General features: G+C 43.8%; 2 long non-coding RNA genes across 2 annotated transcripts; both read right to left on the bottom strand.

Annotated features, from left to right (window-relative positions):
- Positions 1–34428: 34428 nt before the first annotated feature.
- On the bottom strand, positions 34429–39916 carry LOC140515529 (uncharacterized). Its single transcript, XR_011971069.1, has 3 exons — positions 39217–39916; positions 34909–34994; positions 34429–34553 (listed from the first exon to the last, which is right to left on the bottom strand). It is a non-coding gene; the product is annotated as an uncharacterized lncRNA (long non-coding RNA).
- Positions 39917–43076: 3160 nt separating this feature from the next.
- Positions 43077–59015, bottom strand: LOC140515576 (uncharacterized). Its single transcript, XR_011971088.1, has 4 exons — positions 58863–59015; positions 52819–52900; positions 45981–46047; positions 43077–44409 (listed from the first exon to the last, which is right to left on the bottom strand). It is a non-coding gene; the product is annotated as an uncharacterized lncRNA (long non-coding RNA).
- Positions 59016–72089: the final 13074 nt, after the last annotated feature.

Genomic DNA, 72089 nt, shown 5'->3' with positions numbered 1-72089 from the left:
AAGAAACTGAAACACAGAGAAGAAGACTTGCCCAAAGTCATAGAGGGAATAAGTGGCCAGGCTAGAACTTGAATCCAGGAGCTCTGATTCCAGATCTAGTCCTCTTTCTACTGTGTTATGCTTGCCTCCCTTTTCCAGTGTCTCTTCCCCACCACAAACCTGCAAGGGTTAGTAGGATAAAGATTATCTTCCCCATTTTACAGATGAGGAAACTGAGGCACAGAACAATTGTGTTTCTTGCCAAGGTCATACAGCTAGTAAGAGACAGAGCCTAAGTCTTCCAAAGCCAAATCTGGGGCACTTTGTAATACATCCCTGGGTTTGAGTCTCAGCTGCCTGATTAGCTTGCCCTGTAACACTTTGAACTTCAAACTGGAAATAATGATCCTGGCACTCTCTTTCTGCAAGGGTTACTGTAGGGACAAAGCTTTGTAAACCATAAACATCCAGCCTTATAGCACTGGAGAAATGTGTTCTCGTTTTCTATTATTGGAAGGGGAGAAAGAATGAGATTCCATGACCGTGAAGCCCAGAGAAAGCTTCAAGAAAGGAAGAACATCATTAGCTGAGCCAGGAAGGAAGAGAAAGATTTGAAAAGAAGTGACCAGAAGGGTTTAAGAGACCATACACCCCTTCACCTTGGGGTGGGGAAACTGGAAGGAGCATGACAGTGGGTAAAGAATGTAAAATGGAGTCAAATGACTTAGATTTGAGTTCCAATTCTGTTACTGAGCCTTGAAGAAAAGGAGGATTGCAACAGGGGGCAATTTTACAGCTGGGGACCATACACCCCATGAAAAGAGCTCAGGGGCTAGTAAACTGCTTCTTGAACTGTCTAGGGGCAGGCACTGAAGCTCCGCTGCCCTTAGGACTCATACCTGAGTCCTGGTTTCTAAGGCAGGCCCTAGATTCAAATTCCAGCTCTACCACTTATTACCTGTGTGACCTTGGGCAAGATATTTGCCCTCTCTGTGCCTCAGTTTCCTGATGTGTAAAATGAAGAGGTTGGACTAGATGGCCTTCAAATTCCCCCTCCAGCCTGAATCTATAGTCCTCTGGCCCTATGACTTAAGTTAGGGCATTTTCTTTTCTTCTCTGGGCCTCAGTTTTTTTTGAGGGAGACTGGACAAGATGACCTCCTAAAGGCGCCTTCTAGCTTTATAACTAAGACCCAATGAGGCCCCGGGAGGGGAAGGAATTCGACTTACCCAAAGTCACAGAGCAGTAAGTATTGGCTGACTAGGATGTGAACTAGGGCCTGCTCACTTCCAGCTCAATGTTCCTCCCATTAGACCACACAATTTTGTAACTTATGGAGTTAGGACTGGAAGGATAAAGTCAGAAGTTATCTGGAATTCCTATATATTTTGGTTAGTGGTATATGTTGCGTTAGCTGGCAAACCTACTCTTGCACAGGCACACCACACACGCCCTGACTATGGGTTCTGGGAGTGCCTCTTGGGGAACTGACCAAGGTTGAGGCTCATTTCTTTCATAGGGGTGATTTATTGGGGGAAAAAAAAGCCAAGCAACTGGAGACAAGCCTACATGGAATCAGAGACGTGCATCCACAGTGTACCCTGGATGTCAGAGGAGGAAGCAGGACAGATCAGGGGCCTGGTGGCAGGGGGCCAGTGGTCCATGTCTCCTGAAGTCAGGAAAGTGCACCAGACCTCCCCCCAGCCCCTCCAGGAACAATGGGACAACCTGGCCAGATGACATGCTTCAATGACTTTCCAAAGGGGCCCCAGGCCAAACAGGCTTTTTAATTTCCAGATGCTTTTTTAATTACAATAAAAGGCCACACTGTAACCTGGCTTTGAACGGACACCGTGTGTGTGTGTGTGTGTGTGTGTGTGTGTGTGTGTGTGTGTGTGAACCACAAAAGCTGTACAGTTACTTTTTGCTGAGGAGCTAAAAAATGCTCAATAACAAAACACCAATGTTCCTCATGTTGCAGAAAGGGGCATGAAAAGGTGAGGCAATTTGGTGAAGGTTGCTTGCTGGAGAAAGAACTCTCTGTCCCTGCCTCATTTGCTTGAACAGAGTCCACCTTGGGGGCCTGATGCTTAATGGCAATGGGTGATAAGAGAACGTCAGGACAGATTCAGAGGGCCAGCTGGAGCTGAGAGCCAAGCCCATCTGGAGAGTCCAGACCCCCAAAATGGATGGGCCTGGTTCTCCTTATCACTGCCGTCCATCTACCCAGGGGGAATCCACACTGCTGTTAAACCCTCTGTCTCGTCTCTGCCTGTGGCAGCAGTGGCATAAACACAATTGGAGACCAGCAGAAAGGTATCATGTGCCTTCGGATCTGGTCCAGGATTCATGGTGCTCTCTTTTGGTCCATGAGGGGCCAAGCAAATGATTCACAGCCTGTGATAAGTCAGTCTTTTTCAAGCAGCACAACTAAGCCAGCCACAAAGACTGGGAGAGAAGGGCTTGACCCATGAGATGTGTCAGAGATCGGGAGTTTTTACTCAGCTAAGTAGGTCTCAGGATCACTGTAGCTGGAAGAAACCTTAGAAGCCATATTAGTCCAATCCCACATTTTATAGATGAAAAAAAAAACATTGACCCAGAGAGGGTCAAAGATCTAGAGCTGGGACTTCAGAGGCCAACTATAGCAGTGCCTTCATTTTACAGATAAGAAAACTGAGGTCCAAGGAGGTGACACAGACAGTAGGATCCAGAGGCAAGATTTGAAACCAGATCCTCTGATACCAGAACCAATGAAGCTCATTTCCATTGTGCCAAGCTGCCTCTTTGTTGATCTATTAATATGCATTTATGAAGTGACTACTATATGCTAAGCCCTGTGCTAGGTTCTGGGGATAGAAGTACAAAGAATGAAACAATTCTCAATTTCTAATGGATTTAAGCATATACAGCAGGAATATAAGGCAGCTAGATAGCACAATGGACAGAGCACTGAGCCTGGAGTCAGGAAGACTCCTCTTCCTAAGCTCAAATCCAGCCTCAGTCATTAACTAGCTGTGTGACCCTGGGCAAGTCATATCACTCTGGTTGCCTCAGTTTCCTCATCTGTCAAATGAGCCAGAAAAGACAAACCAGTACAGTATCTTTTCCAAGAAAACCCCAAATGGGGTCACGAAGAGTCAGACACAACTGGAAAAGTGACTGAACAACAGCACGAGGGCAGGGAAAGTTTTTTTTTTATTTTATCTTTGTATCTCCAGTGCCTTGCACATAATAAGCTTCCAAAAAATGCTTGTTGGATTGGATGGCATTAAGGGATTATCATCCCCATTTGACAGATGAAGCAAATGAACTCCATACAAATTAAGTAGAACCCACGGTTATTATTGGCAAGAACGTGGAACATATTGAACAGAAATGGAGATTATGTAGTCTAGTAGTGTCAAACTCCAATTGAAATGGATCCCTGTAGGCAGCATATTGACTTAGAAGATCACAAATTAACATTGTTCATATTGTGTTTCATTTTTACTTCTTGTGTTCAGCATTTCCCAGTTACATTTTCATCTGGTTTGGTATGCTCTTTTCAGGCTGAAATCTGTCGATTTGGACACTTTTGATCCAGTCTAACTCTTTTATCATATAAATGGGGAAACTCCTGACTTAGACTATTATTGCAAAAGCCTCCTCATTGGTCTCTCTATCTCAATTATTTCTCTTTCCAATCCATCCTTCATTCAGCTGCCAAAGTGATTTTCCTAAAGCTCAAGGGTGATCATGTCACCTCCCTGCTCAATAAACTCTGGTGGCTCCCTATTACCTCCAGAATCAGATACAAACTCTGCTGAAAATTTCAAGTTCTTCACAACCTGGCCCTATTCCACCTTTCCAATCTTCCTGAACTTATTCATCATCTCCCATTATTATCTCAAAGCAGATGATTCTTAAATATACTTACCTATACCTATATACCTAACCTCTCTCCAGAGCTGTGGTCTTGCATCCCCAACTGCTTATTGAACATTTCAAACTGGATGTCCCAGAGACATCTGAAACTCAACATAACCCAAACTAAACTCATTATGTTTCCTCCCAAACCCTGCTTCCTTACAAACTTCCCTATCATTGTTAAGAGTACCACCATCCTCCTTGGCTTGAAATCTGGGTGTCATCTGTGACTGTTGATTCTCTCTAAACTCCCATCTCCAATCTATTGCCAAGTGTTATTGATTCTACTTTCACAATTCAAGCCCTTCTCTCCTCTAACACTGCTATCTACCTAGTGCAGGCCCTCATCACCTCTAGCCTGGACCACTGCCAAACCTTCTGATTGGTCTCCCTGCCTCAAGTCTCTCCCTACTCTAATCTATCCCTCATTTAGCTATCTTAGGAAGTGAGCTCACTCCTCTACTCAATGAGCTCCCAGGTCTCCCAATTGTCTCCAGGATCAAATATCAGATCTTCTGTTTGGCATTGAAAGTCCTTCATAAATGAACCCCCTCCCACCTTTTCAGTCTTCTTATATCTTACCTCCACACATTCTGTGATTCAGTGACACTGACCTCCTTCCTGGTCGTCTCAGCTCCTTCCATTTACCTTGGCTGTCCCCCAAACCTGAAATGATCTCCATCCTCATCTCTGCCTCCTACTTTTCCTGGTTTCCTTCAAGTCTGAACCAAAACCCAACTTTCTACAAGAAGCTTTTTCCGGTCCCACTGAGTGCTGGTTCCTTCTCTCAGAGACTACCTCCAATTTATCCAGAGTGCGTCTTGTACATACATCATTGTTTGCATGGTGTAGCTCCCATTAGATGGAGAGCTCCTTGAGGCAAGGACTGTTTTGGACTTTCTTTGGATCCCTAGAGCTGACTTGCACAGTGTATAGCACACAGCAGGCATTCACCAAATGCTTGTGGATTGGACTCCCTTCCACAAAGTCTCAAGTCCAGCTACACTGAGCTATTCACTCCCTCTCACTCACAACACTTCCATCTCCATGTCCTTGTAATGGCTATCCCCTACAACTAGAATGCACTCCCTCCCCACCCCCACCTCCAGCCTTCACTGTATTTCTTCAATACTCAGTTCAAATCTGACCTACAGGAGTCCTATCTTCATCCCCCCGACCTTCTCCTCCAAAATGACTTGCCATCCACTCTGTATGTATCTCATGTATGACATTACTATTTATGTCCATCTTGTCTCCCTCATTAGAATGTAAGTTCCTTGAGGAGAGGAAGTGTTTGTGCCCTTTTCTGTACCCCCCAGCTCTTAGGGAGTGCTTGATAAATGTTTATTGATTGATTAGAAAAATCTGACTCCCAGTTAATTCCTAACACTCTATTACCAGAAAATCTTTTCCTTGTGATTAGTTGACTAGGACTCTGGACAAAGAGAGAGGATAGGAAGTGAGCATAGTGCCTGACACAAAGTAAATGATTGGTGATTGACTAATAACTGACTTTGGAACCTTTTTTAGTGTGTATGTGTGTGTACACACATGTGCATGCTCAAGCACACATGGGTGGGAGGGGGAGGTAGGAAGTTTTACAAGTTCTTAATATCAAGTCAGAATTGGAAAGGACCTCACAGATCGTCTACGTCAAACCCTCCCTCCCTCTTCTTTTATACTTAGGCAAACTGAGGCCTAGAAAGGGGAAGTGACCTGCCCAAAGTGCTACTAATAGACAATGGATGTCAATTCAATAATGATTGTTTTCAGAATCCAAGTGTTGTGGTCTAGGCTTGCTAGGAACTGGTAAAATTCAAGGGCAAAAGGCCTGGGTCTGCCTCGAAAGAATTCGACTGAAGCCTTCTTTCAGTCAGAGACAAAGTTTATTAAAATTCCAGCTGGAGTGGGCAAGATTCCTAATGAATCTGCGGTATTGGTCAATTTTAAGAATCTGAGTAATTTAATGAGGGGGTGAGATGGACCTTTTATACAAAAAGAATCTGGGAAGATTTGGATGTGATCTAGGAGCGGTCAATAGCCGGGGGTGATCTGGAGATAACAGACAATGAAAGGCTGGGCTGGGTCAGGGGTAGCAGAGAATGAAGGCGTGGGGGTGGGGGGCGGGGCCACAATGAAAGGACAGTTGAAAGGATTATTGACTGGGATGGGCGATACCTCAGGTGAAAGCCAGAGATTTGGCCAGGTGGGAAAGTTCAGGGGCTGGGTTGAAAGTTCAAGGGGGAAGGGGAGAGGTCCAGAGCCCATACTGGTCATTAGTATATCTTCAAAACCATGTACCCCAAAGGTGGAAAGGAAGGGACCTTTAGCAGATCATACTGTCGCTCTTTCTGCCTTCAATCATCTTCTTAGTTGTTATTACCCTTTCACTCATTCCCGAATTATCATGTATATATTTCCCTGTCTAGTGCTTGCACCTCCAATAGAATGTTAACTCCGTGTCCCTTAAGTCCTTCACAGTGCTGAGTGCAAAGTAGGTGCTTGACACATGCTTTATTCTATTAGGTCAGATTAGGTAAGGACCCACGGTTCAAAAGTAGCTCTGACTCCAGCCCAGTAGCATTTTGACTGCATTGAGATGTCTCTCACTTCCTCTGTGCCAGCTCCCATCCTTCTTTGAAAGGTGCTACAGGGTGATGGGGCTCTATTTTGGACTGGAAAGGAGCATGCTGAACAAAGAGCCAGGAAGAGAATGGACAAGAAACTCCAGAAGGAAATCATTTTTCTGTCTCCTTAATGGTCATGAATAGTTTCTTCCCCAACCTTGACATCAGTCAACCCAGTACTATTTTCTCTGTTGGTTTTCTCCAAAGCCAAATAACCCAATGTGCAGAGACCACAAAAATTTGTAGGTCACAGCCCATGGGATCTGGGTTGCAGGATCAACACTGTAGGCCACTAAATTTATTTTGATTCAGGCTCTTCCCACTTTGGATTTTCTTTCTTTTAGTAGTCTGGAGGAACTATTCTCGTTTCCAAACTCAGAAAGAATGAGAACTGCTCTCCTTTTTTTTTTTTTTAAACAGCTCTTCTTTGGAATGGCCACTTGGGTGGTGTCTCTGGGCTGGTGCTTTAGGGACTAGTCTAGGTTGTTTCCTTTTACATTCTAAGGTCCCAGATCAAGCTTTCTTAAGAGGTTTGAGGTATGAACTGGAAGGGGAAAAAAATGAGGTTGAACATCTAATGCCTAGAACATTTTTCCACAATCTGCATCCTCATGGTCAGAATTTCTTGAGAGGATCCATCAAGTCATGTCCCTCTGGGCAATCCTAGTGCCTTCCCACATTCATTAACCTTGTGAAATGTCACAAGGGGGCCATATCTTGCATAGTTCCCAAGCAGGCTATTTGCCCAAGGTTGTGGTGTCCAGTGAAAGGAACTTGTGCTCAATCTCCACAGAGCATTATTGTACTCAGCCCAAACAGATGTGCAGTTTCAAAAGGGTAAGGGGGTAGTAGCCTCTAGAATTATCCAGCTATTGGAAAATTTCCCTTTCATCTCCAGGAAAGATAGGGGCTGTGTGAATATTGTTCACAATGTTACCCAGCCCAACTGAGATTAGAGGTACATTTGTCCTCATTAAGTTCACAGAAGAGGGAGGGGGAGTTAGCTAAAGGCATTCCAGTCAGGCCATGGGGTGTGAGTGAGGCTGCATGGCATCTTAATCCTGAACCAAGGAGCACTAGGGCATTACATTAGGAAAGTTCTGTACCTTCCTGCCAAAGATGGGGCTCAAAGGGCGTTGCTGTCCAAACTTTCCACAAATCACCCGAAAGGCTGGCACTGTCCATCAATAAACACTGTCTCTTAGAGAGCAGGAAACTAGGAAACAGCCTTCCTTTGTAGGGTAGGTCCTGAAGGAACCAAGGATAGCCAATTTTCCTCTCCCCTTATTACTCCCTTGGGATTTTTGGGTTCTATAAGCATTTCCATTTGTAAAATGTACTTTTTTAAGGTCATGAAGAAACTTTTTGAGTGATTTGGAAGGAAAATAGACTTACAGACTTCAGCAGCTGGAACAGACCTATGAGATCAACCCCCTCATTTTTCAGAGGAAGAAACTGAGGCCTAGAGAAAGGATGGGATGTGCCCAAAGAATAAACAGCCAAGTTATTATCCTGCCTCAGATGCTGATTTAGTTCTTTCCTCACATTCTTTTCTTGGAATTTTACTCAATTCTTTCCTTTCCTCTTTTTTCACCTCCTCCTTCTGGAGCTTCTTTTCTCCTCCTCTTCTCCTTATCTTTCCTCCTCTTCCTTTTCCTTATGCCTTTGTCCTTTCTCCTCCTCCTTCCCCTTCTACTTCTCTTCCTCTTCATTTTTCTCCTCCCCTTTTTCTCATCCTTCTTGTCCTCTTCCTCTTTACCCTTTTTCTTCTTTCCCTTTTCTTTCTTTTCTCCTCCTCTTTCTCTTCCTTGTCTTTTTCCTCTTCATCCTTCTTTCTCTTCTGTCTTGTCCTCTTCCTTCTTCCCCTTTCCCTTTACCTCTTCATCTTTCTCTTTCTTCTCCTCCCTCCCCTATTTCTCTTTCTCTTTATACTTTTTCTTATCCTCCCTCCTCTTTTTAATTCTCTTCCTCTTCATTCTCTTTCTCATCCTTCTTGTCCTCTTCCTCTTAATCCTTTCTTCTCCTCTTCTATTTTTCTTTTTCTTCTTCTGTCTCTTCCTTCTCTTCCTTTTCCTTCTACTTTCTTTTCTCCTCCTCCTTGTCTTCTTTTCATCCTCCTTCCTCTCTTTCCCTTTCTCTTCCTCTTCATCCTTCTCTTTCTTCTCCTCCTATCCCTTCTACTTCTCTTCCTCCTCATCCTTTTCCCTCTTCGCCTCCTTTTTTCTACTTCTTTCTTTTCTCCTCCTCCTCCTTGTCTTTTCAAATTTCTCTTTCTTCTCCTTCCCCTTAATTCTCTTCCTCCTTGTCCTCCTTCTTTTCCTCCTTCCTTTTCTAGTTATTCATTTTTCATCCTCTCTCCCTTTTTCTCATCTTTTTTGTCCTCTTCATCATTCTTTGTTCTCCTTCCCCTTCTTTTTTTCTCTTCATCCTTCTCTTTCTTCATCCCTTTCTCCTGCTTTTCTTCCTTTCATCCTTCTCTTTGCTTTATCAATCTCTTTCTCTTCCTCTTTCTTTTCCTTGTCCTCATTTTCTTCTTTCTCATCATTCCCTTTCTTCTCTTTCTCCTCCTTTTTCTTTTTCTAAATAAACAGGACTGCAAAATCTCAACCAGTATAATTTCAGCAAGTTCCCAAGTCTGGGTTGTTTCTCTCTCTCACCTTTCATGCTGTCAGCACCAAAAACGTACCTCTCCAAAAGGGCAATTTCAACTTAAACAGACACGGTAGGAGAAAATCCATCTTCCAGTGACTCACAGAAATAATGGAGCCTCCTTGTCTCCCACGGTAGGTCACCAAGATTGCCTCATAACTGAGGTGAAGGAACCTCAAAAAAAAGAGGAATTTGTGGGGCTTCCAGCAGTCCTTTGTATAAATGATGATAAATCATAGTGTGGCTGCCCTATCACCACACCCTTGTGAAAAATACTAGCCTTTGGGCTCTCTTCAATTGGCATCCAACTTACCAAAGGAAACAGTAAAGTGAAACAGCCTTTTGTAAAGCAAATAACCACCTCCTAAATTGCGCTTTCCTCGAAGTTCAGATGTTTTGCATATTAGTAGGTTTCTTCTTAAAGTAAAAAAAAAAAACCCTTGCATAGCAGACTGATGATGAAGTCAGAATAAATGTTCTCTTGCCCTTCATTGGAATCACAAAATCCCACTGGTTAAGGTATTATTAAAGTTTTTTTTTTTTTTTAATGTGTGTAAAGAGACTTAGACTAGGATATCAAGAAACCCTTGGTTCAAATCTCAGCTTCACCACCTCCTACCAACCCTGTAACTTGGGACAAGTCACTTTTATTCTCAGAGGCTCAGTTTCCTCATCGCTAAAATGAAGAGGTAAGTCAGTGAACAAGCAATCATTAAGTACTTATTACGTGCCAGGCACTGAGCTAAACAGTGAAACAAAATGCAGAAAGGAAAGAAGAGAAGGATGCTTCTAGGCAAACCAAGAAATGGAAACCATGGTTCCTGCCATGAAGAAGGTCACATTCTAATGTGACAACATACAAACCACTATGAATGTACAAGATCTAGACAGTGTAAGTGGGAGATTACTGAATCAGGAAGGCATCTATGATAAGGTCAGGAGTTAGCTACCGAGGATTTAGAAGAATGAGAGGATTGGCACCAATTGTAGACAGTTTTCTTGAGGATTTAAGCCTCAAAATGGAAGAGAGATACAAGATGGTAGCAGTGGGGATGGTGGGAACAAGGTGAGGGCTTTTTAAGGGTGGGTGAAGGGTAAGTGTGTGAGTAGACAGCAGGGAAACAGACAGTAGTAGACAGGGAGAAAATGAAGACTAATGAGAGTGAGGATGATAGAGGGGACAATCTGCTAGAGAGCAGAGGATGGAATGGATCAAGGATCCATGTAGAGGGGGTTTGCCTTGACAAGGAGAAAAGCTACCTGTTTATATGAGACTACAGTGAAGGAGGAGATAGTAGGGGAAGACATCCGAATGACATGAAAAGAAGGGGAGGAGAGGAAGTGTTTGTCAAATGGTCTTAATTGTCAGTAAGATATGAGGCCAGGTCCTCAGCTGAGAAAGTTGGGGGAGAAGATTCCATGAAAGGCCTTGGAAAGGATGAAACAATTTAGGAATAGTATCCATTGTAAGTCAATTGATTTGAGAGAGGCAAAAAGACTTCTTTGCTCCATTGAGTACCCCATTGGAATTACATAACATGAATCTGTAGTGGACCCAGTCAGCAGAATTTCCTTATTTTCCTCAGCTTCATTCAGCAAATTAGGAGTGAAGGTAGGAATAATCCAAGGTCAGATTTGACAAAGTGAAATCAGCATAGGACAATGGTACAAAAGACTCTAGTGTAGAGTTGAATTCATTCACCAATAGGTCAAGGGAGGAAATATATTTCAGTATAGGGGTGATGGACTCAGAAGAACTGAGAAATGGAGGTACTTGTAGGTCATGGTGAGAACAAGGATCAGGATTAGGAGTCATGGGGCAGAAGGAAAGATGAAATGATAAAAGATTATGATCAAAAAAAGGAATTTCATGGTTGATGAATAAATCTGAAAGTGGAACACTTACCAAGATCAATGGTAAGGCCATCTGTGTGTAGATGAGGTGGAGTGAAGGAACAGACCATGAGAAAAGAGTAGACTGAGGAACTGGGGAGTATCAAGCTACTGAAAGAGTATGTATGCTTAAGTGCCCTGGTGTAACAGTAGGAACTGAAGTGGAGAGAAAAGACTGGGAGGTGGGCAGTGACTTCACTAGAGAAGGAAGGAGAGTTTCTTGGGTGTCAGTAATTAACAGCTACCAGAATCAACTGAGCAATAAATTTGTATTGAATGAACCTCGAGGGCGGTGGGGTTACAGAACAGAGGAAATAGGTAACAAGCAGTTTTCTGGCATGCTCACTAAGATCAGGGACTTGGGGGGTATGAGTGCTTGAAAGGGTGGCCAGAGATGCCATGGGGACAGAAGAGAGCTAGATCTCAATAAGAACCTGAAGGTAGAGGAAGGAGAAAAAGAAAAGTTTTCAGAAGAAAGCAAGTTTGTGATTGGGGAAGCCATCCAGAAAACAAAGTGATCCAGGAAGTCTATGAGATGTCCCTTCCAGCTGTGACATTCCATCATGGTCCAGCTTCTAAGAGGCTATGTGGTAGAGAAGGAGGAATACTGGAGTAGGAGCCAGAAGAACAGAGTTCTGCCGATAACTAGCTATATGACCTTGAAAAAGGCATTTCCCCTAAGTCTTGTAAAATGAGGGGGCTAGATGACATCCGGGGTCCCTGAGAGACCTAGAAGCTGTTTTCTATGACTTAATTCTACTAGAAAGATTGCAGATCTCTATTTACAATGACTAATGAGGGTCACTGAGTAATAAAAGCTCTCCCCATAAGTACAATGGTACATTTTAGCTGAGAATTAACTGATGAGAGTTTTAGATGCCTCCAAATGGGGAGCCCATTGTAGGGTGATCATGACCCTAGGTAACACTACTACCCCACTCAATTAAGAGAACAAGGTCAGACTGTCACTAAGTTGAAGTAGGACTAGAAGAGGATCCAAACATAATAAACCTTCCATGGTGTAAGCCAACCTCAAGGGTGACTGATAACTTTTAATCATGTGACTTGACCATTTGAGGAGTCCCATGACTTCTAACAAAGCCACAGCCAAGAGAAGAGCAAAAGCCTCGTGTTCTCAAAGATGCCACCATTACCAACATCGTGATAGACATTACTAGCCAACCCTTTGTAGATTCTGTGCTTAAGACCTCAGGAAGATTATAGCACAGCCTAACGAAAACCCACAGCACAAGGAAACACAGACACAAAAGGATCACCCAGTTAACCCAACTCCCCAGAACTACATGACTCTGCCTCAGTAAGATCCACATACTCAGCACTTCAGCTACAATAAAAGGGCTAGTTTAGGCAACACCATCCCCAGGGCCTGAACACTCCCAGCTTTTCTACACTGCTTGGAGGCAGTCTCAGAGTGGGAGAGGGCCTGATACCCTCGTTAAGATTATTGGCGTCTGTTCCTGTCTTCCTATTCTCAAAGCTCAATGATCTTGCCTCCTGGGCAACATTGGGAATGGGAAAGGGAGGTCAGTTTGAAGATGCCAGGTCAATGTCCTCAAGGAAATAAGACTTTTTTCTGGACAAGGCTGCCTCCCAGTATGGGATAGAGAGGCCCAGAGGACAAGTTCTTGTTTAGCCGATCTAGTGAGTCTTTTGCTTATGCTGTGATGTTTTTTACTCTATGGCAAGATAGAAAGAACAGGGCTTCTTTCTATCTATCTAACAGAACCCCATGTCCTATGAGAGTAATATGGACTCCTTTGGTATTACCAGCCCCTGACTGTATGTATAGGTGTACTCTTCTCTGTGGGATGCAAAGACCAGCAAACTTAGTAGTACTTCAAGGATCAGGAAGCCCAACTTGAGGCAAACATGCCAGCCTCCCCCCATCCTAGCCCCAACTTCCCTTTCCTCCCCTCCCAATCCCTGTAGCTCAACATTCTTGAGGGTTGAGTTCACCAGGCCTGAGAGAGAAGCTGGCTTCCTGACTGTTAATTATTGCTGAAAGTTGCATGCTATGGAGTCTGCAAACATTTTCTGCAAATACTGTCCCAGCTCTTGCCAAGTTATCTGGTTCAGAAGCCCAGGCCTTGGAGCGGCAAGGAGGCATTCCTCAGCCATGATGCAGTTGGTCCCCCAGTACATGTTAGAGTTCTCCACTGAAAGAGAAGCAGGGTGTAACTAAATTAAGTAACATTAGCAAGTCTCAATTTCTTCAAAAGTCTCTTTAAACCTCAATTTCCTTTTCTGTAAAAATAAGTTGATTTAGACTAAGTAATCTCTAAGATTCCTTAAGTCTACATTCCAAAGTTTCTACCAACTAACTAGAAGACTTTGGGCAAGTCCCTTCCCATACCTTACCTTCCCTGGCCTTTAGTTTTCTCCACTATAAAATAAGAGTATTAGACTAAGGATCTCTAACCTACCTCCCAACTCTAGACCCACTGAAGCATGAGTCAGGGCTATTTCCCAAGGTGAGACAAGAAGAAGAGCAGTGTCCTGGGTGGAAGGTGTTTTCTGAACTGCTATTCAAGTGAAAATGTGAGCTGCAAAGAGCTAACGCTCCTTCTCTCCTGTTGCCACTCAACCAAAGTTGGCATGAAGAGATTTCCAGAGACAAACATGTTTGTTCCAGAAAAAAAAAATTGTGTTTCTCAGGGGAGAACCAAATAACAAATGGAACAAGTCTGAATTTGCAGGCCGGCTTCATGACTACCAAACTTCCTAAAGATTGGTACAACCTTCTCCAGATCAGCTACTGGCATAAGATATGCCCAACTTCCCATATATGCCATGTGATTTAAAGGGCAAAGATCAAGTCAACACGGTATAGTGGAAAGGGAAACAGAGCATGTGGGTTCCCATTCCTAATCTGCCACTTCCTACCTAGGTCATAGCTCACGTCCCTTCTTTCGGCTTCAGCATCCTTATGAGAATCCTGAATGAGGGGGTGGGTAGAACACCTCTAAGGTTTCTTCCAGCCCTGAAGAGCCAAAGACCACATGCCTGAAACTCCACTATCAGCAATGTACTATTTTGGCTAAAGCAATCTCTTTTCTGGCACCCCTTTTGAAATTCAGTTCTTGTCCCTTGGGACAGAATAAATCAGAATCTCTGAGATGAAATGATCTTCAGGGGCCTACTAGTCCAACTTGTGTGTGAATAACAATTCTTTCCACATGACATCCAAAAAGTGATCACCCAACTTTTATTTCAACATCTCTGGAAAGGGGTAACCCACTACCTCCCAGGCAACTGATTTCACTTTGGCACAACTCTGTTAGGCAGTAAGGTGGCACAGTGCACACAGTACTGAACCTGAAGTCAAGAAGATCTGCATTCAAATTCAGCCTCAGATATTTGCTAGCTGTGTAACCCTGGGCATGTCACTTAACCTCTGTTTGCCTCAGTTTCCTCATCTGTAAAATGGGGATCATAACAGCACCTGCCTCCCAGGGTTGCTGTGAGGATCAGATGAGATAATGTTTGTAAAGTGACTGCTACAGTGTCTGGCACAGAGTAAGTGCTATGTAAGTATTCTTATTATTATTGTTTCCTCACATCAAACCTAAATCTCTTTGCAAATTCTACCTATTGCTCCTAATCCTGTCAGCCAGTCCACGTTGAATCCCTTTTCCATGGACTAACCTTTCAAGTCCTTGAAGACGACTAACCTGTTCCTCCTAACTCATCTCCAGTCAAACCATCACCAATTCCTTCAGCCAATCCTGATATGGCAGGATCTTGAGGCCCTTCATCAGTCTAGTTACCTAACTCATGTAACTCTTCAATTTAGTGATGTCTTTCCTAAAATGTGGTGCTGAAATAAACAAATTAGCCCAGGTGGTGTTTGACTACTAGTACGTAGGGGAGCAGACAGGACGACCACTTTCCTAGTTCAGGCCCGCGGTCTATGTCTCTCTTAAGAGAGCCCAGCACTGGGTTAGCTTTCTGGACTCCTGAGTCACTCTGTTGATTCACAATGAGCCAACATTCAACTGAGACACCCTGATCATTTTCCAAATGAATTTTCTACTAGCTGTGGAGATACAAAGACAAAAATGAAACCATCTCTGACCCCATAGAACTCACCTTCTATTGCACAGAAGCAACAAGTGCAAAATATACACAAAGTAATTTCCAGGGGTGGGATACTAGCCTCTGCAAAGGGAGAGGGATGGGAAAGGCCTCAGGTAGGGGGTGGTACAACTGAGTCTGGAAAGGAGCTAAGGATCCAAAAAGGTTAGGGGTGCCCTTGCCAGAAATAGAGATGTTGAGAAGAGGGGCAGGTTTGGGGGGAAAGGGTAGACAAGTAGAGTGAATGGAAAATCTATCGGGGATAATCATCTCTGACCTAGAATAGGACTAATCTTGAAGTGCTCACTGACCCTTCATAGCAGGAGTTCTTAAGCTGGGGTCCATGAACTTTTAAAATATTTGGATAACTACATTTCCGTAGAAGTGGTTACCTTTGTAAAGCTATGTATCTGATTTAATGCATTTACAAAGATTATTCTTAGAAGAGGTCCATCCATAAGTTTCACCAGACTGTCAAGGAGATCCAAGGCACACAAGCAAGGTTAGGAACCCCTGCTTTGGAGGATCATCAATTTGGAATTGGAAAAGATCTTATGGGTCATCTAGTCCAACCCCATCGCTTCACTGATGAGGACCTGACTGCTGGGAGAGGTCAGAGGCTTCTTCAAGCTCACATGGGTAGTAAGTGCTTGAGCTGGGACTCAAACCCAGGTCCTCCACCTCGAGATGCAAGGGGCTTTCCATTACACCATGCTATCTCCCCAAAAGCCCCTCTCTACCCCTGAGTAGCCTCCCTGAGGTTTAGGGTGTGGTAGAAGAAAAGGTGGATTGTGCTATACCACTTGGAAAGGTTGTATTTCAACAAAAACACAAAACCAACCAATTCCTGGCCCTTCACACAGACCCAGGAATTCTGAATTGAATACAAGTGACCACCCATCCAGGGAGGCGCCAGAGGAAACCAGGGGTGGGAGAGCCAAGTGGTTTGGGAGCCATTGCATTTTTCATTGGCAAAGGGAAAAAGAATGGTCAAAGCAAGAGTGCCGAAAATAGTCCCCAAGTTAGTGGTTGACACACACAGGCCTTCCCAACCCCACTCCACCCCATTGACTAAGAGCCACAGCCCAGGGAAACGGTGGTCACAGAAATTAGGTTTAAACAAATATTGCAGCAAATAAATCATGTGTAAAAGTTTTTTGTTTCCAGAACCAACCAGTCTTTCCCTGGAAAGTTAGCCATGGAGTTATTCCCCCATTCCAAGGGGGCCCACAGCAATTGAGCTCAGGAAATGGCCTCAGTTGGAGGCCACCTCCCCCTCTGCTTCAGCTCCTGATCAAAGGTTAACCTTTAGAGACTGACCAGCCCTTTAATCGTGCCCCTGCAACTCACAGTCCTTTAGAGACACCGTCGAGGACAAATCTCAACTGCATGTAGTCTAGCCTGCAAAGGGGCCTGTGGGCCCCTTTTCTGATCATAACAGCACAGATTTAGAGCCAAAAGAGACCTCAGGGACCATATTGCCTAATACATTCAGTTTACCTTTGGGGAAACTAAGGTCTGTGTGACTTGCCCAAGGTCCCACAGTAAGGGTCAGAGGCTGGATTTGATCCCATGTTCTCTGATTCCAGAGTCAGTGCTCTTTTCAATGTGCTTTGCTGGTTTTAATAACTGCAACAGAACATTGGGCAGATGTCTTCCAGGAACTATGAACCATGGTCCCTTCACTGGACCATCACTGTTAATCCAGAGCTTACCATCCTTTAAGTGAGGGGTTCTTAACCTCTATTGTGCCATGGACCCCTTTGGCAGTCTGTGCCAAATACTAATACTACCAAGGTTTGTTGCTTACATTCACAACAGAAGGAAATGCTCAATTTCAGCTAGAGGTTAGTGAAAAGATAGATTTATTTTCCCCATCCAAATTTGCAGACTCACCTGCCACAAATGGAGCAGAGATGAACTTCTCAATGTGCATTGCATCAGTCAACAGTGAAAGCAGCACGCCAAGCCTTTGCCCATTCACATAGCCTCAAGAGCAGCAGAGTGGCAGCCTGCTGTAGAGGAAGGAACAGCAGACAAAGGGGCATGAGACCTGATTTCTAGTCCTGGCTTTGCCACCAACTTGCTGTGTGACAAAGGCCAAGTCATTTGCCTTCTCTGGGCCTCAGTGTCCTCCTTTGGAAAAAGATGGGGGGGGGGGGGGCGCGGTGTATTAGATAGCCCCTAAGGTCCCTTCCATCTCTAATATTCTATGAATCTAAAAACTGGGCAAGGCAGATTGAGGAAGTAAAAAAAGTAACTAATTGGGACTCAGAAAACTTGGCTTCAACTACTGGCTCTGCCAGTCACCACCTTTGTTAGCACAGGTCAGTTCTTCTCTGGATCTCAGAATCCACATGTCTGAGGTCTAGGTGATACTGAAGTTCCTTCCCTCCTCCCCTCTGAACCTCCATTTACCCATCTGTAAGAAAAAAAGGGGTACATGTGGCCTGGATGGTCTCAGAATTCCCTTCTACTGCTAACATTCCATGGTGCTGGGCTTGCCCTGAACTTTATCTCTACTGTGAGAAGAGCCTCATTGTGTATTTCCTCTCTAAGATAACTGGTAAAATGGAATAAATAGAGCCAGCGCTCATGTGGATCCCTGGGGATCAGTGTTTACATTATTAAAAGGCTGATTCAAGAACAATTGGGAAAAAAAAACCTAACAATGACTGCTCTCCTCCGAGCAGTGCAGTGAGACAGGGGGCCTAACAAGCAAAGGGCCAGGACAGCAAACACACCTGAAAACAACAAGCATGCCAGCCTTCTGAGACAAAGGGAAGACGATTGATTAACTCGCCATCCCTAAGATACGGGCTTGAAGGTGTTTCAGTTAGGAGGCCAAACTACTTGGGAGCAATATGGCAGCATGGCAAGAGTCCTGGATTGGGAGTCAGGGGACCGGGCTTTGGACTGTGGGTCTGTCTCTCATTTGTTGGAAGCTTGGACAATTCCCATCCCCTCTGTGAACCTTAGATTCCTGGATATTTGACTCAATTGATCTCTATGTCCTTGATATATCAATTCAACTGTATGATTGGGAGATTCAGCAAAATAACAAACGTGGAACTAGCTAGGAAAGTGATAATGAAATAGCATTAAGAGCCAGAATTGATCTTACAAATCATTAAGTACAACTTCCTCATTTTATAGATAAGGAAACAGGATCAGAGAGGGGAAGGGCCATGTCTGAGTTCATACAGGGAGTTAGTGGTAGAGCTGGGAATCAAAGGCCTCCAAATTCAGTGCTCTTGGAGCAGCTAGTTGGCAAAGTGGATAGAGCCCTGGCATTGGAGTGAGAAGGACTAAAGTTCAAATCTGGCCTCATACACTTACTAGCTGTATGACCCTGGGCAAGTCACTTAACCCTGATTGCTTCAAAAAGAAAGAAAAGAAGTTCAGCGCTCTCCCCGTTGCTTGTGAGCCTTCCTTTCCTCCACCCCTACCCTGGACTCTATGTCATTAAGAACATGTCTCCACAAGGGTTGATTAGAAGTGTAGTCTTTGGCTATAGATCAGAGCAGTTGAAAACACAGGAACCATCATATCTTCCTTTGTGCCAAGCTCTGACCACTGGGCAAAGTTACAAGGCTGAAATTCCTGGCCACCTTCCCCTTAGTTTCCAGTTTACCAAAGGAATGGGTTGAACTGGCTGATTAATTTTCTTGGGCCATGTAAATTAGGGTCCTCCTTACAGTACTAACTCCAGAGGAACCTCAGAATACACCGAATCCTAGAAAGGTAAATTTCTTTTAAGTTAATGGCAGGAGCTGTACTGCCAATATCCTAATGGAGGGAGAAGAAACAAGTCAATATCTTCAAGTGGTATTGAGGGAGTTGTCTAAGAAAAATACAAGTCCTGGGGGTGTTTTGGTTCTGATCTGAGGAACAGGAGGAGAAAGAAAAGGAGAGAAGGAGTAAAGGGGTATGAGGAGATAAAAGGAAGAAGGCAGGGTAGAATTTGTTCTTTCTCATAAATGGGGTATGTGAGAAGAATATACAAACATGGAGGAAGGGGTGGGGAGAGGAGGCATGAGATTAGATGAACCTCATTTGTCTCAAACAGACAAAGGACAGTTGTAGATAGACACACATACAAATACATCAAATTCGAAAGAAAAAAGAAGCAGGGTTAGGGTGAGGAAGAGGGTTAAGAGGCAGGATAATATCAGGGAGGAAATAGCTGCTAGCAGCACTTCTAGATCCTGAAGGAGGGATTAAAAGGGAAAAAAGAAAAGAACTAGAATCTAAGAGGAAGTCTTAAATCTCCTCTTATGCCACTGGAGAATGGCTGACCAATGTGGGGTATGTGAACATAATGGAATATAACTGTGCCATAAGAAATGATCAATGGGACAATATTGGAGAATTTTGAGTAGTAGAAAATGATGCTGAAATGACTGGACCAAATAATGGAAAGACAGCTGTGAAAGACATAAGAACTATGATCAATGCAATGACCAGCCATGTCACCAGAGGATTGGTGATGATGCTTGTTATCTACCTCCTGACAAAGAAGGACCCACAAGTAGAAAGAGACAGAGATCTGGGGACATGGCCAATGGGTGGATCCATTTTGCTTGACCTTGTTACAAAGGTTTTTTCTGTATTTTTTTTTCCTCTCCGTTAACTTGGAAGCCAGGTCAAGAAAAGGAGAAATTAGCAATAGTGACTTGGAGGGAAGAAGAGAGCCACTGAAAAGTGCTTAAAAATGCACAAAAGAGAACAGAAGGAAATTCAGAAGGAAACACAGACAAGTGGGACATTTTTGAAAGCTATATGTAGAACTTATTCCAGGAGTGAGGAACCCGCAGCCTCAAGGCCACCTGTGACCCTCTAGGTCCTCAAGTATAACCCTCAAGGACCTAGATTTGTTCTGTAAATCTTCAACTCAAAGGTCTGCACTTGAGGATCTAGGGAGTCACACATTCCCCTCCCATGACTTACTCTATAGTTTTTGAAAAAAAAAGAGTAGTAAATGGAGATTCACAGTTTCATAGAGAACCCACTCTTTGCAGTCTGCTGTGTAGATGGAAATGCTCATTTTTTTGGTGCTTGAATTCAGAATAAAACATTTTTTAAAAATTCTCTGCTCCTCTTGGGGAGCAGTTCCCAAACTCAGCCCAACTCGACATTTCCCCAGCAGCACCCTAAATTGAAACAGTTCCATATTCCTAAGAAGAGATAAACAGCAGACCTTGGGTATGGCTTAACTGCTCTGGAGGCCAGATTCCTGCAGCTGTTTCATTCCTTTAATCCTAGGTGGATTGCTCATGATTGCCTCTCATGCAGATAGTAAGCAGACATTTCAAGACGTGCTCAACTTAATCCCTTTTGCATCCATACCTAGACCTCCATGTGTCACCATGACATCCCCCTACCCGGTGTGCATTTCCAGGGTCTCTGCTTCTTGGGAGAGCACAGCTCTGTGCCTAGCTTTCCCCTTTGATCCTCTCTGTGAAGCCAAGCGCCAGCCCTTGAGGACACCATGAGAGCAGGGAAGGTGCTCGTCTGTGCTCTTTAATAATTTGATTTCACAAACATTTATTAAGCACATGGTATAGTGTAAAGTGAACTGGATTGGAGTCCTGGGTCTGACACTCACTAGTTGTGCAAAACTGGGGAAGTTACTGCTCCCCCTCTCCAACTAAGACTCAGTTTCCTCACCTGAAATATGGGGGTAATAGGACCTGCATTATTTGTTTCACAGGGTTCTTAAGAGGAGAGCAATTTTTGAAACTTTAAGTATTAAAGTAACAGGAGCCATTGGCATCAGATGTAGGAATTGCCAACATTTCCCAGGGCACTAGATAATAAGCACATTCGAATCTGATTAGTAACCACATTTCCCATAAAGCCCCAGGCCCCAAGAGTCAGGCAGAAATGGCTAGCAGGAGAAAGCAGGAGTCTAGCCATGAGGAGAAAATGGCCAGAGTTCCCATGCCATGAAGCCGACCAGTAAGGGAGTTAGACCATCGGGCTGCCAGTTGAGCTATGAGGAAGCTAAGTGCCAAGACCCATGAGTGCCATGGAGAGACCAGAGGGCTCCATCTGTGGGCTAGACTGACATACAAAAGCCACAAGCAGAAATAGCTCAAGGCAGCTGAAAGGTTGCCTGTTTTCTCAAGCATGCAGGCAGGATCCTTGAATCTACTCTAGACTATGCTGGGAAGAGGAGAATGCATTCATTTGGGAAATGGTTGCTGAAAATGTTTTTGATTTTTTTTTTCAGTTCCAATTAAACGGTTTTTGCTAATTATCTGCTGCTGTTTACCTAGGTCTCTTTTCATATAGCAGACAACCTAGATCCAAGTTACCTTTCGAGGTTCTTCATTTCACCCTGGGGTGGGGGCTCAAGCCATGTAAGATAACACTTGCCAGAAAATAGTGCCCAACAAACATAAACCCAAGTGTGTAAGGGGCTGGTACTGGCTACCCCAGAGACAAGGCTACCAAGTATCTGCTAGGTACTAGAAGAGATCCGGAATTCATACAACACAATCCTCACCTTCATCATCTCATGTGGCATCCAGTCCATGTTCACTTCCCTTCTAGATCCACTTCGTTCTTGGTATTTCATCTCAACAGCACGTTCTTGCTCCTGATTTCCAGTTCACCTGGATATTTTGTGTTTCCCTATTGGAACAGAAGCTCACTGAGGGTAGGGACTATCTTTTCTGCTTGCATTTGTATCCCCAGCTCTTAGCGCTGCACCTGCTATATAGTCAGCTAGTATTTATATAGCACTTTGTGGCTTGCAAAGTGCTTATGTTCATGAGGATCACATTTGATCTTTACGATAACCTTGTGAGGTAGGTACTGTTATTATCCCCATTTTACAGATGAGGACACCAAAGTTTAGAAAAATTGAGTGTCATACAGGGTCATACAGCTAGCAAGTATCTGAAGCAGATCTGAACTCAGGTCTCACTGACACCAAGTCGAGTGTACTTATTCAGACTTATTTATCTGTCTGTCTATCTAATTACCAATCTATGTGTATAATTTATATTTATATTAATTTATGTATAATATACATACACCCAAAACAATAATATACACTATTACATGATCCGTGAATTCCATGATCATCTTTTTATTGTTTAGTCATTCAATAGTGTCTGACTCTTCGTGACCCCATGGACCATTGCACACGAGGTGCTTCTATCCTCCACTATTTCCCAAAGTCTGTCTAAGCTCGTGTTTGTTGTTTCCATGACACTGTCTCTCCATCTCATCCTCTGCCATCCCCTTCTCCTTTCGCCTCCAATCTTTCCCAACATCAGGGTCTTTTCTAATGAGTCCCATCTTCTCATTATGTGGCCAAAGTATTTAAGCTTCAGCTTCAGCATTTGACCTTTTGGTGAATAGTCCAAATTAACTTAAGTATTGACTGACTTGATCTCCTTGCTATCCAAGGGAATCTCAAAAGTCTTCTCCAGCATCACAACTTAAAAGAATCAATTCTGTGGTGTTCGGCTTTCCTTATAATCGAACTCTCACAGTCATACAGTATTACTAGAAAAACCATAGTTTTGACTATACAGATCTTTGTCAGCAAGGTGGTATCTCTGCTTTTTAGTATGCTGTCCAAATTTGCCCAACCTTTCCCTCCAAGGAGCAAGTGTCTTTTGATTTCATGGCTGAAGTTGCCTTCTGCAATAATCTTTGAGCCCAAAAATAGAAAATCTGACACTGCTTCCATCTCATCTCCCTCTACTTGATTAGTGCAACAGCAAGACATAAAACAATGTTCTGTATGAGGTACAAGGAGGAGGATGGTATTTGCCAATTTGGGGATGAAGGCAAGCTTCTTGGAAGATGTGGAATTTGAGGACATAAAAGAATGGGTAAGAATTCAACAGGCAGAGAACATGAGGGAGGATGCCCTGGCCCCAAGGAATCAAATAAGCAAAGGGATAGATGAAGAAAAGGGCTGAGCATAATTGTCAGGCAAAGAGCTATACAATTTGGCGCTAGCAACAAGTGAGCAGAGAAGAATCATGGGAGAGAGAGTCCCATAAGAAGGGTAGCAGAAAATTATGGAGGGTGTTAAATAACAGGGCCCAGCCTTGGAAAATGAATAGGATCTAAAATTAGAAGAGGCCTGAGAGTTCACATTGTTCACTCTTAGCCCATCAATTTCCAGAGGAGAAACCAGGTCCAATAAGAGCAGGTGATTGGCCCAGGCAGGTAGGTTATAGAACCCAGTCCTCCAATTCCAACTCCAAAGCTCTTTCCACCAGACCTGTTTGCATACTAAGCTGTCTCCAATGCCCTGCAGCCTATGCCTCTGCACAGGATGAGGCAGGGGTTGTGTAAGGAGAAACACACCACTAATCTCCTGACAGCCCCTTTATCAGATACAAGTGCACTAGATGGCTTCTGAGGTCCTTTCCAATTTCATGACTGAACTGGAGAGGTGGGGTGAAAGAAGGGGAAAGCAGAGAGTGGGCAACAGCTCCTGCCTGGAAATCAGGAGGCCTGGGTTCAAGTCCAGGCTCAGTCACTTACCAGCTGTAGAACTTGGACAAATCACCAAAATCTAGAATCTCAAAAGTGGGAGGGACCCTCAGGAGGTCACTTGGTCTAACCTGTACCAAGAACTATCATTCCCTCTATCTAAATTCCAAGAAATGGTCATCCTACTTCTGCTTAAAGACCTCCAATGATGAAGTGCCCAATAACCTCCTGAGTTTGGGACAGTCTTTATTGTTAGGTAATTTTTCCTTACAGATCGTACCTGAATCTGTTCCTTTGCAATCTCCACTCAGGGCTCCTAATTCTCCCCTCTGGGGCCAAGCAGACCAAATCCAATCCCTCTCCTACAAGACATCTCTTCAAATACTTGAAGACAGCAGGCAAGGCACTTCCCCCCCCACCGAACCTCAGTTTCCCTATCTGTAAAAATAAGGGTTTTGGATATAATGATATATAAAATCTCATCTTGTTTAGACATTTTAAGAATTTGTGAGTCTATGAATCTATGAATTTGAATCTTGGTGCGTGGGGACAGGAAAGGAAGCAGAAACAAGACAGACAGAGCCCTTGGCTCTGTGAAACCTGGTGAATTGAGAAACTCAATTTCAAGATGTTTGACTAAACTCTAGATCAGGTATATCTCATTTGCATTGAGCCCTAGGAGGTTTGATGCTCCCTCATAAACTGGCTCCCCAAACTGAAATCCAAATAAGACTTTGAAAGCTCAATTACAACACCCACACATAGAGCAAAGTCATTCAACAGCTGGTCTGCTGTGGGCCTAGCGAACTGGACAAACAGACCAGGGCCCCAGACTCCTTCGGCCTGTTGCCCTGAAACAGAGTGGGAATCACTATCTTAGGGCCCCCAAAGGCCTTTTGACGGTAACCAAGTGGGAAACAGAACCTGGCTCTCCCCTCAGCTGGAATGGCCCTCTCTCAGGGCAGCCAAGTGTTTGCGCCTGTTTATTGTGTGAATGACTTGGGGCTGGAAGAGGTGGCCATTTTCCAGTGTGCTCATAAGACCACAGAGCATCGAGGTGGCCCTGTGGGGAACATCGACTACAGGCAGCTCTTAATCTAAACCAGACAGCTGGAGCAGAAGCAGCAAACACGAGCCTGCTTACAGATGTTTCCACATTCCACTCCCAGGCCAGGGAAAGTCAGGAGGCACCATCTACTGCTCCCCCCAAAGCATGGGTATGCTTGGGCCAACAGAAGAGCTAGGGGTGCTTTGACAACCTACTGGGAGGAGGCATGCTATTGTACAGAGATTTGAAATCCCCCTGCCTCTAATGCACTTTCCCACTTGGGGTAAAAACAATTGGGGAGAATGGAGAAGGAAAGGAGATAATCCAAAAGGAGTGAAGAGGGGCACAACAGAAAACACATTCACATTAGGAGAAAGCATACCCTGAACTCTAGCCTGTGCCCTGTGGGATTAGAGAAAAATGAGACTGGGCACTTGCGGAATGAGAGCCTGGGGAAGTTATGCTGGTAGTGACGTGGTGTGGTATGACATGATAGATAGAAAGACATTATCAAACTAAGAAATTAACTTTAAAAAATCAAGTCACTCTGATTCTCATTTAAAAAAAATAAAGATATGTAATGAAATATTAAACAGGTTGCTGATGCAGTCTGACTAGATAATGACTTTACAAACATACAAACATTTAAATTTATTCTATACATATGTATAAAAAGTTGCCATAGGCAATCTTTGTATAAACAGTGACTCTTTTATGAAGGTAAATTCTTCCTCTCCCATTCTCCCTGGATTCCTGGGACTGAAATAGATTTTTCCAATCCAGGTGGCAAACACAAACTCTGGACAAGTTTCTTCTTCCCTCTGGATATCTGGCTGCCAGCCCTGTTTGATAGCTTCCTTGCCTCATTCCAGTGGGGGTTTGTCATTCAGAGGCTAACACAGTTGGTTTCCCCTAGGAATACTTCCCATGGGTCACCTTACACCTTGGTGACCAGCATAGGGGAATGATGTCTTCAGGAGGACCTTGTTCTTTTAGAGAGAAGCTACAATCTGGTCCTGTCCTCCAGTTGGTCAGCATACATTGCGGTTACTCAGTCATTATAAAGGAAGCATGGACTGGTCTTCAGTTGGAGGCATAGTCAGAAGTGTCTCTAAATAGGAGAGATGTTTTTAAGAATTCATGTTGGATTCCCTCCAAACTAGTTTCTTTTAAGAATCAGATTACTTTGTGTGCTTTGATGTGCTTACTGATGTGCTTTGGTTTTCCAGCATCACTGTCACTTCCCAATAATCCTTCTCCTACTCCCATACACAGAATCCTCCCCTGTAACAGGGAGAAACAAGTAAAGCAAATCAACATCTCGGCCATGGCTGGAAGCATCTGCAGCATTCCACTTCTGCAGCCCACCACCTGTCCACATAGAGTAGCTAAGTGTTTTCTTATTCATTACATGTGCCCCCCCGCCCCGCAAAGTTACTTGTGATTCAAAGTATATGTAGGCCAATATCTACTCAAAGCTAGAACTCATAAGCCCTCTTTGATAATTTTACTTTTATATGGTCAGGACATGTTAGTTCAAAGCAAAAGATATTTAAACTGTGGAGCAAATTTGGTGACAAGAAAAGAATTATCTCTACCCACGTCCCCCCACCATGCACAGATAGGGTATATTTTCCTACTGGTTCTATACTACCAGTGAGAAAAGACACAAAGAACATGCATGACCAAGGAATCAACATGGAAGACATATATAAAGACTATATGTGGTCAGAGAACAGGCATAAGGTACATGTTCTAAAACATGTGGTCAAGGGATACACATAGAGAGTATATACATGTGATCAGGTTATATATACATGGCCAGGGAATATATGTGGTTGGGGTCAATGCACGCATTTGATGCTATGGAACAGCCAATGTCCTCTAGTGACAGCATCACACTGCTCTCGGAAGGGTGTCTCCATTCTCGGTTGGCCATCATCACATTGTCTCAGGACTGTGTCTTTAGTCTGTGTGAAGTTGTCTCTCCTTGATATCATGTCTCTTTCTCTCTGCTAGGTGTCTTCACTAGTTTCATGGTCACTGAGCTGCTCTTCATTTATATTATTATACCCACTACTCTTCAGTTACTAGCCTCTTCAGAGACCTCTGTTGCTCTCTGATACCATATGTTGGGCTACAGGGGCTATTAAGTTTTGCTAGACAAAGGAGCACTAAGGTTCTTTTAGTGCAGGGCCTAGGACTGTGAGGGAACGTAATTACCAGGCAGTGAGGAAAATCCAACAGAAAATCCAACCCAGGCTAAGATTAAATCTATTCTTTTGATTGCTTGCTCCAATGGAGCTGACCATGGTTCCAGTAAACAACTGACAGAACTAGGAAATTTCCTTCTATGTCCCTCGAGTCTCTGATCATCAGTCTATGTCCCCCAAAAAACCATTTAAGAGACTCCACTCAACAAAACTACACAGGAGCTGTTTGGGGGCTGGGTGACAAGGCTCGTCTCAATTCTCATGATGATCCCTGACTGGCATGCAAATGAATCTAAGGACAGAACAAGAGTTGCAGGTAAAGCCTCACCTTTGGTCAACATTCCTACTTTTATTATGTAGACCTGCCATTTAATAAAATTGCTGTTCTCTCTACACATTAACTGGAATTCTGATGTCTTTTAATTTCTAGTGTGTCGTTCCTTTACATAATTGTGTGCATATCGTTCCCTTGATTCTCCTTTCTCTGCTTGGTCACATAGCTCCACCTCCCCAACTAATTTCCCAGTCAGATTTCCAACTCAATTGATTAAGTGCCTACTATATATAAGGCATTGTGCTCAGAGCTGGCAATACAGATACAGAGAAGAGATAGCCTCTGCCCTCAGAACTCACTTTCTACTGGGTGGATACACAATGCGCAAAGATAAGTACATAAAAAACAATTTGAGGAGGGCAATAATATTAACAAGTAGTGGTAAGGAAAAGTTCCACAGAGAAAATGGCACCTGAGTCTGGCCTTGAGGGAAAATAAAAATTAGGAGACATAGAGGGAGCCATGGGGATGTACTCATGCAAATGTACCCAAGAGGACGATGAAATGTCAAGGTCTGAGAATAGCCAATAGCCACGTTTGACTGGAATGTAATGGGCATCATGGGGAGTATTGTGAAATAAATCTGAACAGGAAGATTGGAACTAGATCATGGAGGTTCTAGAAAGCTAAGCTGAGGAGTTAGTACCTTATCCCAGAGCTCAGGGAGGTTTTTGAGTGAGGAAGCACCTGAGTAGGGCCTGTGCTCTAGAAGGAGATAGCTGTGTGGAGGATGGATTGGGAAGTAGAGAGACCAGTTCAGAGGCTGTTACAATAGCCCAAGTGAGAGGTAATAAGGGTCTGAATGAAAAGTAGACAAAGGATGATGGATAGGAGAGATATGCTAGAGGTAAAATCAACAAGGCTTAGTAACTGAATGGAGAGGGAAATGGAGTCAAGGATGACTCCAAGGCTGCAATCTGAGTGACTGGTGAGATGGCAGTATCCTCAATAGAAGTGGGATGTTTGGGGGGGACAGAAGGAATTGTGAGTTTCATTTTGGACATGTTGAGTTTGGGATATTGTTAAGACTCACCGGTAGAAGAGATAGACAACAGGAAATTTTCAGAGAAACAGATTGGAGTAATTTGCATAAACTGGCCCAGGTCCCCTAGAGGAAGATGAGAGAAGGAAAGTGCCTAGGTGCCTTTCTGAACCCCGAAGGATTCTAGCAGGTGCTGACACTAGCAGAAGGAAATCTACCCAGGTATTGGGGGACAGAGGAAATAAATGGTTCTAGACTAGTCTAGAATGTACAACACAGACTCCTTTGAGAAGGTCATGAAAGAGGTGTTCTCACAGCCACCTAAAGAAACTCTCTGCGAGAAGGGTGGGACCTTAGTGTGAAATAGCAGAAGTTTTAAATAGGTTTGAGGCACTCAATGCTTTGGAAACAGGACCAAAAAAAAAAAAAAAATCAAACCCAATCTCTTAACACTCTCAGTTGAGGCTTCAAGCGTAATACTTTCATGGCCCAGTTGCTTGAAAGCAGGTACCATCTGCTTGAAGAGTACTGAACACTGCAGAACAGTAAAGTAGTGCTAAGAGCAAGGACAGCAGAGAGAAAAAGAAACATTCATTCCTGGGGGAAATGTTTTGGGGGGACAGAGCAATGATGGGAGGAGAACTTCTGGCACAAAAGCTCCAATGTGGAGAAACAAACCGGAGACTTCCCTCTTCCTGGGGTCATAAATCAAGGTGACCACATGGGTCTCTTTTTGGGAGTAGGACAAAGAATCGGGGTGGGGGAGTCTGGAGGGTGATGATTTTCTATCAGTTTGGAAGTGAGTCTTTTCTATGGCCTTTATTCCATAAATAAAACTCTTCTCTTTTTACAAAGCTCTGTGAACCTGAGTGCTTGTAAAGGGAGCTTGTAAGAGCACACAAGAGGATCTGGCACAAGAGAATTCCAGACATTGAAGTTCCCAGATTCCACCCAGGGGCAACAAGTCAGATAATTCAAAGTCTACAAACAGGAGAAGATAGCCCCTGCATTTGCAAAATATGCAATAAGAAGAAGAAATGTACTTTGACACTTCAGTAGGTCAGTGATCCCATAAATGTAGATATTCCTTCCACTGGGCAATATTGCAGCCCATTCATACTTTCTAATGCTGTGAAATGTCTTGTTCATGTCCTTCCATAAATCCGTCTTTGGAGCTTCTGCCTTAGGGCTAGGCCCTAAGGCAGACTGATGTCTAAGTAAGTGTAAACTAGCCCACATAGTCCACTATATGTAACAGCAGGCCCCAGATATCAGGTCATTCTTTACCTGAACCAACCATCTAGCCATCTATCTATTCACCCAGGCCTTGCTGCCATCAGTCTGCCATCGCATGTGAACCCCCCCACCTTGATTGGGTGCCCCCCTACATCCCTTTCTACAGAACTTGTGCCAGGTACGATAATCAAATCAATAATACTTTTGGAAAGAGCAGGTCAATTTATGGCCTATTTATCAACTCACCATCTTGGTGACTCCCCAGACCAAAATTCCCCTCCCCGGCCCCAGCTCTTGATCATGGGTTATCTTTCCCTTCTGGAATGTGAACTCCCTGGAACAAGGATTGCCTCACTCATGTTTATATTCCCTTGTGCCTTGCATAGTGCCTGACACATAGTAAATGCTTTTTCATCCATCCAGTGTGCTGGAGGTGGCTTGCATGACTGGCCCACCTCCTTTTCTGGTTGTACATGCCCCTGATGAGGATCTGGCCACTACTTCTTACACAGAAGGCATTGTTGTTAACACGCTGTAATCTACTTACATATCTCCCTTGCTCAGAAATTCTGATCTGTCTGGGATCATGCTGTTCTGCTGCATCCAATCTAGTCACAGAACATCCTTGGGAGATTACTGATGTCTTAAAACGTATGCTTTAGCAGCAGGGGGAAGCCTCTGCTACTTGAAAGTACTGTACAAAATCCCAAATGCTACCCTGCCTGTTTTCTTCCTCTTCCTTAATTCTGGGCCCAGCTCAATGCTCACCTGCAGTACCTGACCAAGATATGGATACTGAAAGGGTTGCCTATCCAATGCTAAGTCATGGTCTGGACAACATAAAGCAAGCCAGAAAATAAGACAGAGGCTTGCTAAAGATGTACATCACTCTCAGGGAGAATATACAGCGGAGAGGCCAGATGGCATTCCCTCTATATGATCCAATTCCCCCAGTGCTCCTGTTTGCAGTTGACACAGAGCTCCGTCTCTTTAGACACCCTGGGGGTCAGCTTTCCAGAGCCCTTGGGCTGGTGGAAATGGCATCATTCTTTTTCAGCTTGAGGGTTGCAAGTACACCTTTACTTAGGCCCCACCTTCTACTGCTCTATGTTCCAAAGTCCTGTTCAAGCCTCCCATTTTAGGCCCTGTTCTATTGCCTACCAGCATGTCTCCTTGATGATTTACCTACCCAGCCATCGCAAGAACCTATCCTCTCCTCACAAATCACAGAATCTCAGAGTTGGAAGAAATCTTTGAGCCACCAAGTCCAATATGGACTACAGACTAGGTTCTTGAGTGTGGCCTTTGGATTAATTACAGGTTTTATAGAACAAATCCTTTTATTAGGAGCATTTGTTCTGTGAAGTTTGGATTCAGTCAAAGGGCCACACTTGAGGACCTAGAGGGTCACATTTGGCCTTGAGGCTGCAGGTTCCTCATCCCTGGACTAGAACAAGAATGCCTCCTACAAGGAGGGGTTGATGGCACAGGGTTTGGAGTGCTGAGCCTGGAATCAGGAAGACTTGAGTTCAAATCTAGCCTCAGGCACTTACTAGCTCTGTGACCCTGGGCAAATGAAATTACTTGGCCTGTTTGCCTGTTTCCTCACCTACAAAATGGAGATAATCATAGGACTTATTTCATAGGGTTGCTGTAAGGATCAAATGAGATAATATTAGTAGAAGTACTTGGCACAGTGCCGGACACATAGTAGGTGCTATCTAAAGGCTTATTCCCTCCTTTTCTTCCTGAAATTGTCAGGAAGATTTCCCTTACGGAGAGCTGCTCGGTTTAGCTCTGCGCACTTTGGCCAAGTAGAAAGAGTCTACTCCCTCTTCCACACGACAACCCCACAAATACTTGAACCTAGCTATCATAAATGAAGTCAACAAGCATTTATGAAGTGCCTATTGTGTGCTAAGTGCCAGGAATACAAAAACAAGCCTAAAGAAAGACAGTCCCTCCCACAAGAAGCTTACATTCTAATGGGGAGGAAAATAATTAAAAGGGAGAGGAAAGGCAGGGAAAGTACCCAGTACAAGGGCATAGTAGAGAAAATCTAGAGAGTCAGCAGTAGAACAGAGAGAGAGAGGAAGACACAGTGAGCGAGAGGAAGACACAGTGAGCCTGCATGTCTTCCTTAAAGTGGAGGTTCTGGGAGGAACCAGCAATTAGACATAAGCAGAGGATACATGACTCTGCTAAGTCTTCTGTTTTCAGACAAACACCTTTAACTCCTTCAATGAAACCACATACAGCATGATATTAGGGTCCTTCATGGTACTTGCCATCTCCTGGACATTTTCCAGCTTATCGGTCTCCTTTCTAAAATGTAGTGCCAAGAACCAAACACAATTCCAGTTGCCATTGAACCATGGACTAGTAGAGCAGGACTGTTCTACCTTACCCCTCAGGACTGTGCTTCCTTCTCTAGGGTTTTCTGGGACACTTTATCACACTAGCAATTAGTATTGAATTTGAAGTCCACAAAGACCCACAGATCTTTGTCAGAATAGCTACTAGCTAGCTATTACTTCCCTATCTGGTAGTTGCAAATCCTAGTATTGGACTTAGGAGGCAGAGTGGTTCAATGGAAAAGAGTATCAAATTTAGAGTGAGAGGCCCTAGCTTCAAATCTTGGCATTGCCTCTTACTACCTATGTGACCTTAGGCATCTTGCTTAACCACTCTGAGCTTTAGTTTCCTCATCTGTAAAATGAGAGGGTTAGCCTTGATGACCTCTAAGGAGCCTTCCAGCTCCAAATCTATAATCCTATGACTCTACATTTGTGCCTATCAGATTTCATCTTCTCAGACTGGTGCCAACATTCTAGCCTGTCAAGACCTTGCTGGAGGATTTTTATGTGATCCAAATGACTTAGCTATCCCTCTCAGCTTTGTGTCATCTGTAAATCTGATCAAATATGACATCTTTCTCCAAACCATTGATTAAAAATGTTAAGCATCATAGGGCCTAACACAGATCTCTGAGGTTCTCCACTGCAGACCTTATTGCAAACGGATGTCAAACCATTAATGACTACTCTTCATGTCTAGCCATTCAACTAGTTTCCAATTTTCCTAACTGTATTGTCTAGCCTACATCTTTCCAACTTATCCCAAAAAGTAGCATGAGATACTCTTCCAAATGCTTTTCTAAAATCTAGGTGAAGCAGATCTACAACATTCTCCTGACCTGTCCAATTCTGTCCAAAAGCCAAATGAGGTCAGTCTAACAGAACCCATTCTCAATGAAGCCATGCTGATACTTTGCGATTACAACTTCCTATTCTAGGTGTTCACTAACCATTCTTTTAATAAAGTTTTCTAAAAATAAAAAAATATATATTCTAGAATTTTCAAAGGAACCTAAATCAAGGTCACTGACTTGAGCACACTCCCTTCTCTTCCCTTTTTTGAAAACTGAGACACCATTTTCCCTTCTTCTATCGTGTGGCACCTCTTTCGTTCTCCATGATTTTTTAGATACCACTGACAGTATTTCCACAATCACAATTCCACAAACCACAATTCTTTCAGCACCCTGGGATTATAGTTCATCTGGACCTGGTGACTAAAACCCATCAAGGGCAGCTAGGTTCTGTCTCAGTAACTTTCCATTTATCCTATTCCCACAATGCAGTTTTGTTTTTCCTTCCCAATCTAAATATTTTCCTTGAAAGAGAAAAGAGAAGCCAAATCAGACTTGAGTAGTTCTGCCTCCTCTCCATTGCCCATTATAGTCATCCCATCCACCCCAAGCAGCAGCCCTGTCCCAACTCTGATCCTCTTCTTTTCCCCTATAATATAATATAATATAATATAATAAATATAATATAATAAATATAATATAATATAATATAATATAATATAATATAATATAATATAATATAATATAATATAATATAATATAATATAATATAATATAATCATTCCCCTTTTTGTTGTCCTTAGCTCACCTTTCCGCTTTCTGTTTCATCTGAAAGTAACGACCACATCACACTTTTGTATTCATTTTCTTCAGCCTGCTCTTGCTTCCATTTTTTGTACATCTTTCAAAAATCTAAGCTAGTAGATTTTCCTTTGCATCTATTTTGGCCTTTTTAGGCAGTTCTTCCTTCTTCTCCTCCTAAGATATGTTTTTTTGTGTATTCAGAATTTCACAATCTCCCATGCTCCTTTTGTCATCCATAGCAATACACTCTCAGGTCAGTCTCTTTGGGCAACTTTATTTTGAGTATCTATGAGGGGACAAACTACCTACAGAGAGGCAAGTACAAATCCACAGAGCAGATCCAAAGTCCAGCATTAGCCCAGTAAAGAGATAAATCTTTCCCCCATTCCCTGGTCTGGATACCTCTGGCTAACTCTGAATCCAGTTTGTTCTTGGTCCAGAGCCCTTTGGCCAGAATCCCTCAGCATTCTGCATTGTCTCTAGCCAAGCTGAGCTCATCCACCCTTGGCTCTTCAAGAGGTCCCTCTGCTTCAGATCTGGAATCTTCTGTTTCTTACACCCTAATCTTGAACTAGCCTCCATGCCAGACACTAGTTTTAAGTCCTCTCCACCCTTTAAAACCCAGAGCAAATTCTACTTCCTTTACTTAGCCTGCCCTAATCCTCCTGATTAGGGGTCAGTCTTGTCCGATGATATCTCTTAGTACCTTCTCTGTGCCTCTCTAATGCAGTTCACCATATAAGGTTGTGTTGTCTTATGCCCCTATTAGGCTGGGAGCTCGCTGAGGGCAGTGGCTGTGTCTTCATTACACTTTGTTATTTCCCTAACACCTAAAACATTTTCTCAACTAGCTAAGTCTCAATAAATGTTTGATGAATGAATGAATATAGACATGAATTTAGTCTCTCTTGGAAGAGATTTCTCTTGTTTATCCATTAACAATTAATTGGTCCAGTCATTTCACCATATATGCACAAAGGACATCAACTGAACTAAAGAAGCCAATAGGAAAGAGATCCCTGGCAAAATGGCACACATACTCACAGGGTCTATGGAGGCAGCAGAGTTCATTGGCCAGGAAAAATCAGGGGGCTCCTTCTCACTGACTTTCCTTGACTTTATGGAGAGACCCACAGCTTGAACTGAAGCCACTGGCAAATTCCCTTCCTATAGAGAAAAAGGAAGGGACTGTTAGATTATTAAGGCCCTCAAAAGCATCAAGGCAACTGAATTACAACTGGAAAAGGAAGATGGGTGATGGGAGAGCATTACCACACTACCAAAGTGGTATGATGAGAAGGGTCATTTGAGTTTTTGTTGTATTGTTTTCAGGAATAAACATGAAGTGATTACTTATATCTTTCAGATTTGTGGGTGTCAATAAAAGAAATTTTGCAAGAATTCCTCAAAGCTCATGGATCATGGATTGACAGGTACTCCCAGAGATCATCTGATACACCCCCCCCCCCCCCCGCCCCCACTCAGTGGGAAATAGTGCAAAAGTGCCTGGATGATCACTCACCAAAGACACTGTAGAGAAGATTCCTGGTCAGACGTGGAATGCACCAAATGGCCTTTTAGGTCCCTTCCCTCTGGAAGACAATGATTCTGTGAATACATGACAAGATAGGATTCAATGCTAATTTATGTGGACAAGGTAGTGAGTGCTCTAACTATTCAGAATCCAGAGAGAACAGCGAGGGCTGAAGCAGTCAGAGGGACCTTCCTAAAAGAGATGGAATCTGAGCTGTGTCTTGTAGGATGGGCAGGATTTGGTTGGGGGAAAGGGAAAGGAGGGCATTGTAAGATGGGGGGATGATAGTGGGGACTTCTAAGTTGGGAGTACTATATTTGTGAGCTTCAAGGAGAGCAGGCTGACTGAAGAAGAGAGAGCTTTTGAGGTACAGCACAACAGTGCTTGGCCCCACTGGGTAGAACTGGGAAGGTGAAGATCAGAGGAAGATTTTAGGGCTTAAAAGAAAACATCTCTCTCAAGATACAGAAGATTTTAGGGCTTGATGTAAGGGGAAAAAATTGTAAGAATGAGAGTTGTCCCAAAGTGGACTGGGTTGTCTTAGGAAGTGCTAAGTTCCTCCTCACTGAGTCTTCAAGCAAAGGCTGGATGTCCACTTGTTGGGGAGGTTGTAGAGGGGATTGTTGGCCAGGTATAAGTGGTCTGGCCTCAGTGGCCTCTGTGTTCCCTGTCAGCTCTAAGATTCTGAGAGATGAAGTGAGGTAGGAAGGATGGACTATACTATGAAGGGCCTTCAAAGTCATGCTAAGGGAAGGCATCTTTGGTGACTATTGGGCTTCCACGTACTTTCTGACCCTGTTCTGGGATACCACAAATGAGAGGTGGTGAAATGAGCTCTCTCTTAATACATGTAAGGAAGAGACCTTAGAGGTATCTAGGCCACCTTGCTGGTATTGTTCAGTCATTTCAGTCATGTGTTACTCTTTGTGACCCCATTTTGGGGCATTCTTGGCAAAGACACTGGAATGGTTTGCATTTCCTTCTTCAGTTCATTTTTACAGTGGAAGAACCAAGGCAAACAGGGTGAAGTGATTTGCTCAGGGTCACGTAGCTAGTAAGTGTCTAAGGATGAATTTGAACTAATGAGGATGAGACTTCTTGATTCCAAGTCCAGAGCTCTATCTACTGCACCACCTTGCTGCCCAATCTAGTCCATTTTACAGATGCAGAAACTGAGTTCCAAAGGGACTTGTCCAATGTCATACAACTAAATGGCAGAGCCAAGATTAGAATCCAAGGCCTCTGACTCCAAATTTAACACCTTTTTACTGCATTAAGTTTCTATAACACTACATGATGCTTCTTTTGAAAAGCAACTGGTTTCGTCTGATGCCCTTTGAAGAAATAGACCCCCTGGGTACTGAGCAGCCATCCTATTTATTTTGCCCAAATAAATGGATATAAAGCAATTCCACTTTCTCTTCTGTCTCAATTTCAAGCACAAGAAATATATTCCCTCTAAATGAGGTTCTGCAGTAGGAATTTGGTAAGAGAATCCTATAACTGCTTCTGGGAGCTCACTTCAACAATGGCCCAGGTCCCTTCCAGTTCCAAACCCCATGAGCCCTATTCTTAAATGAAAAATATAGTCCTGGAACCCCTTGAAAGCCGCAGGCCAACCTGTCCCATCCCAGTACACACACACACACACACACACACACACACACACACACACACACACACACACACATTCACACACACACCCCTTAACTTCAGGGCCCAACTTCAACCTTTTGAGAAGCATTGAAATGGTTCCTATGCTTAAGGTTTTCCTGAAAGTCAATTCTCCCCCATTGGTGTTCAAAGCCATTGTGAACAGCACCCTCATGAGGGCACCAAGGACAAGTGTCCAGGGATACTGCCTTTTCTTTAAGTCCCAGCTAGCCTTGGGATTAGAGGATTCTAGAAAGTCTGAGATTTGAGAGGCCTCAGCAGTGAGTCAAGTGCAGCCCTCTCATCTTACAGAGGAAAAAACTGAGGCCTAAACCAGGGAAGGGGCTTGTTCAAGAACCCCCTCCAGATAAGATAGAAAGCCAGGCCTTGAGACTCTGAAGCCAGTGGTCATCCCACTGCACCACCTTGTCTCCTTGCTATATCATCATCCTCCTCAGTGTACCACCATTTGCCCCCTCACTCTATCATGCCTCTCCCTATACCACTTGACCTCTCACTACATCACCTTCTTGCCTTGCCCCCTCCCTATATCACATATACCTTGACCCTTCGCTATACTACCCTAACCCTTACTATGCCACCATCTTGCCCCCTCATTATACTGTATCTTGACCTCTTACTACCCTATCCAATCTCTCATGATACCACCCTGCCCCCCACTATATCACCTTCCTTTTCTCTAAGCCATCTTCACCCTACACTGCTCAACCTCTCATTATTCCATCCCCTCTGACCCTCATACCTTGCAGGGAACCCAAAAGGCTACTTTTCCTCACTGGGCATCTACTTTCAGAAACAACCAGTCCTTTCCAATATCACATCTCAAAGGCTATTCGTTTCTGTTGTCCTCTAAAGCTCCAACAAGGACAAGAGGCAAGTGTTGGCCATAATGGAACTGGAAGCCAATGAAGATAATACAAACTACTTCAGAGTCTGATTTCACACCATACTCCCTGGCAGAGCCCTTTCCCCTCAGTCCCAGTGAGATGTCTCAGACACAAAAAAAGCCCCCTCCCCTAGCTTGGAGCCCTCTGCCTCTAACTCACATGGCAATACCCTCCCTCCCCTTTCCCAAGCTCCCCAATTGGGCCTCTTCTTCTTAATCTTTCCTGACCCTGTGTTTTGGTTACTTCTGTCTAGGAGGTGTTTTGAAAATCTGAATTGACATTGTATTTTATGAATTTGGCAACACTTAACGCATTGCTGTTCTGGGTTTTCTTCTGGAAACTTCTGTGGTTAGTAGGCAAGTCCAAGGAAAGCAGAGTAAGGAACTGGGATGAAGTGGACGCACACTAAAAATCCCAGAAGCACCAGGGCCAGTTAGGGGGGAGTAAATTTAACCTACTGTCACTAGGGATGCTGGGATGGGGTAGGAGCCCTTATTGCCCTTCTCAACATTTGAGAAGCTGAGCCACTCACACAGAACAGATCTTCTACTGCTGCAGTGGAAGGGTACTGGGCTGGGTCTTAGGAGGCCTGGATTCAAGTGCTGGCTCTGCCATTTATTAACTGAACAACTTTGGGCAAGTCTCTTCCCTTCTTAGGGACATGGTTTGCTGTTTATAAACTGAGGGAATTGGACTAAATGGTCTGTAAGGTCCCTTCCAGGCAAATATCTTTGATATGGGACCTGGAAAGGCTCTTCAGTGTCCTCTAGTCCAGCCCTCTTATTTTATACATGTGGAAACTGAGGCCCAGGGAGGTCAAGTGAATTGCTCAGGGTCCCACAAGGAATAAGTGACAAAGAGTCAAGTCCAGGTCATCTGACTCCAAATCCAATGTTCCTTGCACCATGGCATGCTCTCGGTCTGAATTAAGATTCAGTTCCTCTAAGTTGCTGGACCTTTGTCCCTCCCAGGATTGGTGTAAGAATAAAAAAGACCACGTGATGAGAAAGCTCTTGGAAAGAACCTGAAATTGGAAGGTTTTTGCAATAGTTTGTAGCTATGGTCCCTGAATTTGGTTTCTTTCAGTGAAATGTGGTTAAAGTACGCACCCAGATTAGACATGCAAGGGGAAAAGGAGGAAGCAAGGTGACAAAAAGAAGTCCTGTACTCAGGAAGGGCAGCAGGAGAAAGGGGGTTGGTACCCAGCCTGTGGCCCCAGTTCTGCCTCCTATTGCTCAGCCTTGGACAGGGTGGGGTGATGAAGTATATGAACTTGGTCCTTTATCACGCCAGCTGGTGGCACCCCAGCCTTCCACTTGACCGCCTGCTCTTCCCATTCCCAGGCAGCTCCCAGCTGCCTGATCCCCACAGCTGCAAGGGGCCCCTCAGAAAGCTGAGCACAAAAGGGGATTTGCCTCAATTTGCCATACTTGAAGGAGGTCCCCTTCCCCCCTCCACAACTTCACTCTGTCTGGTCTACTTTCACATGTCAGGACTGGTGTTCCTTTACAAAGGGGGAAGTAGGGCAGAACAATGGAAGGAGGGCTGAACTAATGGCCAAGAGAGTTACAAGCCCCAGGAAAATTCCCATCACCACATCTAATAAGCACTGGCTATGTGCTGGCTGGACCCTGGGCACACACAAAGGCCAAAATCAGCACATACTCATTGTGTGCCTGCTAGGTAGTTGACCAAATCCGAAAATGTTATGCTAGATAAGATTTCCATTGCTTACCTGACCATTCCTTCTCTCCCTTGGCTCCTTCAGAGCACCTAGACCTCTTGGTGACTTTGGCCAAAGGATTTGTCCTCTCTGGGCTTCAGTTCCCTCTTTGGTGAAATTAGTGAGTTGAACCAGAGGATCTCTAAAGTCTCTTCTAGCTCTGAATCTGTGATTTGAAGATTCCCAAATTAAGCTCTATTTAGGTACCAAACACCCTTATAAAAATCATCATATTGCCCAAGATGACTGTTCAAAAGCAAATACTACAACTTGGTCCATTGGGTCCCTTGGATCATAAGGTGTAGAGTTCAAAGGCAGTGGGACTAGTTGGTCTCTGAGCTTCCCTTTCAACTGAGTAATTCTGTGTTCTCATGCATTTCCACTGCTCTTCTCTTGAACTGCTGAAGATGGTGGTGGAAGTAAACTTACCACTAGGACCAGGGGGCCTGCTGCCCCCCAACAGGGGTCTCTGTAAGGGAGAGGCCTCAAGGTCCTGAAGTCATGGGGGGAAGAAGCCAATAGACATCAAGGCTGCTTTGCTTCCATTGACTGATTTTGAATTGGTAACTTGAATTGATGTGTGTGCCCTCAGCCTTGAAGGGCATCAGAACAACCTTGGGAAATGACAAACGCATCAGAGAAACATTGTGGGCAAAGTCTGGCTCAGTTTGGTGATTCAATAGAAGCTATGTGCTCAGACAGCATGTTGCCTACAGAACACACACACACACACACACACACACACACACACACACACACACACACACAGAATTGGGTCAATTGTTTGATTCACAGAGGAGGAAGCTGAGGTCCTATGAGGTAAAGTAACTTGCCCAATGACACAAGGCAAGTGGTATGACTGAGACTTGAACCTAAGGTTTCCCGGCTCCCAGTAGTTCATCCGACTACAGCATTCTGCCTTCCCTAGTAGTTGACTAAACAGTTGGTACAATAAACCAATACATTTGTACCAAAGATCCTCAAAGTCCTAGGATTGGAATGCAATTTAGAAACTGAATCCAAATCCCATCATTTTACAGATGATAAAACTGAGGCCCAGAGGGGAAAATGATTCGTCCACGATCATATAGGTGATAAGGGACAGAGCTGAGATTGAAATGCAGATCTGATGACTCGAGTCCAAATCCCAACTGTGTAAATTAGCTTGGGATCACATGGGGCTTTACCTTGGTTATAGCCAACAGGTAATGGAGAAAAGCATCTTCAGGAAAAAGCATATACAAACTTACAGGAGAGAAGTCCAGCACAAGTCCTAGAAGAATGAAAGATTTTATCCTAGACAAGGATTTCAACACTTGTCTATCTATTTCATCCCTCTTTGTCACCTACTCCTACTCCGGTTTCCCCCAGAGCACCTGGACCTCAGGCAACCTGAGACTCATGGGATGTGTTTCCACATTACTCTTGACTGAAGTCCGCCAAAAGCAATCAGTTGGTCCTGCTCTCTGTGTGCCTTTGCCAGCATCTCTAGCCTCTCTGTGCTCGCCCATGAGAAACTTAGATTCCACCCCCTGAAAAAGGCTGCCTTACCTCTGATTTGGCATCTCAACTTCTTGCCACTTTTCCTCTCATCAAGAAGTGAAAGAGTAGGGAAATGTCCACAAGGCAAACAGCAGGATGAGAACAAGCAACAACTATGCGTGATCCTCAGATGGGATGGTCATCGAGTAGTCATGACTTATGGGATCTACAGCTAAAAGAGACTTTAATGAACATCATGTCCTCATAGATGAAGAAACAGAAGTCTAGAGAGGTAAAGGGACTTGTCCAAGGTCACACAGATGGGAAGTAGTGGAGTTGGGATCCAAACCCAAACCCAACAATCCTTGAACTCCAAATGCAGGGCTGGTGCTAACACCAGTGAAATAAGAAGAAGACAATGGATAAGATGGTCACAAAGGTCCCTGGGAACCCTACAAATGGTATGATTCCACATGGTCACTGGCCCTCCTGATGGCTAGGAGAAACTCTAGTGAAGGGGTCTAAGGCAGACCTGCTTCCTTACTGCCTGCTCTATAGTTAATCCACTGCCATCTGTCTTTATTTTGCTGACTCACTGCTTTCATTTGGGTTGGCAGTGAACGCTATGTTGGCCCGAGTCTTTAACTGTTTGCAGAGGGCTGAGATGGATGGAGAATTAGGAGACTAGCATTCATTCCTTGGATGAAATCCTACCCAGGTACTATAGGCCTCTTGTCAAGGGGCTGAGGCCAAGGCCCCTGAATTTTGACGGATGGTGGAGATTAAGTGTAGGGTAACACATCATTTAGTCTGATTGCAGGGCCAGATTTCTCCCTAGTGCTGCCAAATGAGCTGGGAGGTCATGTGAATGGTCTGCCTCAGGGCGGGGAGCATGGTACCTTTTAATCAGAACAAGGAGGGAAGGGAGGGAGGGTGCTCAAGACCTGGGCCCATGGGGAATGGGAGTGGGGGAGGGGCATGGCTTCCCCACTCTCTTTATTTCCTTTAAGGCCCTGTTTACACCTCACCTCATCTGTGAAATCTCCATCGCCTAGTTCCACTCCTGCAATGATCTTCCCCATACATCCCCTCAGCGACTGTGTTTCTAGTCCACACCAGACCTTCACACGCTCATTAATATGTGACCCGAGGGTTATTCCCTAGCTGTTTCCTGAGTCTTGTCTCCCCAACCTGAATCTAAGCTCTTGAAGGGGAGGGGTTGAATGATATCCTTTCTGCCTATCCCTTACAATTCCTGCTTTAACACCAAGCACACAGTAAGCAAAGAACTTTTGTTGAATGAAGAAATGAAGTTCCTTGTTGGAAATTTTTCTTTCCCCACTTCTTTTCCCCTACCCCAAGCCAGGGAAGATTTAAGTGGTCTCTGTTCTCAGATGGGCTCATCTTAGACCAAGACTAGCCCTGCTCCCAGGTGTTCTTGGTATGCAAACCCAGTGGCTAACGTTGCCCTAACTCCTTCTAGGAGCTGCCTCCTTTCTATTGACCTTTGACTATGTGACAATTATATCTGCCCTTTCCTGGAAGTGCAATGGGACAGCCCAGCTCACCCTAAGGGGTGAATTTCTCTCAGGATCTTGTCATACTCTACAACAGGGGTGATTTGTAAACAAAAATTTCAAGATTCATAGGATATTGTTCAACTACCTCCAGAGAGACAGTATTAATCTGAGACATCCCCACAGGAGAAACAACACCTATGCATCACTCCAAATCTGGAGGTCACCTCTGGTGGGGGGAGGGTTCCTAGAATCAGTCCAGAACAGAGGACACATGATCCACTGGACAAATGTGCTGCCCTTTTCTAGGGAAGCACTAAAGTCATTCCTCCTAAACCAGTAGGAAATCAAAAAGCCCAAGCAGTCATAGTCATAATCAACTACCATTTATTAAGTACCCACTATGTGCCAGACACGCTGCTAAGTGGTGGGGATACAAAGAAAGGCAAAAAACAGCTCTTGCTCTCAAGAAACTTACAGTCTAATGGGGGAGACGTAAGTAATTATACAAACAAGGCATATAGAGGATAGACTAAGAGCTGGTAGCACTAAAATTCAAGGAGACAGGGAAAAGCTTCTTGTAGAAGGTGTGACTTTAGGTGAGACTCTAAGGAAGCCAGGGAAGCCAGGAGGTAGAGGTGAGGAGAGAGAACCCCATGGGAACCCAATGCCCAGAAGCCTTGTTACTACCACCAAGTCCTAGAACTCAGCCTAGGGTGCTTCCATACTGTTCCCTCTGACTGCAAGATTTTCTCTCTGTCTCTGTCACCCTGTCTCTGTCTCTCCCCCCTCCTTTAAAGAACAATGATCCAGCAAGTCTTCTTGGATCCCCCAACCCCTACCCCTACCTCTCCCCACACTTTCTCTCTTAGACCTCATATAGCACTCTGGCATCTTTCTGAGGTACTTATGTAATATTATGCATTGTAGTATCTATGTATATTTCTTCTCTTTTTGCTAGACTTTCCTCCATAAGGAAAGGGACCTGAGTCTCACTGAAACTTTGGATCTTCCGCAAAACTTAGTGCTGTTTCCTGAACATAGTATTTTTTGAACTGGAGGTTTTGCAAATTGACACACAAAGATAGTCACTCATAAACTACTGGTGCTGGAATGCGGAAATTTGAGGGCCAGAGAGTGAGCAGGACTTTGCCCAAGGTCACATAGCAAGGTCATGGCAGATCTGGTCACCAAACTCCCAGTCAGCAGCAGACTAGTCTCATCGACTCCATTTGATTCAAGACCTGTTTATTAAGTATCTTCTATATGCCACTTTCCTTTCTAGCCCTGGATGATGTATCCCCTTCGAGACCTCCAGCCAAGAGCTAGTAATAGCAATCTAAGAAGACAAAGATAAAAATCAAGGTGAATTTGCCCTCTGAAAAAGACCATAGAGCCTGATTTTTCTAAGAGGGGTGTTGGTCTGGGATTATGTATGGTGTGCTCTGAGTACTGGATTTGATCCCTAGTGTGGCCTGATCTATGGAATGATTCTGGCCTGGGCTGCTGGGGTTTTTTTGGTGGTGTGTGTGTATGTGCTTTTTTTTACTGTAGTTGGCCCCAGTGGAAGAAAAAATATGCCATTCATCTTAGGAAAAGCTTGCCAGCGTCCAACTCACCAAATGAAAGAGCAGCTGAACAAATTGGGTCTACCCCACAGGCCCAGAACGAGAGAAAAAGCAGGCCAAAAAGAAATCAGACAAAAATTTTAAATTGGAGTTGAAAATATAGCCAACTGTACTCCTACTCGATTTCTTTAAACGTCTAATCCTCACTTGCATCTCTCAGGCATCTTCTCCCTGGGAAGCTGGGCAGGGAGATCATTGGGTATCTAGTCCTGGACACATTGGAACAAGAATATTGTCTAATGCAGCCCCAACATTTAGACTATGAGCTCCCTGAGGGAAAAGATAGGGTCAGATTTTTTGCAGTGTTGGAGGGGACCTCAGAGATCATTCAGTCTAACCTGCAACTGAGCAAAGATCCTTCATACACCAAACTCTCCAAGTAGTCATCCAGTCTTTGCCTTAAAGATCTCCAAGGAGAAGGGGGGTCTCCCCTCCCCAATTTCTCAAGGCAGCTCATTCCACTTTGTTAAGAATGTTCTCTTCCATTGGAATCAAAGCTTCTCTGTCTTCAGTTCCACCCACTGCTCCTAGTTCTTCCTTCTGGGACTCAGCAGAGCAGGTTTCTTCCACATGACAGCCTTTCAAATACATGAAATCAATGATCACACTCCCCTGAGTGAGAGTCTCCAGTCCCCTCACCATCCTGATCATATTCCTTTAAATTCTCTCCAGGTTTTCAATGTCCTCCCTAAAATGTGGTCCCCAAGACTAAACCTAATATGCTGGTAAGAGTTGGCCCAGGGTAGAACAGGATTAGCTCCCTCCAGAGCAGGGGATACTTCTCTAAACACAACCTAAGATCACAGCTTTCTTGGTGGTCCTATCACATTTTGGCTCATCTTGAGCTTCTGGTTCAGTAAAATCCCCAGATCTTTTTCATATAAACTGCTGTCTAGTTATTCCTTCCCATCCTATACTTTGATAGCTAATCCCAATTAAAATTCATCGTTAAAAAAAATCTGTCCCAATGTTGGAGGCTGGCAAGATCTTTGCAGATCCTGATCACCATTTGTGTTAGCTCTCTCTCCCAGTTTTCTGTCTTTACAAATATGATAAGCACACCATCTATGCTTTCATATAAGTTGCTGACGTCAAGTCATTTATTCTTCTCTGACTGACTGTCCTGTTCCTGGCAGCAGCTGTTCCAAGTCTTTTCCTCTCTTTTCAACACCAGCCCAAGAATCCCTTCTCCCCAGGCAGATGACCTTGCCTCCTGTTTTACTGAGAAAATTGAGGACATCCACTGTAAGCTCCCGCATCTCTCCTGGTTTGGATCTCAGATCCCTCAGCATGTTCTCTACCTTTGCTTTAGTCTCTGAGGAAAAGGCAGTCTTTATCCCTGCCAAAGCCAACCCCTGTACTTGGGCCCTTAATCCCATCCCTTCCCCTCTATTCTGGGAGCTTGGCTTATCCCAGAATTTCTCCCTTTCACAAAGCCTACAAACATACTCAGGTCTTTCCCTCAAGATGCCTCTCCCAACCTTGAAAAATCTTCAGCTGAACCCAGCAATCCCCTCAAATTAATCCCCCCTCTCTCTCCTGGCTTCACTGTCAAGCTCCTCGCCAGTCATTCACTTCTCAGTCTCTTTCCACTGTCTCCCAGGTCACCAACTAAATCTGATGGCCTTGTCTCAGTCTTTGCCCGACTTGACCTCTCCAGAAGCTTTTGCTACTGTTACCCATTCCCTCCCCCTGGCACTGTCTTCTCCCTTAGCTTCCGTGGCAGTTTCCTTTTGAGAGGTTCTCTCTAGTGGTTAGATGGTAGATGTAGCCCTAGGTTAGGTTCTAAGGGTCTCTTGTTACTCTTAGGGTTTGATCTCACTAGTTCCCCTAAGTTCAATTATCTTCTCTTGGCAGATGACTCTCAATCTGTGCTGGCCTTAGGTTCCTCCAGAACTCTAGTCCTATGTTGCCAAATGCCAGCTAGACATCTGCACCTAGGTGTCCACAATGGAACACCTATGAAGGTGAGTTCCTTGAGAGAAGAGGCTGGCTCATTTTTTTCTTTGTGTCTCTCATGCTTAGCACAATTCTTTGGAAACAGTAATCACTCAATAAGGGGCAGCTAGGTGACACAGCAGATATAGTATCAGGCCTGGGGTCAAGAAGACTCATTTTCCTGATTTCAAATCTGGTCTGAGACACTTACTTACTGTGTGATCCTGGGCAAGTCACTTAACTTCTGTTTGCCTCAGTTTCTTCATCTGTAAAATGATCTAGAGAAGGAAATGACAAACCATCTCAATACCTTTGCCAAGAAAACTCCAAATGAAGTCCCAAAGAGTTGGACGTGACTGAACAACAACAAGTAACTAATAAATGCTTTTTCATTCATTTCATCAAACTCCCTTATATAGATACATGCTATCTCCGTAACAGAATGAAGTTCCTTCATTCTTGCTTGTGTAACCTCAGCACCTAGCACGATACCTGTAATACTTGGAAGAAAAAACAACATGCTTCTCACAGCGCCTACACATAGTAGGTTGCTTTATAAATATTTATTCCCTTTCTTCCACCACCATCCCTCTCCCTGGCACATAGCAAGGACTTAAATGTTCACTGACTGGGGGCTTGTCAACTTATCCTCCAAGAACCTCAGTTTCACTTTGACTTTTCTTCTCCTTCAGTTAATGCACAGGATCATATGTATATATGTGTATATAGATAGATAGATATACATATATATATGTATTCACACACACACACACACACACACACACACACACACACACACACTACATAGGATCATGTGCCTATGCTCCTAGATCTAGAGCTAAACAGAGTCTCAGAGGCCAACAGATGAGGACATTGTACTGGAACAAGGACTCGAATCCTCATTCTCTGACTCCAGGAGCAGCAGTGATGGGGAGAAGAAATAATCTAAGCAACATCATGAAGAATGAATGAACAGGACTTGGTTTACTTGTTGGCTAAGTAAATAAAACCAGTGCAAGAATGGAGTCTGCCACAGAAACGTTGGCTAGTCCAGGGTTTGGAATCCCAAGACAGGGAGTTAGCAAGGGAGATCACAGCTCTCTGCCCAGAGACAATCCAGAAAATGCCCATGGAGTGCTCTTTTTACTCTTCTAGGGGAAAGGTTGGGGAGAAAGGCAAGCAGCTTGGGGGTGGATGTGCCACTATCGGGCACTTTGACTGGTGTGTTCTGGAAGTTGTACCACAGTGAATGGAAGCCTCTCATCTCAAAGGGAAAAACTCAGTAGGGCTTCGTCCTGGTCACTGGGGAGGTAAGGAGAGAGTGGCACTCCTGGGGAAAGTGGAAAGCACTAGGTTTGAAATCAGGAGGCTCAGATTTGAATTTCGACTTTGCCACTTCCTGTCTTGGGCAAGGCCATTCCTCTTCCTAGCCTTCAGTATCCTCAGTTAAATGGGGAATGGGGGAAGGGTGGACTGATCTCTAAGGCCCCTTCCAGTGCTAAATCCTGTGATGCATTCCATGTCTGCTGCCTTAATCCTGAGGCCCAAATGTGGCTCCCAAGCACCTGGGGGTGTCACATAAGACTAGCACCAAGAAAACCTTAGCCATTTCATTCCACCTTCAGTCTTTCTCTGGGTTAAGGAGGGGCGGGGTGGAGGGTAAGCTATGGAACTTTTCAAATCTCATTTTCCAAAGGCTAAACCAGATATGTTCTGTGTCTCCTGCGCCGAGTACATTAGTCTGGGTAACATAAACACTGCTAGGCTACAGCTGTCTGCCAGCTGCATTGTTGAAGCCCATTTCAGGGGGCATGACAAAACCTGTCTGTAACTGTCACAGATGAGAAGTGTTAGCTAATGAATGGTCCCAGCTGAGCCCAGAACCCAGCTGAGTTATTTCAGTCTTGGGCATTAAGGGAGATTTTTTTATTGGGTAACAAATCTTCAATGCTTCGGTTCCCCCAACAGACCCCAGATTGGAGTTCACCCCTCAACCCCCACTACAGACACCAGGTTGGAATCCACTCTCAATCTCCTCCCCAGACCCCAGACTGGATTTCACTCCTCAATCCCTCCCAAGAGACCCCATATTGAAGTCCACCCCTCAACCCTCACCACAGAACCCAGATTGGAGTCACCCTCAATTCCCACCCCAGACCTCAGACTGGAGTTCACCCCTCAATCCCCCCAACAGACCCCAGATTGGAGTCTACCCTTCAACCCCCACCACAGACTCTAGATTGGAGTCCACCCCTCAATCCCCATCAAAACTAATTCACTCCAGGGACATTACTGATTGGAGCTGAGGAATGCCTAGGTTGGGACGGTGAGGAGACAGTTCAACAGGGATTTTTACAGTGCATGCCTTCTCGTGTTCGCCTCTTTGCCGTGGCATTTGAAGCAGGCCAGGGCTGGTCAGTATTGAATGACCCCGCCAACAACAGTTGGCTTAGCCTTGGAATTGCCCTATTCCTGGTGGCCTTTGGCATTATCTTTCTTGGGCTCACCACCACCTTTCCTTCTCTTTCTGTTATTACTCACACAGCCCATGTACACAGAGCCATGTCAGGGTCAAGGCTGAGACGACTAACATGAGACCAGATGTAGCCAGATGAAGGCCAGGCTTAAACAGCTATTCTGCCCAAGGCCTAAGGAGAACATTGCTTCCCTCACAATAGCACAGTAATTCTTGGGGAAATGGATTCCTGGTCTCCGGCACTATCCAAGTGCTGTCACTCAGAGCCATTTGCTAGGCAGGGTCATAAATGGGAGAGGGGAGTGTTCAGTCCAAGGGATGGTTATAATTATAATTACTTAGCATTTAGTTAGCACTACCCAGGGCCGACCTTGGTTATAAGCAGCTGCCTACGTGGTGTGATGAGAGGCAGCTGTGGTATCCTGAAAAAGAACCCTGGAGCTGGAATTAGAGGGCCTTGGTGCCAATGCCAGCTCTGTTACTTACTAATCTTGCCTCTGAGGTCTATTACTTATGACCTTGGAAAAGGGACTTACCCTCCCTGGACCTCAGTTTCCTCATTTGTAAAATGAGGGAGTTGGATGAGATGACCACGGAGCTCCTTTCCAGCTCTAAAAGTAAGAGCCTATGATTCCAACTGTGTGTCTTTGAGGAAGGAGCCTTCTCTCCCTGGATTGCAACTTCCCCATGTGTATAATACCACCTGTGCTAACTAGGTCCTGGGGTTGTTTTGAGCATCAAATGGTGCAAGGTAAGGCATTCATAGTGTAGTGAAAAAAGAAGTGAATCGGAAATCAGAGGACCTGGCCATTTCTTCATTGCATGACCTTAGGCAAGTTACTTCTCCTCAATAAGCTTTGGTTATTAGTCTCTTTCTCTGTAAAACGAGGGGCCTGTGCTTCTAAGATCCTTTGCAGCTCTGAAGCCATGTTCCTGTAACCGTATGATTCTCCCACAGTGGAAAGAGAGTGGACCTAGAGTCAAGGGAGCCCCAAATTAAAATCTTGGCTCTGACACTTACTAGCCGTGTGACCCTGGATAACTCTCTGAAACTCACTTTCCTCAACCTCCAAATGGAGACAATAATTCTAGAATGAGCCACTTCACAGTGTAGTTGTAGGAAGAAATGCACTTCTGTAAACCTGGAAGTCACAGAATTCAGAACCATTATTAACTAAATCATTACAGCCTTTCCACATCAGGCAGCTGATGTAACTGACCAGCCTCACTGTGACTGGAACTCTGAGAGCTATTTAAAATCTGTCTCTAGCATCCACCTTTCCCCAGGAATGTTGGTTTTATAACAAATCTGATGAATGAATCTTCAGCTCTAATGAGCTGAAGTTCTGGAAGGCCCAGTCAAAGAGTTGAAGCTTTCTATGAAATGCTCATGGGAACCATGAAAGCTGGCTGTGTGGCTCTGAGATCAGCAGGTTTAAAAAACAAATGAAACAGCAATTCCTCCCCACTGAGGCTGTGTCCAAAATATGCCAAAGTACGTGACTGGTTCAATTTTTTTTTTTTAAAGTAGTCTTCAGATCACAGGATTTAGAGCTGGAAGAGACCTTGGAGAAGATGTAGTCCACCCCTTCATCTTAATCAAGGGGGAGAAGGAGGGGCTGAAGGTTCGGAGAAGAGGACATGACCTACCCAGGTCTTCTAATTCTAATCCCCCAATCTAGTGACAAAATCAGACAAACCTCTTTGGTGGATTTTTGGATGTCATGTAGACACAAACAAAAACCAACAAAAAGCAGGACAGCATTTCCATTTTTTCTGGTTTTTGCTATCGCTGTTGCTGTGGTTGTTGTGTAAGCACAGCTGGAGAAGGAGGATTAGGAGTGAAGATTCCATCTGGAAAAGGAGTGAGCACCCAACATCAGGCCTTGCCCCAGCCTGGAAGGCTTAAGGGCCCAGGCGTCACTCCTTCACCCCAGACCCCAACAGAAGGGTCCAGCTCAGCTGGAACTGGTTTTCAATCTGAGGGCAAGCAAGCCCCCAGATCAGTTCAAAGGCAGCAGTAGGGACAGAAAGGAGGAAGGTTTCACATTTTTATCCTGTCAAAAGGGAGTTTGAGGATGATGACCTTGAGGGCTGTTTGCTCACTGACCAGAACCCCAGGAAAAAAGCCTCCAGCCCCATCTCATGGAAGAGGCTCCCCCATTGCCCCTCTATGTGCAAGAGTGTGACCTAGACTAAGACTTGGCTGCTCAACTCTGGGGAAAATGGAAATGAAAAATGAGAGTGGGCCCAGTGTTTTATAGATTCCATACTTGGGGTTTAAAAGATTCACAAATGTGAGCAGCCCTCATGAAAGAGACAAGTATTGATACTCAACAATCAACTTCTATAATAATAAGGAGAAGAGCACAGCCCAATTTCAAATAAGCAGAACAGATGTTTGTCATGTGTTACAAGTTAAAAATCATTCCATCATGTGGTATCTGTTAAAAGTAAGCATGGGATTTGGTATATGTTTAATATAAAAAACTCGCAATAAAAAAAGCCTAGAGGTAAAAGTTAAACAAGCACATTCTGAAATCATCTGTAAAAAGTGATCTATATCTCTGCATTTGCCCTTAAGAGTTGAAGAGGCCAGTGATCAGCATGGCAATGGTGCACCAGGTATGGAAGTGCCAAGGAACAGAAAGTGTTTTTCAACATTGGACTGGATCCAAGATAGGCCTTTTCCCATGTCGGGGTTTGCTCATCAAAGGACAGGATGCCAGGGTTGGTAAGGCTGAAGGAATTCAAAATCAACATAATTTTCTGTAGGACTCACTCACTGCATGCAAAATATTATTCTTGGGTGGGGGTGGGAGGAGGGGAGAGGCTTGAGTTTGCAATGAGACCCAGTCCCTGCCGAATTTCCAGATCAGGGATCAGCAGACTACAGCTCCTACAGACCAGTCCACAAGTCCACCACCTTTACTTAAAAATGTAAGAACCATACTTCGCTCATAGGCCATACAAAACCAGGCAAGGAGCTGGCTTTGGCCTGCAGGGCTGTAGTTTGCTCACCCGTGTTCTAGAGGGATAAGACACAAACATAGATAACTAGTTACCATTAGATTACAAATACACCGTGGTGTATTACATGATAAATAGACTGGGAGGGAGTACTAAAATGCCATGTGAGGTTCCCTGGTTGGGGAGCAGAGGGGTTATTGTGATGTGGCTTTGCTTTCCTTCTGACACCAAAATAAATGTCCCAACCTGCCCTAGAAGGTTCAGTTGAAGAAACTGCGAACATTAAGCTCAGAGAAGAGATGACTTAGAGAGAGATATGATTTCTGTCTTCAAGTATTTGAAGGGACTTTATGATGAAAGAGGAATTAGACTTATTCTTCTTAATACCAGTCACAGTCAGTCAATCAACGAGCATTCATTATGTACAGGCACTGCTAAGCACTAGGCATATAAAGAAAGGCAAAAAATAGTCCCTGCTCTTAAGGAGTTTACAGCCTAATGACTAGAAGCAACAGGTGGAAATTGCAGAGGCAAATTTAGGCTTGATGTCAGTTTCCCAAAAATGCAACAGGCCACCTCAGAAGGTCAATGCTGCTCCTTTGTTGGAGGTTTCCATGCAGAGACTGAATGACCACTAGTAAGGTGTGTTATAGTGGGGATTCCTGTTCAGGTACCAGTGAGGTCCCCTCTAGATGTGAGACTGTGTCATTCCGTGCTTCTAATCAGGTAACGCTAGCCCAAAGGGTAACTCCAGCCAACCACCTTCATAAGATATGATGCCTACTACCCAGAAAGTTAACGGTTTAAGTAGGAAACAGGACTGTCAGCTTTCTACAAATCCAATGTCCCTTTAGTATCCTGGCTCTAGGGACAGAAAGCTGGGAACAAGCTCAGCAGGTATTATTCTAAAAGACCATGCTAGACTGAACCTGACTTTGAAGCTTCCCCATAGTTCACTCCTCCAATTCTGTTGTACATTGTGTGAGGGGTCTCAAGTAGCCAAGCCATGACAGATATAACCATCAACAATCTCCCCATGAAATGATGAGACAAAGGGAAGAGACCCCAAACCAAACACCATAGGCACTACTGACTCTGTACTTCCCAATCATTCCCCCACACTCCTCTAATTCTCAACAAACATTCTCTTCTCACCACATGACCTACTCTATACCACTATATCCCTGTGTCATAAGATCTCTCCTGACACGGGGAGCCGAGGCACCATTTGAGGACTTCTAAATCTCTCTGGTTCATTTGTCCTCACTAGGGGAAACCTGAGGATATCAGTATTTAGTACTCTCCCTTTGGCAGCACCAGTTCCCCTCACAAGCACTTGGGTTTACAAGGCATCAAAACATAGCTCAGGTTCTCTTCACACAGTCAAGGACACAGAAAGAACTCAAATCCAAATTCAGAAAAATTCAAGAGGTTTTCCTTCCCTCCCTGCAGTGAATCCCCTTTCTCCCCCTCCACAGATCTTCCCTGTGATTCTACCTCCTGTCACTCAGTGGGTAGTTGTACTCCCAGATAGTATCATGGTCCATCTTGTCACTGTTCTGCTCCTTAGTTTGACTTTGCTGCTTCCTGCTGTTTGGCTCACCTTCTTCAAAATCTCCCTAGAAGTTGTTCCTTCTTCCACAGATGGCACAGGTTCTTAAATAGCTGAACTCTGATGGGAACACCTAGAAACAGGACAAAGAGTGTTACAGTTCTTTCCAGATTATGAGAGCACAATGGCTCCAAGCTATTTATTCCTCCTGTTCTTTTACTTCAGGTCATGGATTCCCACACCTAACAAAGATACTCTTCAAATGTTAGAGGGAAAAACTTCTATACTCAGCCTGCTCCATTTACCATTACTGAGTGTGTGTGCGTGTGTATGTGCGTGTGTGTGTGAGTGTATGTGTGTGTGTGTGTGTGTGTGTGTGTGTGTGAAATCCTTCCCATTTATCTTCCATCTGGGTCCAGGGATTTTTAACCTAGGGTCTGTGAATTGGTAATTTTTTAAATATTTAATCACTGTATTTCAATATAATTGGTTTCCTCTGTAATTTCTGCCCTCTCCCCCATCCACCCAGTGTTATCTCCCACTGTTCTACAAACATACTCTTTGCTTTAGTTTTCTTACTGTCCTAGAAACATGCTGTATGGGTATCTTCCCTCACACTCCCTTGGCATAGAATACCTTTCTTCTCTCTCTCCATCTCTCTCTCTCTCTGTCTGTCTCTCTCTTTTTTGCCACATCTTTCAATTCCTACCAAATTTCCTATACTGTCAGGAGATGAGGGTGCTGTGGGGTCTGGGAGGTGGAATCACTCCTGTGGGATCAATAAATGATATACTGGCATCTTCTGACAGTGAGAAGATAACATTGGGTAGACTGGGGATTGGGGAGAAGGGAGATCAGATGAAAGGACTTTGAAAGCCCAGGAAAAAGGAGTTTAGATTTGATTCTATACAAAACAAGAACACATTGAAGATGAGAGCCAAGAAGATACGAGAGTTGAAAAGGCAGCCTGAGTCAAACCAGTGGTGTCAAACTCAGAGCTGGAGGATGCTGATCGGTACACAAGGAGCCTTGGGGGCTACATGTTCATTTAGTTTTAAAATGTGATATTATCTATGTTCTATTCTATTTTTATTTATTTTGTCAAATGTTTCCCCAATTCCATTTGACTGATTCAGGCTGTACTTGGGAGTGCTGTGGGTCATGTGTTTTACTCCTCTGCACTGAGGACCTGGAATCAGAGGACCTCAGCTCAATTCTTTAACTTTACTGCTTTATTAGCTGTGTGCCCTTGAGCAAGTGCCTTCCCCTCTCTGGGCCTTGGTTTCCCCCTCTGTAAAATGAAGGAGTCACGCTAGATACCTTCTGAGGTCCCTTAAAGGAAGATTCTCCCAGCAGTGCTGTGCTGAATGGCTTAGAGATGGCAGAGACTGCATGGACAAGCTAGGTCATTACAGTAATCTAAGCATAAGGTGATGAGACCCTGGACAAAGGACTGGCCACTCAGTACATCTAGTGCCTTTGAGAGGAGAGTTGTCTTCCACTTTAAATTAGCAGTATCCTTTTCCTGTTTATTTCTAGTGAAGAAGGAAAACCCCTGCCTCTGTTGGTGACAGAATCCTCTCCTGTCCCTCCCATCACTGGGCATCTGCGCAAAGGCATCTGGTCCCCATGCCCTGTAGACTGCTGATTTGGCTCTGTAATCAATTTGAAGCCTGTTTAACTCAAGAACTAAGTTCTCATCAGCTTGCCCTTGGCAAGATTATCTCCAACATGCCATAGCTATTGGCCATGCCTCCAGATGCAGGGGTGTTGGGGGGGAAAGGGGCAGAGAGAACCACCCATCATTCTCAGGCTTACAAAGTGCTTTCTTTGCAACAGTCCTGTGAGGTAGGTAATATGAGTCTTGTTAACCCCATCTGGAGATGAGGACACTGAAAGTCATTTGTTCAAGGTATATAGTAATTATCAGAGCTGGGATCTGAACCCAGATCTCTATGTCACTGGATATCCTAGGAGAATGAGGAATAAGCTAATTGATGCAAGAGACTTCATTTAGAGGAGGTAGGGTGTACTGTATACACAGAACATAAGCGATACTAATCAGAGAATTTGGGTCATCAGAATCCAGGGGATCTGGAAGGGAGTTCTTCTTTGAGGGTACCAGGATCAGGTTATTTGAATTATCCTAGGGCTGCTTTATAAGGATCTCCAAAAGGAATGGGAGAGGAGTTAGCTTCTCCTAGGTCCCATGTCTGCCTCTAGAAGGAAAGCAATCTAGTCTTTGCATATCCTCTCTGATCAAACAATTTGCAGTGGATAGTTCTTGACTCTCTTGCACTTCTGTTTTGGGGGGAGGAGTCCAAACAACAAGGGCACTGGATCTAAAGTCAGAAAACCCGAGTTTGAATGCAAGCAATGGTCCCCATGTAATCCAATTATACGCTACCTATGTAACAGGTATATCACCTCATCTCTCTAGGTCTCTTACTACATCTTTAAAATGAGAGTGTTCATTTCTAAGGGACCTTAGAAATCTGGGGTTCTGTGATCCTAGTTCTCCATGGGCAACAAGGGGTTGTGTCTTCATAGGCACTGACCATTCTCTGAAACTATTTTGTACACTGGTATACTATCTTGTTCCTCAACTACTGGGTATAAAGTAACTCCTCACTAGTCCACAATCTTGTGTTTTTTGGAGACACGAAGATTTCATAGCAGGATTTTATACCCTGACTGCAGTTCCTGACAGCAACTTAGGCATCATACTACTGCTTGGTCTTCCTCATGCTCTTCTGAACTGAGACCAAGTCAGATGATAGACCCCTCTCAACTGGCCTCAGTTGAATGACCTACTGCTCACAAGTTCTTTGATTTTTCCCCAACCTTCTGAAATGACAAAGTGCAGGTCGATGGGCAGCCATGGCAATCTCACCGGTCTCAACATGTACAGGATAATTCCTACAGCATCTTTTCTCATGGAATGACAGGCATGTCCTTAAAATGCCACATGCTGACTCTGCTGCAACTTCTGCTCAGACCTCAGGGTCCAAATCATGTTTAGAATGTATAATCAAAATGATCTGGCTGCTGGTCTCAAGAATGCTATGGCATCGTCCTAAACTTAACAACTACCAGATTGAAAACCTCCTTAAGTAGCCACTCCCAAAATATCAACCCTGATCAAGACAATCCCTGGTAGGGAAGCCATACATGAAGAATTATTTCTTCCATAATGTTTTGGCCACCATCTTTCTTTCCACCCCTCCCACCCCCAATTTGCTATACAGCCCCTGCAGCCATTCAACTATAGGAAAAGGGATCCCATCTTTCAGATTTATGGAACCTGAGGTTCTCTGGTACCCAGGACAGCACTAACTAAAAATGCTGGTGCCTAGGGCAAATCCAATTGTTGAAGGGTGAATGGACAGCACACAGAAGGACCAAGCAACCGTGAAGAAGCAGTGGGGCTGAAAGAGGGTGGTAATGGGGTAGAACCCTCAGAGTAGAAGACAGGTAACAGTAGAGGAACAAAGTATGCTGCAGACCAGCAGAGGGTCTGGAGATGACAGCAGGTCAGAGACTCTCCAATGGCTTCCTCTCCTCTTCCAAAGTTGGCACTGGGGCACAAGGCCCCAGATGCCCCACTCTAGTTATACAGCTCTATCACTCAGAGTTGTCTGGGGGAAAAGATCCAAAAAGAGAAGAATGAAGGAGCTACTCTGACTTAGGGAATAGGTCGGTGGTCTTCCATACATAAGGATCCCAATCCCCTACCATGTTACCACCTCAGGAAGGCGTCAATACCGAAGGGAATCTTCCATTTTGATATTATTGAAAAACATTTTTTAATAGCTCAGGGCCTTTACAAGAACATTTGCAAACTGACCAAAACACCAATTTTGTCCAATTATGAGGGTAAGTGACAACAGAGAACATGAAGAAGACAAGAGCCATCATGGTATTTTGTAAATTGCTTTCAAATGCTGGTGATACAGTTCATAGATTTGAGCCCAGCTTCAGCTTGAGGTTGCCCAGCGCCTTTTCTGTTTCTTCTATTCATGTTCAACTTGGTTTTATTTATATATGTGAAAATATCAGGCATTGTTTCTAGACTTGGATTTGGAAAGATATCTTGGTACTCTCCACTTTAGCTAAGCCCCATCAGTTTGCCTGGGCTAGCCCGTGTGCTTAAGAGTAGGAACTCAGCTGGTTGAGGGTTAATGACTCAAGTGTCTCAAGCCGTTGGGCCAAAGACTGAAGGCAAGGGAAAGCCAGGAAGAATCAAAGCCAAAGCCAGGGAGGCATCCTCTGCCAGATGCCGCCTCTCCCCTTCCTCTTTGGAGGCTCGCGTGCTGCCGAAGTGGCCCTTGCTTTGGAAGTGGGGTGGGAGCACCAGAGTCTTGTTTGCTTCTGACCTTTTGGCTTGGAAACCCCAAGTCTCTAGCTCCCAAATTGCCAAAGACTAAGGTCTGGCAAGATCATTCCGAAGGGACGTCCGGGACCAAAATGGAAATTGTTAGAAAGCAGAGGGGAACAGTTGCCAGCCACCGAGCAAAAGTAGTGGCCAAATCATTTATTTCTGCAATGAAATGTCATCTTGGAACATGACTATTACAGAATGTTCTTCTCAAGCTGAAGCTAGAAATCGCCTCCCATTTCTCAAGCCCTCTCTAGCTTACAAAGTATATTCCTACGAGAGCCATGTGTCAGGGTTACTATCCCCATTTTGCTAGAGGAAACTGTGGCACAGGGAGGGAAACTGTCTTGTCTTAAAGGGTCTGTAATATCACTGAGGATAGCTCTACAAAGAAGCAGTGTCCACCTTTATCCCTTAAAATTCAAGTAGGAAACTCTAGAAGCAGAATGGTGCCACAGAAAATGAAAGACTGAAAGAGAATCAGGCTTGGAATTCCAGTCTGTTACTAGTTGTGTTACCTTACCTCTCTGGGCCTCCGTTCTGTCATATGAAAAATGAGTGGAGTATACCTAAGACCTTTTCCTTTCCAGATCTTTTCTAAATCTATGGACTTAGGATAGTAGCTACAATTCCAGTTGACCTAAGAAGACTTCCATTCATTTATTCAAAGGACTACATATAAAAATTTTCAAACACAGAAATGATCAGCTCCTTGAGGGACTGTTTTATTTTCATCTTTGAATCTAGCACCTAGTACAGGCTTGGAACAGAACAGACACCAAATAAACACTTGCTGAATTCAAAGATATACACCCAGCTGCCTCTCCTACCCCACATGCAGCTCCAGAACTCATGGGATCATAGGATGTAGAGCTGGAAGGGGTCTTAGAGATCATCTAGCCCAACTCACTCATTTTAAACAAGAGGATACTGAGGTCCAAGCCAAATGACTTATCAAAGGTCATACAGCTAATTAAGTAGCAGAATGAGGGTTTTTTTCTTACACTACTCTGCCTCCCTCGAGAACAATGCTGCAGTTTCTTTCTCAAGCTCAGCTGAAAACTGGGATAAATTAGGAGACTAAATGACCCCAAAAGGTCCTCAGGGATTTCAGTCACTCTATAAAAGGGAAGGGAAAAGTTCATCTGATTATTTATAAGACGGCATGTGGCCAGTTTTCCCACATGGAAAAAAAGACAGACAGCTGACATTCTATAGCCAAAAGCATGAATGTAGACTATTTAACCACCTGTCCACCCATGTCTAGTGGCAGCCACACCTAGGATACATGACACCCATTGTGATTTCCCTATTTGGATCTGCTCAGTTACAAGTTCTCCCAGTCTTGCCAAGCCAAGACCATTTCATTTCAACACTAACTCTTGGTTTTGCTGAGTTTAGGAAGGAACACACTGAGGTTTCACCAAACAGAGGAAAGGAAAGGGATCTCTAATTTCTTTGCAAACATCCATTAAAACCTTATTCCCCAGGGTTAGTCCAAAGCAGCTTTCACCCATTATGGGGGCCCCATCTCAACTTCTGTGAAAGGTACCCCTTTGAGTTCTTCCATACTGACTCAGCCTTCCCCAGTATTAGGAACAGAGAACATTTATAGTATTATAAAATGTGTTTTAAAGCAACACTTTACAGGCTTCTTGGCTTGCCATGGTTTCAGCAATATCTGTACCCTCAAAATTATGAAGCATGTCTGGCTCACCTCTCATTAGAACACCATTTTGGGGAGGAACTTCGGGCCTTGCTTGTTTGTTGCACATTTTTGATTCGTTTTCTTTCTGGGAAGCAGCTGGGGAGCCTGAGACATGAGGCCAATCTGCAGAGCTGTTTCTATGTAGGGGAAACCTTCCTCTGAACTTTGCCTTCAAGCTAGCTGACCACACACAAGGCTTGATCATTTGTACCCGTCAGTTGTTGATATCGCAATGGCCTTTTAAAAATGGAACACACACACACACACACACACACACACACACACACTAAAAAAAAACCAAAACCATGGCTTTGAGGGACTTTTCTTATGCAGAAGGCATCAATCAACTCAGGTCAGATTCAGAACAATAACTCAGTACTCAGTTCAGGGTCTCTGACAGTACTGGGACAAGGCAAAACTTTCAAGTAATTATCTTCATCTTTCATTGGCCCCTCCTAATTGTGGGGAGCTCTCAAGGCTATGTTCTCTTGCCTCTTTCCTCCTCTACTTTCTTTTATTGATCTCAGCTGCTCCCTAGAGTTCAATGAACATTTCTATGTAGAAGACAGCCAAATCTACTGAGGCAGCTCAAATCTCTCCCCTGAACTCCATTCCCACATTTCAAATTACCTGTTGGACAGCTCTATCAGCACTTCAAATTCAACATGTTGGAAAATGAACTTATCATATTCCCCCCAAAACATGCCCCTCCTTTCAGCTTCCCTATGTCTGCTAATTGTTCTAGCATCTTCTCAGTCAATCAGGCTCAAAACTTCCTTTTCCTTCCTTCTGCCTCACTCTAGCTAATCTCCCCCTCCCCACCCCCAGTCTTAACTTCTTTTGGCCTAGTTATCTCACCTGTAGAATGACGTTGGACTAGAAATGGCTCTAAGCTGACGTATTCAGATAAGTTACTGACACTAAAAATGGGAAGTAAAGGGAACACCCATCAACAGACTATCACCATTTTAAAAAAGCTACAAGAAGCCCAAAGAGTCTAGAAGCCACCTTGGTCAACAACACTAATTATCTCCTCAAGAGGAGAGACATGTTAGCCAAGGGTAAAACCAGTTTAAAATAAAAACTAATTTTACAAACCTCACGTAAGAGAATGGTGGAATCTTACTAACACCCTCACCTCATAAAATAGTGAGACATCATGGAGACGAAAAGGAGTTTGCAGAAAGTTTAGTGTGAGACTCAATTGAACTAGATCATCTCAATAGCATTGAAAGATGAATGTGGAAATAATACAACCACAGACAAAAATGAAAACAATCTCTCAATATTTTAAAAATAATCTATTTTAATCATCCATGATAGTGAAACTACTGTATTTAGACTCAACATCTCAGACCCCAATGTGCTGCTTGAAAAAATGGAAATGATACTGGAGAGAGCTCTAAGGATGGAAAGAGCTGCTGCACCAGGGCAGGGACACACAGAGGAGGGCTGGACTGGAAGCTACAGAGTTTTGAGGATGTGGAGAGACTCATTGCTCAAGCTATCTGAAAAAAAAGAAAGCAAACTATTAGAAAAATTGGAGACGCTATTACCATTGAAAAAGGCACTCAAGAGGACCCAACTGCCCCATATGCCTCGCCTTGGCAAAATCTTTATGAAAATGAATGATGAAAAAACAGAAGGGAAAAGGCAGTTGTTCACAACATCCCATGATAGACCACCTCATTACGATCACACAATTGCCTGAAAAGTGCAGAGAAGAAAAGATCCCACTGTGTTTACTGTTTTAAAAGCTTTTAAGGCAGCATTTTGCTCTACCAAACCAAATGTTTTTGAAAAATGAACTTTGCTAATGTCTTCTGTTTTTATGCCACCTGCATTTCCTAATGTATTCCTTCCTTCCTACCTGGGGAACAATCCCTTATAACAGCAAATGCTAAAGAGGAAAAAACGGTTCAGCAAAACAAAGATTTTACATACATATTAAAATTTTGACAACGAATCAAATGCAATTTTGTGGTCAACAAAAAGAAAGCAGTGGGAAATTGTATTTTCTACACTTTCCAGTCTGATAGGTAGGTAGATATATACACATATAAACATTCACATCCATATGTGTATATATACATATGTGTGTGTATATATATGCCTGCATACACATATGTAAATATCATACAAGATTCCTCAAAAGACAACAGAAATAACTTTGTTCAATAACTTTCTATTAATACCAAGTACAACATAAAACAGGAGGCATAAAGATGCTTCCCAAAGACGACACTTGAGCCAAATACAATGTTCCATATGTCATCCAACCAAGGCAAAAGCACAATGAGACTATCACTCTGACCCTGCATGCCATTCCTTTCCAAATGGGGCCTGAGATCACATTTGCTCTCTTGGCTCTGCCATGTCCCAATGTTGTCATTTGATGCTTGTAGACCATAATAAACCTCAGATCTTTTTCATATGAACTAGTCATGCCTCCCCTAGCTTCTACTTGCAAGGTTGATTTTTTGAAACCAAGTATAAGATTTTACATTCAATTTTTATTCAATTCAGCCCAACGTTCTAGCTTGTCAAGGTCTCATACATCAATATAAAGTTGGAAGAAGCCTTAGAAATCATCTCATCCAAGCTCTGTCATCCAGTATATTAGCTATCACTCCCAGTTTTATGGCATCTGCAAATGTGGTAAGCAAGGTATCTATAGCTTTATGCAAGCCATTAAGGAAAATGTTAAACAAAGAGCCAAGGCCAGATCCCTGGGGGGCTCTGCTGAAGACCTCTCCTTCCTCATTTTAACAAGTCTCTTTGTATCTTGCCATTCAACCAATTCTAAATCCATCAAATTGTCCCATCATCTAGCCCACATCTTTCCATTGTGTCCAGAAGATTAGCATGAGACTTTATCAAATGCATTGCTAAAATTTAGATTAAAAAAAAAGAACATCTGGGTACAACTTCTCTTGAGCATTCCCCTGATCTACCAGTCTAGTACCCTATGGAAAAAGGAAATGAGATTGGTCTGGCATGACCTCTTCTTGAAATCTCTGGGATTTTGTCAGTACCACATTAGAAAAAAAGAATCTGAGGTAGCTGGCCCAGCCAAGATTGGAGTGTGTATCTGGACCCAACTGGCAATTCCTCCATCCCTTTACCCTCCAGATTTTGAGCCATGGTTCTCTCTGCCTTGGCTAAGCTTCCTCCCTCAACTAGTCCTCTTGGAAATTCACCATTTGCAAGTGGCTGTGGTCAAAACCCAATGAGCTGACTCAGCCCTCCTCATAAGGATGACTAAACCCAAGAATTTCCTGTGGGGAGGGGGATGGAAAATTGCTTTAACATACATTTATTTCCCTGAACAATTTGGTCCAGCATAGAGTCAGCCCACCATAGGCCCATGAGGCAAAGCAGCAGGCTCCCTGCTTAGCTTGGACACAGGATTTGCAGATGTTTCCTCTCCCATTGTTCTCAAAAGCCCTGGGACCAACTCAGCACCATTTTGGTCAGGCCTTGGTGTTGCTGTGGCTTGCTTGCCAACCCACAGAGGCCAAGGCAAAGGGCAGAGGGCAAAGGGGGAGCGGATGTTTCCCCCCACCCCTCACTCCATAGGGGCCTTTCAGAGCCTACCACTCAGAGGAGCTGCCCAACCACACAGCCTAACACTTCTTTTACTACAGTCTCCTTGCCCAGCCCCCACAATTAATCTGGCCTGGTCTGTTTTATCTCAAAACAGGTTAATTCCAGAGCCCACCTTGAATTTGAGAGTGGGGAGATCATTTATGCTGACTGATCAAAATCCAGCATGGGCTGCCTTCTATCTCCAATGTAAACTCTGGGGAGTTTGCAGTCCAGAGACAAATCATCATTTCAGTGTCAGAATACCACCCAGATATTGACAAATGCTCTGGATTTGCTCGATCACCATTTTCAAGCATGAACTTTGAGAGGCAAAAACAAAAAAAACCCACAATGTGCAGGAGACGCAGGAGCCAGAGAAATGTTCCCAGGTGCCTGGCAGAGAAAGAACTTGACTTGCTCGGTTACCAAGGTAGAAACAGCAGGCATACTTTGCGGGGGAAATGAATTTTCTTCCAGAGCCTACAAAGTGGACAGGGATGGAGAGAAGGGGCAATTACTTGAGCATTGCCAGTGGATCTTTTAAAAACAAATCTGAGATCCTGAACCATTCACACAGCAAATGTATCCCAATTCTAGTATTCTCTCCCTCCTTCCCTGCCCATCCTTTACACAAGAAGTAAATAATGTCACTGTCTTAAATGTCTCAAGGAGGGTTATTTTTCGTGAGTGAATAACAAATTCTTTTCTCTCGGGTAAGAATGTTTCATGGCAGGGCAGTGTAGAAAAAGCTAGGGGGCAGAAAACATAGGATTATGGGTTTTGAGCTAGAAGGGACATAGAGATTATCCAGTGGGGACCCCCTGATTTTACACGTGAGGACATTAAATGACTTGACTTGTTCAAAGTCCCAAAGGTAGGAAGTGACCAACTCCAAATCTGACCTCTTGGTTCTGACCCTGGTTCTGACTAGCTGTGTGGCCTTGAGCAGGCTGTTTTATCTCTATCTCATGGCCTTGGTTCCCTCCCCTGACAAATGAAGAGGTTAACCTAGATATTTTCTGCAGTCCCATCTAGCTCTAAACATTCCAAGATTTTAGGAAGCAGAAGGCCTGGGCTCTAGTACCAACTTAGCTCCTAATTAGCAGCATGATCCAGGACAAAGCATTTAGCCTCTCCGAGACTCTGAGACTCTGGGTGTTAGGAAAATCAGATGAGGTAATAGATTGACAGCACTTCTAATACAGGGGTCCTTAACCTGGGGTCCATGGAACCTAAAGAAGTCTTTGGACAGATTTCAGGGGGTCCATGAACTTGGATGGAAAAAAACCCACTTCTTTATTTTCATTAACCTCTAACTGAAATTTAACCATTTCTTTCAATTATTTAAAAAAAGATTACACGGAGAAGGGATCCATAAGACTTACCAAATGGCCAGTGAGTTCTGTGATATAATAAAAGGTTAAGGGTCACTGACCTAGAAAAATGTAAAGCAGTGTGGCCCAGGGGAAAGAGCACTGGGGCCAAAGTGGAGAGAAAAGCATACAAATACCAGGTTTGATACTTAATTGCTGTATCAACATGAGCAAGCCATTTGACTTCTCTGGACCTCAGTTTCCTCATCAGTAAAATAAGCATGTTAAAGCTTTATTAACTGACTTCCCACGGCTATTGTGAGGAAAAGTACTTGGTAGAATCTAAAGACCTAAAGAAATGAATCCACCTAGAAAGGACCTTAGAAATTATCTGGTCCAACCCTCTCCTTTTATAGATGAGGAAACTGAGACCCAGAAAGTTTAAATAACTTGGTCACGCAGATATTAAGTGGCAGATCTGGGATCTGAACTTGGATTCTAACTACATATCAAGCATTCTTTCCACTGCTAACCAGAACCATCAGAGTTCAGAGAGGCCCTGAGAGCACTGTGAATTAACTGAAGGTAAAGGTTGGTAGGATTCAGTGAGGAAATTCAAGTAAGGAAGCACTGGCCTCCACTTTCACCTTGAAGGCCATTTCTGCCACTCCACCAGGGGATGGGGCCACATGAAGGGAGGAAGAATTGTCTACCTTAAAAATCTAAGTGTGTAGGGCTGTCATCCAAGGGTGACCTGTTACCTAAGAAAACAGAATACTTTTAGCCCCAACCCCCTAAGTAACAAGTTCCAATGCCTCACAACCAAGTTCCCAACAAGAGGTCAAATTAAATGAAACTAATTTTAAGAAGGATGAATATGAAATCCTCTAGTTGGGTTTATTTGTTTTTTAAGTCAACTTCACATGTACAAGACTAGAGAGGGAGGTATGGCCAAACAACAGTTTCTGCAAAAAAAAAAAAAAAAAAAAGATTCAACATGGAGGCCAAAAAGCATGCAAAGGCACTGAACCAGAAGATGAGATTCCAGTATGCAAACAGCAAGTAAGACAGATTGACCGAGAACAGTAAAAGGTGCAATAATCCTGAAAAGGTAAACTGATGCTTACCCAACAGCTAGAGATCAAAACAGAAATTTCATTTAAAATAACTGCAGAATGTATCAAATACTTGGGAATCTACCTACCAAAACACCCACAAGACAGAGGAATGCAACTTCAAACAAACTCTTTACAGAAATAAAGAATGACCTAAATCATTGAAACAATAGTTATTGCTCATGGGTAGGCTGAGTCAATACAATGAAAATTATACCACCTAAATTAATACATTTATTCAGCGGCATGCCACTCAAACTACCAATGATTACTTTTATAGAGCATGAAAAAATGAAAATAAAATTCATATGGAGAACAAAAGGTAGAGAATCTCAAGGGAAATTATTTCTTTAAAAAATAGGAAGGAAGAGTGCCTAGCATTGCCAAATCTCGAACTATATAACAAAACAGTAAATATCAAAACAATTTGATTCTGGTTTAAAAAAAAGAGAGTTCAGCCAATGAAATAGATTAAGTGTACTATCTATAGCAACAAGTGAAACTAAGAGCCTAGTACTCAATAAATCCAGAGACCCCCAGCGGTGAGGGGAAGGGCTCACTAATTGCCAAAAACTGCTGAGAAAACTGGAAAGTTATCTGGCAGAAATTAGGTTTAAGTTAACAGCTCATACCATGTGCTAAAATATGCTCTGAACAGACACGTGATTAAGATTTAAAAGGTCATGTCATAAACATATTAAAGGACCAAGGAAGAAATTACCTTTGAGATCTATGGATAGGGGAAGAGTTCATGGTCAAACAAGGGATAGAAAGGATTACAGAAGATAAAAGGACAACTTTGAGTACATAAAATTAAAAAGTTTTGCACAAATAAGAGTCAATACAGCTAAGATTAGAAGATTAACTCTTAACTGGGAAAGTCTTTACAGCAAGTTTCTCTGCTAAAATACTCATTTCTGAGATGTAAGGAACTGATTCAACTTTATTGAGTGAAAACCATTCCCTGACTGATGGTCAAAGGATATGAATAGGCGATTCTCAAGGAATGATAAGCAGGTTATCTAGAGCTCTATGAAAAAATGCTCCAAATCACTAACAATTAGAGAAATGTGAATGAAAGCAACCCTGAGGTTCCAACTCGCACCCATTTGATTGGCAAAGTTGACAAAAAAGTAGAATGATAAAAGTTGGAGGGGCTGAGGAAAACAAGCACATTAATGCAATGAATGGTAATGGAGTTGTGGATTGGTAGTTGTTCTAGAAAACAATTGGGAACTATGCTCAAAAAAATTATTAAACTTACCCTTTGACCCTGTGATCCCACCACAAGGTCTATATCTCAAAGAATCAAAGAGAGAGGGGAAAGACCCCTATGCACAGAAACATTTACAGCAGCTCTTTTTGTCATGATAAAGAACTGGAAACTAAGGGGGTGCCCATCAATTGATGAGTGGCTGTGAACTACTGATATATGAATGCAATGGAATAATATTCTATATAGGAGATTACAAAAAAAGAATATTTTCAGACGATCCTGGAGAGACCCCTATGCATTGATGCAGACTGAAGTGAGGAGAACCAGAACAATTTATACTATGACAATATCAAGACAAACACTTTGAAAGACTTAAGAACTCCAATCGATCAACTGATCGATCGATACGATGGCCAACCAGGATTCCAGAGAACAAAATTCCGAAGCATGCTACCTCCCTCCCTCCTGCCAGAGTGGTTATGGATTCAAGATGCAAAATGAGACGTACATTTCTAGGCACAGTAAATATGGGAATTTGTTTTGTTTGACTAAGTGTATTTGCTACAAGGCCTTTTTCCTTGTTTTTTTCAGTTGGGTAGGAGGTAGAAGGGAGAGAAAAATGCTTGTTAATTGAAAAAAATAATAGTAATTATATATTTTTTAAAGATAGGCTGGTGACAGATTGTGAAGGACTGGCCAGTGGGCAAGGAGAAAAGGAAGACCCCCCTCTAGGAATATACTGGGATAGTACTCCTTGTTCCATAATATTAATAGCTTTCATTTCCATGTGACTTTAAGATTTATAAAACATTTTCCTTAACCAAAAGGAGAGAAGTAGTGTGATATCATTATTCATATTTTACAGATGGAGATACAGAGGCTCAAAGATGAAATGCCTTGCCCAAGGTCAACCAGGCAATAAACAGCCAAGTAGAACAGAGATTCAAATTCACATCCTCTGACTCCAAATCTAGGGTGCTTTGCATTTCACCACTTCTTCCTTCTTCCGTCTCTCCTCACTGTCCTTAGTCCCTCTTTCAAAACCTGTTCACAAAGGATCTGCATCTCATCCACACTAAGGCAGTGTGATGTAATGGAAATAGCAAAAGATTAGAGGTCAAAAGATCTGGGCCATAGTCCTGACTCTGCTATTGATTAGGTGGGTAAATGCGGCCTCTTACCCCTCTCCGGGCATCAGTTTTCTCTTCTACTTTAAAAGAAAAGGTTTGAACCAAATAACCCATCCTGCTCTAACACTCTCTGACAAGTCCAAGATAGGGGAGGCGTGCCTAGATCATAATACATCTGAAAAGGATTTAAGGGGTTTAGGGAAATGCAAGCTGAATATTCACCAGGGTGATATGTCAGCCAAAAAAGCTAAGAAGCTGGATTAGGAGAGGTACAGCATCCAGAATGAGAGAGAGGTCAGTCAGTCCCATTCACCACTACTCTAGCCTGGTCAGGCCTCTGGAATGCTGTGTTAAGTTGGGGGTGCTAAACTGGAAGGACATTGATAATCTAGAGAGTATCTAGAGGAAGGGGCCCAGAGTGGTAAAGGGTTTCGAGACTGTGACATATTCGGATCATCTGAAGGAACAGGAGATGTTAGTCTGGACTTAAAGGTGTCATGATAATTGTCCTCCAGTATCTGAGGGACTGTCATTTGGAAGAGAGATTAAACTTGTTCTGTTTGGTCCCAGAATGCAATGGGTACAAGTTATGGAGAGGCAGATTTCAACTTCCTAACAGAGCTGTCCCAAAGTTTCGAAGGCAGTGGGGTTCCCCCTCACTGGACAGCTTAAGCTGTTACGATTGTCAGTTGTGTTTTTCTTCCACCATACCTTATTAGGAGGTTTCTTCTTTTGCCCCCACTTTTACAAGGAAAACAAAGATGGTGACAAACAGGAATTGTAATTAACACTAGTTATCTGTAACTGGCATGGCCTGGCCCTTCTCCTTTGCCCTTCTTATCTTCACAAACTGCAGGGTCTGGCCCTTTCACTCCTTTTATTCCTCCCTTTTCATTCTGTTCTCTATAGCTGAAATGTATTTTGCTTGTGACTCTTCCATCTTCAAGTCTACTCTCCCCTCCCACCTCCATCTCCCAGTGAATTTTAGTGTTTTCTACACAATACTCTGTGTTCCTATGTGCTCAGCCTTCTTTCTCCTGATTCAAATGAGAGTGAAGTTCATAAGATGCTCACTCTCCTCCCTCCTAACTCCATGTTTATATATTCTTAACAGACCTCAATATTGAGAAATAGTACTTTCCTCCCTCCTCATTTCTTCCTTAGTATATCACTTTTTCCTTCCTCTTTCTTTACTAAATCAAACAACACAGCCCAGTTTGTCTTTCTTAGCTCTTGAAAGCAGTGAGGGTTTGAAAGCACATTTCTTTCTGTCTAATAGAATACAGACACTTGATCATCATTTAGCCCCTTCAAATGATTCAAATGACTTCTAGGTTTCTCTTGTTTCCTGTGTCCATGCTTCAAAGATTATTTTCAAAACTGGTTTTCTCAAAAAGAATGCATGAAAGTGCTCTGTTCTATTAAAAATCCATTTTTCTCCTGTGGAATTATATTGCATTTTTAAAGACAAAATGTTTTTAAACTCTAAACTTTTTGGTATTGTCCTATTCTAAGGTTTCCTTTCATTTATAGTAGTTGGTTATTTGAATGTCATTTCCTCTCTCTTGTTTCAACATTTCATCCATTTCTTCTATCCATTCTTGGAGTCCTGGTAGCTTTGGTTGGGGTGCCCAGGCCAAGGTCCTGCCTCAGTATAATCTAGAAGTATTACAATCTAGAAGTTGTTGTCCTGTTGTTGGCTACCTTGGGTCAGGTCCTGCCTTTTTCCACAGCCCTGGGGTGGGATTTCAGTCTTGGCAATGGCTGGGAACTGGTCATAGCTTTTGTACCAAACTCCACTCACTGTTACAGTATACAGATCGTGGTTAACAACTAAGGCTTCCCTGGATGGTTGTGCTGGCCTTGTCATTTTCTGGTATAGTTAAAGGAGGTTGGAGGCTCTAGGCCTCAGCCCCTAGAACACCCTGTCAGATTGTGGTTGGCCTTAGGCTGCCATCCTGGAGTGTGCACAGAGGGTGCATTGGTCTTCTCCCAGTTTCCCTGTTCAATCACCTACCAGAGATAGAACAGCTTACTCCCATCATGATTCAGCCTGGTCTCCTGGGGCATCCCCACAACCCTGTGGCCCATTACCCATTTCCCTAGGAGTTTCCTACTCAGCTTCTGGCAGCAACCTCAGGCAATCTTTAGTGCCTAGAATAACCCAACAGAGTTGAACTGGCTTTAGGTTGTTCTCCTGGGGCATCCTTAAATGCCCTGTACTGGTCTTCCCCTGTTCCCACTCTTTGGGTGGTTTTCCCTAGTTTCCTGCTATCCTCCCCACCCCCTTGGCCCTTAGAGGGACTTTCCTCAAACATCCCTAGGCTAGCCTTCTTCTGTCCCCAGGCCTTGACCCCTAAGTGTAGCCCCATGGGAGCTGGTGGGGCTTTAGAGGATTTCACTGATTATAGAACCTTCCCTTATTCCCTAACCCCAACTCTAATCCAGGCCCTCTAATCCCAGGCCATACAGGGGCAGGCACTAGTTTAAAGCTGCCTTCTTGGAGCAACCATAGATGCCCCTGAGCAGGCTTAGCCTGGTTTCCAACTCACCTCACCCTCCACTTCTCTTCGCTAGCTTCACTCTCCCCACCCCCACATTGACCCCTAGAATAGCCCTGCCTCAAAGGGCACATGCATTGGCTTTAGGCTGCTCTCCAGACTTACACTGGTTTCCACCCCAGCAGACTTTAGCCTTGGCCCTGTTTCCCTGCATGTCACTCACCTGGAGGCCCAGCGCCCATAGGGGCCCAGCTTCAAATCCCATCCCCTGGTGCCATCCTTTGTGGGCTAGACAAGCCCAATATATTTTTCTTTGGTTCTGGAATTTCATTTGGGCCTCTCCTTTCTCAGCGACCCTCAGGAAATCTGCATCAACCTCGCCCTAAAATCTTTCTAGCACTTAACCGGAAGTCCTCTTCACGTGGGCCTCTTAACCGGAAATACCCCTTTTTATCCTTTCCTGATCATCACAAGCCCCACAATTAGGTCCCAATTCTTTTCCTTTCCCTGAAGCCCTGAATACCTCCCATTCTCTGCAGAAGACCACACCTCCTACTTCACTCTTTACTGACAATACAAGCCATTTACTAGGAATTCCCTCACTTCCTCTACTCTGCATCTCAAAAACCCTCTATAATCTTCCCTCATTCTTCCTTTCTCCAGTCACTGAAGGAGAAAAGGGGGCCTTTCTCCCTACCAAGTCTAGTCCCTCCACCTGTGCCCTTAATCCTATCCCCTCCAGTCTCCTCCAGTAGTTTTCCCCACCTATCCTTCCCTCTCTCAAGTCTTCCCATTCACTTGTTCCTGCCCCAAAGCCTACATTGCTCCAATTTCCTCCATCCTTAAAATGTTTTTCACCTAATACCCCCTCCCCCTCCCCCATCTCCTTAAGTCACTTTCTTAGATCTCACTTCCATTTCATTGCCAGGCTCCTAGGAGTCATCTATATTTGCTGCCCCATCTTCCTCATTCTTCATCTAGGTGTGCCAACTTACCAGGGGTGTCTGCAAGGTTATGTCCAGGGCCCTGTTCTCTGCTCCTTCTTTGATATTTCACTTAGTGATCTCACCAGCTGTCGTGGATTCAATCTTCATCTCTATGGAGATGATTCTCAGACCTTCTTATCTAGACCTAACCTCTCAGCTGACCTGTAGTCACCGCAGGCCCTCATCACCTCACTCCTGGTGGCTGGTCTCCCTTTTAAAAGTTCCTCCCCACTCCAGTCCAGTCTTCTTTCTTCTGTCAAAATTATCTTCCTAAAGTTCAGGTCTGACTGTCATTCATTCCCCTTGCTCAATAAATTCCCGTGACTCCCTATGACTTCCAAGATCAAATATAAAATCCTCTGATGTTCTAAACCCATCATACCCTGCCGCCTCCCACCTTTTCAGTCTTCCACCCACTCACTCTGCTATCCAGTGACAGTGGTCTCCTTGCCATTCCTTGGACAAGACAGTCCATCTCCAGACTAAGCATGCTTTCCCTCCTCACCTCTACCTCCTGCCTTGCCAAGCTTCCTCCAGGTCCCAGCTAAAATCTACCTTCTACAGGAAGCCTTTCCCAATCCCCCTTAAATACTAGTTCTTTGGCCCTATTGATTATTTCCAATTTATCTGTGTATGACTTGTTTGTACATACTTGTTTGCATGTTGACTCCCCTATTAGACTGTGAGCTCCTTGAGAGCAGGGACTGTCTTTTGACTTTCTTTGTATCCCCAGAACTTAGCACAATGACTTAGGAGCCTAATACATTTTCATTGATTGACTGACTAATCATACATTCACTTCTCAGCACCCTATAATCTAATGTATTGCCCTGTCACTCTACTGAAACCACTCTCTCCAAGTTTACCAATGATCTCTTAACTGCTAACTCCAATGATCATTCTCAATTCCCATACTCTTTGGACTCTCTTCAACTTTCAAAAAAAAAAGGTTATTTCAAAGGAGGGGATGGGCTGCTTAAGAAGTCCCAATTAATGAACCTGATAAGATTAAAGAGCACAGGGTCTTTATTTGAAGGCATCCGGGGAGCACTTCCCTGTGGAACATGGACATGTTCCCTGATGCCTTGCTGATGTGTGTGTGTATGATGGGGATTCAGACTTAAGGCTAGCCTATGCTCAGAGAAAACCTCAGGATCTCTCATCTGAGAATATTAGATTTTCTTAGGGTGACTTCAAGTGTGGGCAGTAAGCAAAAAAGAGAAACTGATACTCTCTTGGTCTCTTTGGAAGATCTTGACCACAGATTATATTATAAACTTGTAACTGTCAACAAAAGCAATCCAATAAAGATAAAAATAAGGGGCAAAATCTTACCCAAATCCTTGTGCCTTTGACAAGTTATAACCAAAAGAACTAACAACAAATC

The sequence above is a fragment of the Notamacropus eugenii genome, chromosome X (genome assembly GCF_028372415.1).
Source record: "Notamacropus eugenii isolate mMacEug1 chromosome X, mMacEug1.pri_v2, whole genome shotgun sequence".
Lineage (NCBI taxonomy): Eukaryota > Metazoa > Chordata > Mammalia > Diprotodontia > Macropodidae > Notamacropus > Notamacropus eugenii.
The sequence above is the reverse complement of the archived record's forward strand: the minus strand, read 5'-3'. Positions and strand labels throughout refer to the sequence as shown.